Source organism: Lepus europaeus, assembly GCF_033115175.1.
Source record: "Lepus europaeus isolate LE1 chromosome 5 unlocalized genomic scaffold, mLepTim1.pri SUPER_5_unloc_1, whole genome shotgun sequence".
Classification (NCBI taxonomy): Eukaryota; Metazoa; Chordata; class Mammalia; order Lagomorpha; family Leporidae; genus Lepus; species Lepus europaeus.
In genome coordinates this window covers 78,487-150,575 of record NW_026909000.1, presented here as the reverse complement: position 1 = coordinate 150,575, position 72,089 = coordinate 78,487, and the positions used below count along the sequence as shown (strand labels likewise).

The window sequence follows — 72,089 nt, the reverse complement described above, 5'->3', positions numbered from 1 at the left end:
GAGCCTCCAGTCCCAAAGCCCACATGGGACAGAGCCCCCTGCCCCGCAAGTGCATTTGGGAAAGAGCCCCCTGCCACCCGAATCCCTCCTGGGACAGAGCCCACTGCCCTGCCAAGCCCACCTGAGACAGAGACCCTGCCATGCCAAGCCCACTTGGGACAGAGCCCTCTGCCTCGCCAGCCACCTGGGACAGAGCACCCTGCCCCACAAAGCCCACCTGGGACAGAGGCCCATACCCTGGAAAGCCCACCTGAGACAGAAGCACCTGTCATGATAAGGACACCTGGTACAGAGCCAACTGCCCCCCAAGCCCACCTGGGATCCTGCTCCACTAAGCCCACCTGGGACAGAGCTCCCTGCCTTGACAAGTCCATCAGGGACAGAGCCCCCTGCCCTATGAACCCACTTGGGGCAGAGCTCCCTGCCCCGCTAAGCCCACCTGGGACAGAGACTCCTGAAACACTAAGGCTACCTGGAACAGAGCCGCCTACCCTTCCTAAGCCCACCTGAGACAGAGCATCCAGCCCCAAAGCCCACCTGGACAGAACCCCATGTCCCCGAAGCCCAGCTGGGACAGAGCCCCCTGCCCCACTATGCCCACCTGGGACAGAACCCCCTGCCCCACTGAGCCCACCTGGGAAAAGCCCCCTGCCCCAACAGGCCCACCTGGGACAGAGACCCCCTACCCCACTAAGACCACCTAGGACAAGGTCCACTCTGCCCCCTACATCCACCTGGGACAGAGCCACCAGTCTCCACAAACGCCCACCTGGGACTCAGCCCTTGCCTCCAGAAACCCACCTGGAACAGAGCCCACTACCTCACTAAGCTCACAGACAGAGCCTGGGACAGTGCCCCGTGCCCCGTGCCCCGCTAAGCCCACCTGGGACAGAGCCCCCTACCCCCAAAGCCCACATGGGACAGAGCCCACTGCCCTACAAACCCACCTAAGACAGATCCCTCTGCCCCCCTAAGCCCACTTGGGACAGAGCCTCCCGAGCCACTAAGTCCACCTGGAACAGAGCCCCCTGCCCCGCTAAGCCCACCCTACATAGCCCCCTACCCCCTAACCCCATTTGGGAAAGAGCCTCCTGCCGCACTAAGCCCACTTGGGACAGAGCCCCTTGTCCCCCAAAGCCCAACTGGGACAGAGCCCCTAGTCCCCCGAAGCCCACTTGGGACAGAGCCCCCACCCCTCGGACCCACCTGGGACAGAGTACCTGCCCCGATAATCCCACCTGGGTCAGAGCCCCTGGCCCCATAAGCTTACCTGGGACATAGCCCACTATCCTCTGAAGCACACCTTGGAAAGAGCCTATGCCCCCTAAGCCCACCTGGGACTGAGCCCCTTGCTCCCCTAAGCCCACGTGGGACAAAGCCTCCTGTCCCACGAAACCCCCTGCCCCCTGAGGCCCACCTGGGACAGAGCCCCCTGCCCCACTAAGCCCACCTTTGACAGAGCTCCCTGCCCTCCTAAACTCACCTGGAACAGAGCTCCCTGCCCGCCAAGCCCACCTGGGACGGAGCCCCCTGCACCGCCAAGCCCACCTGGGACAGAACCCACGGCCCCACGAAGTCCACCTGTGACAGAGGACCCTGCCCCTGAAACCCACCTAGAACAGAGCCAACCGCCCCACTAAGCCCACCTAGGACAGAGCCAACTGTCCCCAGAAGCCCACCTGGGACAGAGCCCCCTGACCCCCAGCTCACTTGGACAGAGCCCCCTGCCCCGCCAAGCCCACCTGGGACAGAGTCCTCTATCCTCCTCAGCCCACATGGGAAAGAGCTCGAAGCCCCGCTAAGCCCACTTGGGACAGAAACCCCTGCCTCCTGAAGCCCACCTTGGACAGAGCCCCTGCCATCCGAAGCCCATTTGGGACCGAGCCCCTGCCCTACTAAGCCCACCTGGGACAGAGCCCCCTGCCCCCCTAAGCTCACTTGGGACAGAGCCTCATGACCTACTAAGCCCACCTGGAACAGAGCTCCCTGCCCCACTCAGCCCACCTGGGATGGAGCCCCCTACACTGCTAAGCCCACCTGGGACAGAGCCCCCTGCTACGGAAGCCTACTTGGGATGTAGCCTCCTGTCCCACAAAGCTCACCTAGGACCGAGTCCCCTGCCCCCATAGCTCACCTGTGACAGAGCCCCCTACCCCCCGAAGCATACCTGGGAAAGAGCCCTATGTACCATAAGGCCACCTGGGAATGAGCAACCTGCCCCCCTAAGCCCACTTGGGACAAAGCCTCTGGTCCCACTAAGCCCACCTGTGAAAGAGCCCCCTGCCACACCAAGTCTACCTGGGACAGAACCCCATGCTCTGGCAAGCCCACCTGGGATGGAGTCCCCTGCACCACTAAGCCCAATGGGGACAGAGCCCTCTGCCCCACTAAGCCCACCTATGACAGAGCCCCCTGCCCCCAAACCTCACTTGTGACAGAGCCTAGTACCCACTAATCCCACCTGGGACAGAACAACCTGTCCAGCAAAGCCCACCTGGGACACAGCACCCTACCACACTGAGCCCACCTGGGACCGAGCCCCATGACGCCTGAAGCCCACCTAGGACAGAGCCCCCTGCCCCACCAAGCCCACTGGGACAGAGACCCCTACCCCAGAGCCCACCTGGGACAGAGGACCCTGCCCCCTGAAACCCACCTAGAATAGAGCCAACTGCCCCACTAAGCCCTCTTAGGACAGAGCAACTGTCCCCCGAAGCCCACCAGGGACAGAGCCCCAGACCCCCGAAGCTCACTTGGACAGAGCCCCCTGCCCCACTAAGCTCACCTGGGACAGAGCCCTCTATCCTCAGTCCACGTGGGAAAGAGCTCCCTGCCCTGCTAAGCCCACTTGGGACGAGCCCCCTTCCCCAATAAGCTCACCTAGTACAGAGCACCCTGGGGCACTAAACCCACATATGACAGAGGCCCATGCCCCCGAAGCCCACTTGGGACAGAGCCCCTTGCCTCACTAAGCCCACCTGGGACAGAGTCCACTGTCCCTCTACGTACACATGGTACAGAGTCTCCTCTCTTCCAAAAGCCAACCTGGGACAGAGTCCCCTGCCCCCATAAGCTCACCTGTGACAGAGGCCCCTGCCCGCCAAGCCCACCTGGGACACAGCCCCCTGCCTCCCTAAGCCCACCTGGGACAGAGACCCCTGCCTCCTGAAGCCCACCTGGGGCAGAGCCCCTGCCCCCCGAATCCAACCTAGAACAGAGCCCCCTGACCCAGAGCCAAGCTGGATCACTGCCCCCTGCCATACTATGCCCACCTGGGACAGAGCCTTATGCCGCCCAAAGCCCACCTGGAACAGAGACCCCTGCCCCACCAAGCCCACTGGGACAGAGCCCCCTGACCCCAGAGCCCACCTGGGACAGAACCCACAGCCCCATGAAGCCCACCTGTGACAGAGGACCCTGGCCCCCGAAACCCACCTAGAACACAGCCAACTGAACCACTAAGCCCACCTGCAACAGAGCCACCTGCTACGCCAAGCCCACCTGGGACAGAGCCCCATGCCCTGGCAAGCCCAGCGACAGAGCCCCATGCCCCGGCAAGCCCACCTGCAACAGAGCCCCCTGCCCCACAAAGCCCACATGGGACAGAGCCCCCTGCCCCCCGAAGCCCACTTGGGACAGAGCGTCACGACCCACTAAGCCCAGCTGGAACAGAGCCCCCTGCCCCGCCAAGCCCAACTGGGACAGAGCACCCTGCACCGCTAAGCCCAACTGGGGACAGAGCCCTCTGCCCCAATAAGGCCACCTATGACAGTGCCCCCTGCCTCCCAAACCCCACTTGTTACAGAGCCTCCTGCCCCACTAAGCCCACCTGGGACAGAACAACCTGCCCAGCCAAGTCTAAATGGGACACAGCCCCCTGCCTGGCAAGTGCACCTGGGGCAGAGCCCCCTGCCCCCCAAGCCCACCTGGGACAGAGCCCCCTGCCCCCGAAGCCCACCTGGAACAGAGCCCCCTGCCACCCAAAGCCCACCTGGGCATAGCCCCCTACCCCCCTAGCCCCAATTGGGAAAGAGCCTCCAGCCCCACTAAGCCCACTTGGGACAGAGCCTCCTGCTGTATGAAGCCCACCTGGGACAGAGACCAGTGCCCCCCGAAACCCACCAGGAACACAGCCCCCTGCCCCATTAAGCCCACCTGGCACAGAACCACCTACCCCACTAAGCCCACCTTGGACACAGCCACTTGCCCCGCCAAGCCCACCTGGGACAGAGCCTCCTACCCCGACAAGCTCACCTGGGACAGAGCCTACTGCCCCCCAAAGCCCACGTGGAACAGAGCCACCTGACCCCCGAAGCCCAACTGGGACTGAACCCCCTGCAATGCCAAGCCCACCTGGGATAGAGCCCCCTGCTGCCTGAAGCACAACTGGGACATAGCGCACTGCCCCACCAAGACACCAGGGACAGAGGCCCCTGCTCTCCTAAGCCCACCTGGGACAAATCCCCCTGCTGCCCGAAGCACACCTGGGACAGAGCACACTGCCACCCAAAGCCCACCTGGGATAGAGCCCCAGCCCCTGAAACACACCTGAGACAGAGCCCCTTGTCCCCAAAGCCCACCTGGAACAGAGCCCCTAGTCCCCCAAAGCCCACTTGAGACAGAGCTCCCTAACCCACCAAGCCCACCTGGGACAGAACCCCCCTGTCCCCCGAATATCATCTGGGACAGATCCCCTGGCCCTCTATGCCCACCTGGGACAGAGCCCCCTGCCGCTGAGGCCAACCTGGAACAGAAACCCCTGCTCCACTAATCCCACGTTGGACAGAGCCCCCTGCCCTCTGAAGCCCACCTTGGATAGAGCCCCCTGCTGCATGAAACCCACTGGGGACAGAGCCCCCTGCCCCTTAAACACTCATGAGACAGAGCCCCTGCCCCCGAAGCCCACCTGGGACAGAGCCCCCTGCCCCTCTAAGCACACTTAAGAAAGAGCCCCTGACCCCCGAAGTCCACCTGGACAAACCACACCTGCTCCTTAACAACTCTTGGTACAGAGCCTCCTGCCTCCCAAAGCCCACATCGGATAGAACCTCGTGCCCCACTAAGCCCATCTGGGACAGAGCCCCCTGCACCCGAAGCCCACCTGGGACAGTACCACCTACCCCACCAAGCCCACCTGGGACAGAGCTCCCTGCCCCCAAAGCCACATGGGACAGAGCCCACTGCCCTTCGAAGCCCACCTAGGAGTATCCCCCTGGCCCCCTATTCCCACTTGGGACAGAGCCTCCTGACCTACTAAGTTCACCTGGGACAGAAGAACCTGCCCAGCCGAGGCCACCTGGGACACAGCACCCTGACCCCCAGAGCCCACCTGGGACATAGCACCCTGCCACACCAAGCCCACTGGGACAGAAACCCTGACCCCAGAGCCCACCTGGGATAGAACCCACAGCCCCACAAAGCCCACCTGTGACAGAGGACCCTGCCCCCTGAAACCCACCTAGAACAGAGCCAACTGTCCCCCGAAGCCCACCAGGGACAGAGCCCCCTGACCCCTGAAGCTCACTTGGACAGAGCCCCCTGCCCCGCCAAGCCCACATGGGACAGAGCCCCCTATCCTCCTCAGCCCGTGTGGGAAAGAGCTTCCTGTCCTGCTAAGCCCACCTGGGATAGAAACTCCTGCCCCCGGAAGCCCACTTGGGACCAGAGACTCCTGACCCACTAAGTTGACCTAGGACAGAACAACCTGCCCAGCCAAGCCCACCTGGGATATAGCACCCTGCCCCCCGAAGCCCACCTGGGACAGAGTCCCCTGCCCCTGAAGCCCACCTGGAACAGAGCCCCTGCCGCCCGAAGCCCACCTGGGACATAGCCTCCTAACCCCCAATCCCCACTTGGGAAAGAGCCTCCTGCCCTACTAATCCACTTGGGACAGAGCCTCCTGATCCACTAAGCCCACCTGGGATAGAGCCCCCTGCTGCACGAAGCCCACCTTGGACAGAGCCCCTGCCCCTCAAAGCCCACCCGGGACAGAGCCCCTGATCCCAAAGCCCTCCTGGGTTAGACTCCTGGCTCCCAAATAACACCAGGAACAGAGATCCCTCCCACCCGAAGCCCACCAGGAACACAGCCCCCTAACCCATTAAGCCCTCCTGGGACAGAGGCCCCTGCCCCGCCAATCCCACCTGTGACAGAACTACCTTTCCGCCAAGCCCACCTTGGACTCAGCCCCTTGCCCTGCCAAGCCCACCTGGGACAGAGCCTCCTACCCCGCCAAGCTCACCTGGGACAGAGCCCCCTGCCGCCCGAAGCCTACCTGGGACATAGCCCCCTGCCGCACTAAGCCCACCTGGGACTGAGCTCCCTGTACCACAAGGACCACATGGGACAGACCCCCTGCCCCACCTAGCCCACTGGGACAGAGCCCCAGCCCCACTAAACCCACCTAGGATAGAGACCCTTGCCCACTAAAGCCATCCTGGGAGAGAGCCCCCTGCTGCACGAAGCCCACCTGGCACAGAGCCCCTGCCCCTCGAAGCCCAACTGGGACAGAGCCCTCTGTGCCCCAAAGGCCACCTGGGACAGAGCCCGCTGCCCCCTGAAGCCCACCTGGGAGAGAGCCCCCTGCCCCGCTAAGCCCACCTGGGACTGAGCCCTCTGCCCCACTAAGCCCCTAGGGACAGAGTCCCCTTCCCTGCCAAGCCAAACTGGGAGTGAGACCCCTGCCCCACCAAACCCACCTGGGACAGAGTCCCCTGCCCCCCGAAATACACCTGGGACAGAGACCCCTGCCCCCCGAAGCCCACCTGGGACAGAGTCCTCTGCCCCACTAAGCCCACCTGGGACAGAGCTCCCTGCCCCCCTAAGCCCACTGAGGACAGAGCTTTCTGCCCCACTAAGCCCACCTAGGATAGAACCTCCTGCCCCTAAGTTCACCTTGGAACGAGCTCCCCTGCCCCTCTAAGCCCACCTGTGCTGCTGCTCTCTCAGCTGCACCTTGAAATCCCTGAATGCACCCCTGCTCTTGGGTGCCCTTGTTCACACCCGGGCCCCTCCCTGGACTCACTTTCCCAGACTCCCTGTAGCTAGGAGTCACCAGGAGACAAGTTCCAGCCAGTGGGACAAGGCAGAGGCTGTCGGGGGTTCTGAGGAACATGTTACTGTCTCCAAAGAAGCTCGGCAGGTTTTTTTCCACACAGGGTGAAGCCTCTGCTCGGGAAGTCCTCACAGGTTCAAGTCCCCGCTGCTCCACTTCTGATCCTGCTCCTTGCCAAGGGCCTGGGAAGGAGTGGATGACGGCCCCAGTGCCTGGGCCCCTGCACTCACAAGGGAGACCCAGATGGGGCCCCTGCCACCCACATGGGAGACCAGGATGGGGCCCTGGCACCCACACTGGAGACCCGGACAGGGCCCCAGCACCCACATGAGAGACCTGGATAGAGGCCCTACACCCAGACGAGAGACCAGGATGGAGCCCCTGCCACCCACACGGGAGACCTGGATGGAGACCTAGATGGGGTCCCCGCACCCACATAGGAGACCTGGATGGGGCCCCTGTCACCCACACGGGAGACCTGCCTGGCCCAGCCCTGGGTCTTGCAGCCGTTTGCAGAGTGAAGGGGGAGACAGATCTCTCTCTCTTTCTCCCTCCCTCTCCCTCATTCTGCTTCTTAAAAAACTAAGTAAATATTTCTAGGAACCAGCCACTGCCTGTGTGTCCAGCCCTGCGCATGGGCCCCAGGACAGTGACCACCACTCACTCTTGTCGTAGACATGCTCGGAGAGCACGGGGTCCATGTAGCGTATCTGCCCCTGCTGGTCCTGGTAGGAGGCCTGGAAGCAGATCCTCACCACGTTCATGTCCACCTCCTCATGATTCTTCAGGGACCCAGCTGTGCAGAGACACAGGGAAGGGGCGGAGGTGGCAAAGGTGGGGGCAGGAGGGTGGGGAGGAAAAGGCTGGGGGGCCAGGGCGGCCCAGGGAGGGCAAGTGAGCAGGGATGTGGCAGGCGGGGCTAGGGGTGGGGCAGACAGGGAAGGTGGGCGGGGCCATGGGCATCGAGGGTGGGGGGTGGCGGGTGGGGCGGGGCCAGGGCAAGGCGATCTGGTGGGTGGCGCCAGGGCGGGTGCCAGGCAGGGTGGACAGGTAGGCGGGGCAGGCAGGGTCACGGCAGGCCCAAGGTAAGGGTGGCCAAGGGAGCCAGAGGCCCGGCAGGACAGGTGAGCTTGGTCGGTTAGGAAGCATGTGGGTGGTCCCAAGGGCATGCCCATGGTGGGCAGGTGGGGAGGCCAGGGAAGGTGGGCAGGGCCAGGGTAGTAGGCGGGTAGGCAGGTGGGTGGTGTGGGTGGCAGATGAGGCGTGGTCAGGGCAGGCAGGGGCCGAGGGCGGGGCGGGTGGGCATGGTCAAGAGTGCTGTTGGCAGGTGGGCGTGGTGGGGTGGGGCAGGTGGTCCCAGGAGTGGGCTGGTGGGCGGTCCCGGGGGCGGGGCTCACCTTTGTAGGAAATGATGCCCAGCTGAATCTTCTGCTTGATGGCGGCCTCCGTCTCCTTCTGGATGCCCAGGTTGTTTAAGCTAAAGGGTGGGAGGAGGGAAGAGAGGGGCTCCTGAGACGCCCTGGGCAGGAACCTCTGGGGGGACCCAGGAACGTGACTTGGAAACCCCAGCCACCACGCTCATGCCACAGGAACTGGCACAGTGAATGCCGAGGAGGGCTTGTTTGCACTCATGGGAATAGCAGATGAAAATGGCAATACCTGGTGCTGGCGAGGCTCTGGGGTTCGGCACTCGTGTGAACTGACAGCCATGCTCAGCCTCCCCACTACTTCCTGGGCAGCTGCCCTCCCCTCCCCGCCTGCCCTGCGGCTCCCAGGGTGCTGTACCTGTGCAGGGGGCTGATGTGGGGTGGAGCCGCAGCCACACCCTGCAGACTCTGTCAGAGCAGTCTTTGCCCACCAGGCTGTGTGGGTGGACAGGGTTGGGCCAGTCCTTCCACACCAGGCACGCGGTCACCTCTACCTCGCACAGCCCTCCGCTGTCCTGGAGCTGCGGGGACACAGGGGCTCCTGGGGAGAGGGTCCCACCGCCCACACCCACGCCCCTTGCCACTCCCTGGGTGCCCGCCTCGGGAGCTCCTGCAGCCGCACCAGCATCACCGACTGGTGCTTCAGTTGGCACCTTAACACCTGGGTGAAGCGTCGGCAGGCAGGGTGCTCGGTCTTGCCCCCGGGGACAGGTGACCCAGCTCTGAGGACACCACCTGAACCAGGCCAGCACACTGCCCGGCCCCGTGGCAACCCAACGCCCTCAGCCCAGCTTGCCCAACCCTTGTCCAAACGCTTTGGCACCACAGGTGCTCTGGATCTTGGATTTTCCCACATTAGGGAGTATTTGCATATACATAATGAGATATCTTGGTGGATGGAATTCAAGCCTAAGCATAAAATTCATCTGTATTTTCATATGCACCTGCGACGAACACACAGCTTGAAGGTAATTTTATGATACTGTTAATGCCCCTGCAGGGTTTGTGTTTTTAAAGATTTATTTATTTACTAAAGAAGGTAGAGTAACGGTGAGGGGGAGATCTCCCATCCACTGGGTCACTCCCCAGATGGCTGCCACAGCAAGTCTGGGCCAGGCCGAAGCCAGGAGCCACAGCAAGCCCTGGGGCCATCTTCCGCTACCTCCCCAGGCACATGAGCAGGGAGCTGGCTTGGAAGCAGAGCCAATGGGCCGGGGGTGTCATGAGCAGCAGCCCCCATGCCAGCCCTGCAGCTGAATTCTGACAGCTCCCAGGAGCTCGGCGGTGTCTGGCTGGGGTTTGGGTTTGGAGGGTTTCAGATTTCGAGTTTCTGGATACACATTTTCCAGCAGGGGTGTGCCAGGAAGCACACATCTCTGCTCCCAGGACAGCCCCCATGGGCTCCACCCGCCTCGGATCTCAGGGCAACTTCAGGTTGACCTGAGCGGAGGGTCACCAGGTGGAAACACTGGGGTCCTGAGAGACGACGGGAAAATGGGCACTGCGTTCTGGGGCTGAATGGGGCTGAAAGCACGTGTTCTGGCCTGGCTGGCCATCCCACTCCATATACGCCTGTAAGCGTCCAGGGAGCTGTCCCCTGGAGAGCCGGATAATTCTTTTTTTTTTTTTTTTTTGATAGGCAGAGTGGACAGTAGAGGGAGACAGAGAGAAAGGTCTTCCTTTTTGCCATTGGTTCACCCTCCAATGGCCGCCGCGGTAGGCGCGCTGCAGCCGGCGCACCGCGCTGTTCCGATGGCAGGAGCCAGGTGCTTCTCCTGGTCTCCCATGGGGTGCAGGGCCCAAGGACTTGGGCCATCCTCCACTGCACTCCCTGGCCACAGCAGAGAACTGGCCTGGAAGAGGGGCAACTGGGACAGGATTGTTGCCCCGACCGGGACTAGAACCCGGTGTGCCGGTGCCACAAGGTGGAGGATTAGCCTGTTAAGCCACGGCGCCGGCCGAGAGCCGGATAATTCTAACCAAACTTTAAAAACAGAGGGGTCGGGGGCCAGCACCATGGCACAGCGGTTAACGCCCTGGCCTAAGCGCCAGCACCCCGTATGGACTCCAGTTCAAGACCTGACTGCTCCACTTCTGATCTAGCTCTCTGTTAAGGCCTGGGAAAGCAGTGGAAGGTGGCCCAAGCCCCTGTACCCACGTGGGAGACCTGGAAGAGGCTCCTGTCTCATAGCTTCAGATCAGCACAGCTCCAGCTGTTATGGCCATCTGGGGAGCGAACCAGAGGATGAAAGACCTCTCTCTCTCTCTCTCTCTCTGCCTCTCCTTCTCTCTCTGTGTAACTCTGACTTCAAGTAAAATAAACAAGTAAATCTTAAAAAAAAAAGACTAGCCCAGGCCTACACCACCATTGAGGAGTGAGTCTGGTGTGTGCTGCCCTCTAGTGACCAAATAGGAAACAGGGTGACTGACACCTTGAGCAGGACCAGAGAGGTCACACAAGGACAGGGCCACACAAGGACACCGGGCTGAGAGCTCTCCAGCTCCGGGATGTTACACAGGATCACGGAGTAGACTTCAGGCCTGGGAGTAAGCCAGACCCAGCACCAAACTCAGGCTCTCCAAGGACCGTCTGCACCAGACACTGCTCATCTTCCCATTCTTATGTGTAAAATGGGTATCAATAAACACCTGGGGGGCTGGTGTTGTGGCAGAGTGGGTAAAGCCACTGCCTGTGATTCCGGCATCTCATACCAGAACACAGGTTTGAGTCCTGGCTGCTCTGCTTCTGATACAGCTCCCTGCTAATGCATCTGGGAAAGCAGTAGAAGATGGCCCCAGTGCTTGGGCCCCTGTACCCACATGGAAGACCTGGAAGAAGCTCCTGGCTCCTGGCTTTGGCCTGGCCCAGCCCTGGCTGTTACAGCCAGTTGGGGAGTGACCCAGGGAATGGAAGACCTCTCTTTCCCTCTCTCTGTCACCCTGTCTTTCAAGTAAGTAAATAAACACATCTTTAAAAGAAATAAGCATGCAAGCACACAGAAGCACGCAGTGAACAGTGGTCATTACTAAAAAGAACTTGCTACGAGCCCCTGAGCAGGTAATCGCCCTCCAGGCCTGGCTCCTCTGAAAGGTGGGGATAAAGGTTCCGAGTGCAGGTGTGGGGAGCGGGCGTTTCCCACCCTAACTCTGGAATCCAAACCAGCACTGAGCACAATCAGAGCCTGGAAAGGCTCAGAAACAAAAGGCTCAGGGAGACAGGCTTGAGTACCCACTAGCAGGTGCCCTGCTGGTGACAGAGGCAAAGCTGGGCCTCAACCAGGAGAGACCGGGTGGCCGCAGTCGCCCCAGCACCGTGGCTATACGGCCCTGCACCCCGAGTGTCCGGTGCAAGACCCTGGGAAGGCCACCGCCTCACCTCCAGTGTGGTTCATCCAAACTGAGCCCGTGAGCACCCTCTGAATGCCTGCCTCACCTATCACAGCCTGGTCACGGCCACAGGGCAGAGCAAGGAGGAGCCTGGGCTAAGAGGTGCCAGGGACACCTGATATTCGGCTCAGCACCCAACCCTGGGCTGGGCAAAACCAGCAGCTCCGGGACACTCTGGGGCCAACTGGGCCAATCAGAAAACGAAGCAAGGGGCTGGTGCTGTGGCTGCAACAGCCAAGGCTGGACCAGGCCAAAGCCAGGAGCCAGGTGATTCTTTCGGGTCTCCCAAGCAGGTGCAGGGGCCCAAGGGCTTGGGCCATCTTCTACTGCTTTCCTAGGCCACAGCAGAGAGTTGGATTGGAAGTGGGGCAGCCAGGACTCGAACTGGCGCCCATATGGGATGCGGGCACTGCAGACGGCAGCTTAACCCATGGCCTTGTCTTCACACGGATCCTACAGTGCTGGAAACTAAACTTGTTAGAGGCATGCTGAGACGTGCTGGTGAAAGCCACCGTTGTCCCTGAGTCACTGCAGTCTCCTAAGCGTGCAGATACAGGGAGGGAGAGACGCAGCCCAGCGTGGGCACCAGGTTCACTGCGCTGCTCTGACTGACACCTGTCTTCCCGGAGGTTTACAGTGTGGCACCATTACCACCTCAGTCTAGTGAGAACGGCTGCTGCCCAGAAATAAAAAACGAACACGTGCTGGCTAGGTGCTGGAGAAAAGGGTGCCCTACTACACTGGGGGTGCAGACGCAAGCTGGTGCGGCAACCGTGGAAGTGGCACGGAGAGTGCCGGATCACTGCACCTGCCCTGGGACCCGGCCGGCCCACCCCGGGGACATACAGAGGCAATGACAGCCACATATGGAAGTTACCCACGCTCCCACGTTCACAAGGGCAAGACCTGGACGCAACCGGGCTGTCCCCCAACTGATGCCTGCACCAAGAAGTGTGGTACAGGGCCGAGCTGTGGCGCAGTGGGCTAAGCCTCCACCGCGGTGCTGGCATCCCATACAGCCACCAGTTCGAGTCCCAGCTGCTCCTCTTCTCATCCAACCCTCTGCTTATAGTCTGGGAAAACAGCAGAAGATGGCCCAAGTAATTGGGCCCTTGCACCTGTGTGGGAGACTCTTGCTTAAGATCAGTGCAGCTCCATGCGCTGCGGTCACTTGAGGAGTGAACCAGCTGATGGAAGACCTCTCTCTCTGTCTGTCTCTCCCCCTCTCTGTTTGTAACTCTGCCTGTCAAGAAAGTAAATAAATCTTTATTTTTAAAAAGATTGATTTACTCATTTTAAGGGCAGAGTTACAGAGAGGCAGAGTAGAAAGAGAGAGAGAAAGAGAGAAAGAGAGGTAGAGACAGAGACAGAGTCTTCCATCTGCTGGTTCACTCTCCAGATGGCCACAATGGTTAGAGTTGCACCAATCAAAGCCAGGAACCAGGAGCTTCTTCCGGGTCTCCCACACGGATGCAGGGGCCCAAGCACTTGAGCCATCTTCTACTGCTTTCCCAGGCCACAGCAGAAAGCTGGATCGGAAGTTGAGCAGCCAGAACTCAAACCAGTGCCCATATGAGATGCTGGCACTGTAGGGGGCAGCTTTACCTGTTACACCACAGTGCCAGCCCCAAATAAATAAATCTTAAAAAAAAAATGTGGTATGCACACACTGTGGCGTATTACTCGGCCATGAACAATAATGGATCCTAATATTTGCACACGGATGGAACGGACACTACACCTAGTGAAGCAATCAGTCTCACGTGTTTTCTCTTACGTGTGGAAGTTGGCACAGAGTAGGAAGATTGTGTGTGGGTGCCGTATCATGCAGCATCTAGTTATATACTGCATATAGAATTATAACACGTAGGGGCCGGCGCTGTGGCACAGCGGGTTAATGCCCTGGCCTGCAGTGCTGGCATCCCATATGGGCGCCAGTTCCAGTCCCGGCTGTTCCACCTCCCATCCAGCTCTCTGCCATGGCCTGGGAAAGCAGTAGAAGATGGCCTAAGTCCTCGGGCCCCTGCACCTGCATGGGAGACCGGGAAGGGGCTCCTGGCTCCTGGCTTAAGATCGGCACAGCTCTGGCCATTGCAGCCAATTGGGGAGTGAACCAATAGGTGGAAGACACACACACTCTCTCTCTCTTTCCCTCTCTCTTTGCCTCTCCTCTCTCTGTGTAACCCTGACTTTCAAATAAATAAATAAATCTTTAAATAAACAGAACTAGAACACATAAGTGGCGGTGCACACTTCTGTTCACACTGTGCCCCTTGCCAGGAGTCTCACTTTGTGATACTAATATCTCCATTTCCAAGAAAAATAAAAATTGTACAAACTTTTTCAAGACGGTCACGGGGAGGCATTCGGTGCCGTGGCTAAGATGCCAGCTGGTTTGCCCGCATCCACAGCCCGTATCAGCCCTGGTTCAAGTCCCCGCTCCTCTGCTTCCGCCCTGGCTCCCCACCGCCAGGCTGGGAGGCAGCAGCTGAAGGCTCAAGCGCTGGGGTCTCTGCCGCCCACAGGGAGACCCGGATGGAGCTCCGGGCTCCTGTTTGGCCTGGCCCAGCCCGGGCTGCTGCAGGCACCTGGGGAGTGACCCAGTGCATGGAAAATTCTCCTCTTTGTCTCTGTCTCTCTCTGCCTTTCAAATAAACAAAATAGCACATGAAAATGTAGCCGTCAATTAAACTCTGCCAAGAGAACTGGGCCATACCTCTGCCAAAGGATTCCCTCTCGACCTGCAGAAACAGACGGGAGCCGCACAGGTTTGGAAGGACCAGAGGATCGGCCCTCGGTGCACCAGAGCCGCAGGTCTCTCTGTCCATGGCCGCAAACGCACGTGGGGGGAAGCCTGTTCCCCAGCGCGTCCGCGGCGCCGCCTGCCTTAGGCCGCAGTGCCTGGAGCGATGGAGCAGCAGTGAGGACGACGACCGGGCAGGCACAGGAGCAGGAGCCGGACGCGGTGGGCGCTGCCCGGGCACCCGCTCCACGGACGGGCCCAGCGGAGTGACGGGCGGCAGAGCCAGGGCTCCGACCCCTGACCTCACCCCAAACCCACCCTGCTGCCCACCGTGTCGGCGCCCCCGGCTGGGCGCACAGCGTGGACCCACTGAGACCCCAGATAAACGTGAGTGCAGAGCTGCGGGCTAGCGGCCGCGGCGGAGCCCTGGGCGCCAAGTCCGGCGCGGGCTCCGGGCAGGCGTCCAGGCTGCTGCGGGCTCGGGTCGGGGCCTGGACTGAGTTCCCAGCTCCCAGCACTGGGCAGGGGCTTGCAGACACAGAAGGGGAGGGGGCTGCTCAGCGGGCGCGCGGGCGGGGGCTGGGGCCCGGCGAGGGGCCAGGTGAGGGGCAGGGGCGACGGCGCTGGAGGCGGCCAGGGAGGGGGGGCTGCGAGGGAAGGGGTCTCCCCGAGGGCAGTGGGGAGGCAGGAGAGGGGACACGCGTGGGCTCTAAGCGGACGCGTGGCGGCCACAGGAGCCGGCGGGGCCCAGGCCTCGAGCGCGGACGGCACACGGCGCAGGCGCAGCAACACCCGGAAGCGCCCGCCACGTGGGAGTCCCGGATGCAGGAAGAGCCGGGCCACCGCGGGGTGTCCCCAGGGGCGAGTTCCCTTTCCCAGAGGTTCCCCTTCTAGAAGTTGCTCATGGGGAGGCGCGGCCGCTCAACCACGTGCTGCACAGCGCTGCTCGCGGGGAGCGCGGGACGCGGAACCACGCGGCTGGGCTGGGGCAGCCTGCGTGGACGGCACCGGCGGCCGGGAGGGGCGCCCCGTCTCTACCTCCGCCTTTCAAAGGAGACGGCGCTCCTCTGTGACAGGGATGACGGGGCTCCTCGGGTCCCGGGACCCGCGGGCTCGGTTCCGAAGGCCTCGCTTCGGCCGCCCTTATCGCCCCACCGCAGGCCTTGGTCTTCAGTCCCGGCGCGGCCGGGGCAGGGGCGCCGACCGCCCGGGCGCTCACCGCGATGGCGGGCAGCGTCTTGCTGGCCGCGGTGCTGCTCCCGCCCAGGACGCCGCCGGCCGCGCGGGCCTCCACCCCAGCGGAAGCGCACGCGGCGCTGCCTGGGCCGCTCGGCGATGACCGATGCGGCCGGGACCGGGGCGGGCGCCGTCCGCCGGCCCAGCCGGCAGCCCCAGGGCGGCGGTGCCCAGGGTGACGGCGCTCGGCGAGGCCGCCCCGCGGACACCAGGCGCGGCAGCCCCTCGCCCGCGCCGGCCGAAGCCGTTCTCCTGGAGGATCTGCGGGAAGAGCAGACGGCGAGGTGATGCCCGGGGCGCCGGCGCAGCCCCCAGACCCTCCCCAGCCCACCTCGGCCAGGCGCGGGGCGGTCAGCATGGCCCGGAGGCCGCGGCGGGCTGGATGCCCTTCTCCTCCGCCCTCCGTGGCCTCTGTCCACCGGGAACCAGGCAGGGGCCACGTGGCAGGTGCCCGCTTCCACCTGGCCCTGTGTCGTCGCCACGCCGCACTGACCACCGTCCCCAGCTCAGACCGCAGCGCCCGCAGCCCTGGTGCTGAACCTGCGGGGGTTTTGTGATGGACACGTCCAGCGCCACCTCCACTGAGCTGTTTCTCTCCCACGCCTCTCCCCAGCCCCACCGTGGCCCCCGGGCTGCAGTCTGTTCCCACCCCCGTGGCCCTCGTCAGCTCAGAAGCCTCCATGGCTCCCATCTTCCGTGGAGTCCAAGTCGACACCCTCCCCACAGAAATCCTCCCCAGCCTCCACTGGTCTCAGAAAGACAAAGGGAGGGGCCGGCGCTGTGCTGCAGCGGGTGAGGCTGCTGCCTGTGATGCTGCGTCCCAGGTGGGCGCTGGTTCAAGCCCCGGCCGCTCTGCTTCCTATCCAGTTCCATGCAAATGCGCCTGGGAAAGCTTCGGAGGATGACCCAAGTGCCTGGGCCCCTGCACCCATGTGGGAGACTGGATGGAGTTTCAGGCTCCTGGCCCAGCCCTGGCCATTGTGGCCATTTGAGGAGTGAACCAGCAAGTGGAAGATCTCTCTCCTCTCTCTCTCTCTTCCTTTCTCTTTGCCCCTCCTTCTCTTTCTATGTAACTGCGACTTTCCAATAAATATTTTAAAAAAGTGTATTGGGGAGTGGGCAATCTACTTCTCACATTGGCAATTCTGGATTCAATCCCTGGCTCCAGATTCTGACTATAGATTGCTGCTCAGTGCAAACCCTGAAAGACTGCAGTTGGTGGTTTAAGTAATTAATTTTAGCATCCATGTGAAATACTGGATTGCACTGCTGGCTCCTCCTTTAATCCCTGGACAAGTCTACTGCAGGTATTTTGGAAGTGACCTAGCAGATGGGATTCCCTCTCTTTCAAATAAATAAATAAAATTTTAAAAATAAGGTATACAAGAGGATTGCACAGATTATATGCAAATGCTATTCCATTTTTTAAGGAATTTGAACATTTCTAGATCTGGAATACATGTATATTTTATTTGAAATGCAGATTGACAGGGGGAGGGGGGAGACACAGAGAGAGCTCTTCCTTTCCCTGGTTCATTCCAAACATGGCCACAAAAGGAAGCTCTGCAGGAGTCAGGAACTCCAGCTGGGTTTCCCATGTTGGTAGCAGGGACCCAAGCACTTGAGTCATCTTCTGATGCCCTGCCAAATGCGTTAGAAGGGAGCTGGATCTGAAATGGAACAGCTAGGGGCGAACTGAAGCACTGAGATGGGATACGGGTGTTGCAAGCTATGGCTTAATGTTGTGCCAAAATGCCAGTTCCAGAAACTTCTATTACATCCGTTTTAAGGATGAAGAAGCTGACACACAACTTGAACCCAGATGACTTTACTGAATAATTATGTTTTCTAATTGTCAGACTATTTTTCAATACAGGAACTTGCATTCTCTCCTTTCCCAAGGAACTCTTTCCTTCTAACACATGAACGTTTGAGGCCTCAGTTCACATGCCCTCTTCCATTTGAGGCCTCACATTTCTCTTCTCGAAGGTAACATCGATTTTTGCCCTCCATCTGGATTCCTCCGTTCTTTCCATTAGATTCTATAATACTCAATCACATTTATTTACTCTAGTTTTCTTCTTGAAGACTGTAAAAACTGATATTGAAGTCAACTGTGTTTATTGATGAAACATTTTTTAAAAAATCTGGTATTTAGTTAAAAGTCAATAAATAATTATTTCCAAATTACTATTTTGTTCACTTTTCAGATAACATTTTAAGTTTTTTTTTAGCTTTTAACAGATTCAATATGGTTCACAGAAAAAATTATAAGAATATAACAATTTTGCAATTATAATTTTTTATGATTTTTGCATCCTGCTTTCTTCTATCCCATTACTTATCATAGTCCCTCAAATATGAGTACTTCCAAAAGTTCGTGGAAAATGGAATTAAAAAATGTTTATTTTGACGCAAAAATTTTTGAAATTCCTACACTGAGAGTTTATAAGTTAGTGTGAAATGCATTTTTAAGAAAACTGTGTACTCTGAAACCACGGAACAATGAATTTCAAATTTTTTGCTCCAAAATGAACTTACTTTTTAATTCCATTCTTCATGAACACTTGAAGTTCCCTTGTATAGTAAATATTTAGTAAACACTGGACTAATTTAAATATTGTATTTCTCCAATACATGACAGTTTTATCAATCTCATCTCAGACTCCATATTATTGTAGGAAAATAAATGAATAAAGTTAAGATTGGCTTTTGCTGAAACCTATCACAAAATTTTAGCCCCAACTTGTAGATCTGGGGACATTTGCAAATCTATTTTACCTTCATATACTGTTGCCTATTCTTGAACCCAAGTAGTTAGAAAATTCTTGTTATGAATTTGACATTTTAGTTAATATATACTGCCTAATTTCTTTAGGGAGAGATTTGGTCTGAAGAGATCACTTTTTTTACAATCAATATAAGAAAGAGAAAATATAAGCCAAATGTTAGGACTTCTAAGCAATCATATGTATTGGCTAGGGATATAACATCTCTGAGAAGAAAGCTGATTACTTAAGACATTACAAGTATCAAGGAGCAAAGCATTAAGCCCATGGGGCTGCTCTTCTTCCAATTCAGCTCTCTTCTATGGCCTGGGAAAGCAGTGGAAGATGGCCCAAGAGCTTGGGCCCTGCATCCATGTGAGAGACCTGGAAGTTCCTGGCTCCTGGCTTCGGATTGGCTCAGCTCCAGCTGTAATGGCCATCTGGGGAGTGAACCAGCAGATGGGACATTCTCTCTCTCTCTCTCTCTCTCTCTCTCTCTGCCTCTGTATAACCCTGCCTTTCAAATAAATAAATAAATAAATCATTTAAAAATTATGAAATACAGCAAGAGAAGTCCAAAGAGAGAAATTTCTATCAATCAGTGCCTATGTCAATCAGTTCCTATATCAAGAAATTGGAAAGACATCAAATATATGGTCTAAAAATACTTTCAAGGACCTAGAAAAACAAAAACAATCCAAGACCAAAATTAGTAGTAGAGAGAAATAATTAAAATTAGAGAAGGAATATACAAAATTGAAACCCCCAAAAATGATACAGATCAGTGAGATGAAGAGCTGATTTTTTGAAAAAAAAAAAAAGATTCATTATTTTCCCAATTAACTAAAAACGAGAGAAGAGACCCGAATCAATAAGCAGAGATAACAAGGAGAAGTTACAATAATAGATACTATAGAAATAAAAAGAAACATCAGGAATTACTACAAACAATGATATGCCAACAAATTGCAAAATCTGGAAGAAATGTGTAGATTTCTGTACAGATGCAATCTATCAAAATTGAGGCATGAAGACATAGAAAACCTAAATAGACAAATAACCAAGATGGAAATTGAATCAGTAATAAAGACCCTCCCAACAAAAAAAGCCCTGGACTGGATGCCTTGACTGAAGAATTTTACCAGACATTTAAAGAACTAACTCCAATTCTTCTCAAGCTACTCAAAACAACTGAAAGGGAAAGAATCCTCCCAAACTCTTTCTATGAAGCCAGCATCACTCTAATTTCTAAACCAGAAGAAGATATCACAAAGAAAGAGAACTACAGACCAATATCACTGAGGAACATAGATGCCAAAATCCTCAACAAAATACTTGCCAATTGAATCCAACAACACATCAAAAAGATCATTCACCCAGACCAAGTGGGATTTACTCCTGGTATGCAGGGATGGTTCAACATATTCAAATCAATAAATGTAATGTTTCATATAAATTGAATAATAAAAATCATATGATTATCTCAATGAACATAGGGAAAGCATTTGATAAATACAACTTTCATGATGAAAACCTTAATCTAATTGGTTATAGAAAGAACATTCCTTACCAGAACTAGGTAATATATGACAAACACACAGTCAGCATCATCCTGAATGGGGAAAAGTTGGAAGCATTTGCATTAAGATCTGGAACCAGACAGGGATGTCCACTTTCAACACTGCTATTCAATATAGTTCTGGAAGCTTTAGCCAGAGTCATTAGGCAAGAAAAAGTAATCAATGGGATACAAATTGGAAAGGAGGAAGTCAAATTATCCCTGTTTGCTGATGACATGATCCTATTTATAAGGGGAACCCAAAAGACTCCACAGAGACTATTGGAACTCATAAAAGAGTTTAGTAAAGCTGCAGGATATCAAATAAACACACAAAAAATCAATAGACCTTGTAGACACAGACAAAGCCATGGTTGATAAACAACTTATAAGATTATTCCCATTCATAGTAGCTACAAAAAATCTAAATACCTTAGAATAGATTTAATCAAGGAAGTGAAAGATCTCTACAATGAAAATTTCAAAACATTAAACAAATCAAACACTAAACAAATCAGATACTAAAAGTGGAAGAATACTCCATGTTCATGAATTGGAATAATTAATATCATCAAAATGTGGATACTACTCAAAGCAATTTACAGATTCAATGCAGTCCCAATCAAAATACCAAGAACATTCTTCTCAGAGCTAGAAGAAATGATTCTAAAATTCATATGAAATCATAAAAAACCCAGGATATCTAAAGCAATATTAAGAAAAATAAAGTTGAAGGCATCATAATACCACATTTTAGGACATACTACAGGGCAGTTGCTATCAAAACAGCCTGGTAGTGGGCACAAAAAATATGCCAACGAATTGTAAAATCTGGAAGAAATGGATAGATTTCTGGACAGATACAATATCAAAATTGAGGCATGAAGACATGAAAAATCTAAATAAACCAATATCCACGATGGAAATTACATCGTTAATAAAGACCCTCGCAGCAAAGAAAAGCCATGTAGATGAATGGAACAGAATAGAATCCTCAGAAATCAATCCACATATCTATAGCAAACTAATCTTTGATTTAAAAAAAAAAGCTAAAATCAATCTCAAAGGACAGTCTCTTCAACAGAGGAAATTAGATCTATGCCTGCAGAAATATGAAAAAACATCCCTACCTTACATCTTAAACAAAAATCAACTTAAAATAGATTGAGTTACTAGAGGAGAACATTGAGGATATTCTTCTAGATGTTGTCATAAGCAAAGATTTATTGGAAAAAGAGCCCAGAAGCACAGGCAATCAAAGCAAAAATAGACAAATGAGATTACATAAACCTAAGAATCTTTTGCACAGCAAAGGAAACACTCAACAAGGTGAATAGACAACTAGCAGAATAGGAGAAAATATTTGCAAAGTACTATACAGTTTTGGAATTAATATCCAGAATTATAAAGAGCTCAAGAAACTTGACAACAGCATCATAAACAACCCAGTTAAGAAATGGGCAAATGACTTGAACAGGCATTTTTCTAAGAATGAAATTCAAATGGCTTACATACACATGGAAAAGGGCTTAGGATCACCAGCCATCTGGGAAATGCAAATCAAAACCACAATGAGATTTCACCTTGCTGCAGTTAGAATAGCTTTCATACAGAAATCAAGAAAGAGTAAGTGCTGGTGAGGATGTATGGGAAAAGGTACTCTAATCCATTGTTGGTGGGATTGAAAGCTAGTACACCCATTGTGGATGACAGTATAAAGATTCCTCAGAAAGCTGAAAATAGATTTGAAAATATGACCAAACCTTCCCACTTATGGGAATTTACCCAAATGAAATGAAATCAGCATATGAAAAAATTACCTGTATCCTTATGTTTATTGCAGTTCAAGTCACAATAGCCAAGCTAATGAACCCAGATGTCCATCAAGTGATTACTTGATAAAGAAAATATGGTCTACATACACTGTGGATTACTACTAAGCCATAAAAATGAATAAAATCCTGGTTTAATAAAATGGATGCAACTGGAAACCATTTTACTTAGTGAAATAAGCCAGTTCCCTTAAGACAAATATCATGTTTTCCCCATATGGTTACTAATAGAATAAAAAAACACACTGTATATGAGCAAAATTGCTATTTTGAGAATCTATTATTGTCTGTCACCCTCGTCTGTACTATTGAGGGACAGTGATTTTTGTTTTTTTGTTTTTTCTTCTTACTATTTGTTGAATTCTTTACTTAGTAAATTTTATGATTATAAAATAAACTGAAAGTAAGTAATTGTAAAAGTTTCAAAAATAAGAAAGGAAGAAGGAGGGAAATTGGGAGTGTGGATGGGAGGGAGGGTATGGTGGGAAGTGCCACTATGCTCCTAAATTTGTATATATGAAATACATGAAATTTGTTCACCTTATATAGAAAAAAAATTTAAAAAGAGGCAATTATCTGAATATTGTTAACTAGATTCCATCCTTTTATAACCTATTTACAATGGCATTTCTAATGTATGTTAACCAAGTTTCATATTAATAATAAGGGGTACATCTTGGTTTCCTATTTTGTTCCATTGATCTCTTCGTGCAATAATACTGAAATTGTTCTGTTACTGGTTTCTGGTATCTTGAAATTTGTTAATCAAATTTTCCAATCTTCTTTTTCAGAAGATTTTTGTCTTGACCATATATTCTTTTGTTCAATAAATAATTATTTAGTTTGCATGTGTGAGAAGGTGATATAGAAATGGACAAAGTAAAATTCCTACTTCTATGTGTTTTACATTCTAATTGAGATTAAAGATCAAAAATAAAATTCAAGGACAATTTGGCAAGGGATGATAAGAACTATGAAGGCAAATGTTCAGTGCAAAGAAATACAACATGAAAAATTAAGAAGCTTTCATTAATAGACATTCAATCCTCCATATAGTCTTTTAATGTTTCCAGTTGCATAAAAATTCTGTTGTAATTTTAAAAAAGGATACATAAAAATTGCACATATTTATGGAGTTCCGTATGATGCTTTGTTGCATGTATTCAATGTATAATGTTAAAATCAGGATAAACCTATCTCTTCAAACATTTGTCATTTGTTGGGACTGGAATTGTGGCATGATCAAAATGATCAAAATAAAAAAATAATGAAATTTCTATCTAGATTATAGACCATATTCATGCTTTGTAAAATAATGTTTTTCCCTAGGTCAGGAAGCATATAATAGCACTATATCTTCTTTCATATATTCTTTAACATGGAACAAACATTTTTCATAAATGCTTTCATAAAGACCAATTTTCCTTGGTCTTTATGATAGCAGCACTGTTGAAGAGTGTTGGCCAGTAATTTGCACATAATGGTTCTCAATTTGGACCTGTCAGGCACTTCTCTATTTAAGGCCAAATTGCTTTCCATTAAAGTAATACCTATGTATACTGGTTTTTTTACCAACAATATTTGAAAATGCTCATTTTGTTATATTTTAATAGCTATTATTAACATATGTGAAAAATCTTGTGAGATCAAAAAGGAGCATGTACTTCTGTTTTAGTACATTGTACTACTGTTTTTATATCATTTAGTCTATTAAATTTACATGTTCATATTTCTTTGTGAAACATTTTTTCCCTAGGTACTGTGCCAAACTATGGCAGAGCATTGGTTCTATTTTCTTCTGGACACTTGACCTTTCATTCCACTCTCCCTTGCAGTTGGTATGGCTATGAGGCCAAATTTTCAACAATTGAACAGAGTGACAGAAATGTATTCAATATTCTCTTGTATACAAGGTGATGCTGCCCTCTGGTTCCCCAGTACTTGAGAACCTGGAGAAGTGGCAACCTAGCTTACCTGTGGTTACAGACAATGCTCCCAGGAAACTGAATGATGGACAGAAGAAGCTTCAGTGACCAAGGGCTCAGGGCTCACTGGTCAGTCTCTGTTCTCATATGAAAATGAAACAAAATTTTATCTTACTGAAACCATTTTATGTTGTCATTTGCATGACAACAGCTTAATCGCTATCCCCTTTTTTTATATGGCCTCATATTTTTCTCTGTGATCTTTATCATCTGTGTTTTAAACTATTAGCTCTATTTTATGTTACAGATATTTCGTACAGTTTTCACTTGCTCTTTAACATGGTTTCAGAGATTTGAATATATAAAACATACAACTGTTGAGTGTACAAATTAATATTTCCTTTATGCTTTATTTTATATTGTATTTATCCAGAGATCATTCTATTCTGGCTTTTGAGCAATTTTTTTTTCTATTAATGTGACCAGGAAGTTACACTCAGCTATCCAAACACACACAAGTTTATATATTAAAAGAATTACGAGACAATACATCTGCTAATATTTGATAGTATAAAAGAGCACTTCACAGTGCACAGAAAATGGTATTAAAAATATATTTACTTTGATCCAAAAACTTTTTAAAATTCATGTTGGCCATCAGGACTGAGCATTTCTGCAGCTTTAAGACCAGTGACAAGGCTGCCTTCCTGGCAGAGAAGCTGGAAAGGTGGCCACTAATTGCTCTGTTCTAGTAAGCATCCTTCCCTGCTTTTGGGAAACAAACAACAACTAACTTAATCGATGCTGACACAGTTTTCTCACAGAAACTACACGCCCCTGTCTTAAGCTCTCATTTCTGCCCCTCAGTAGTTTCCTAGAGACCTCCTCTATTTCTAAGTGGAGTGCTGCTCACTTTGAATTTGCCACCACATTCTAGATGAAAACAGAGGGAGTGAAGTATTTTTTTTTTTCTTTATCACTTTCTGTCTCTCATTTCTTTTTCTCTCTCTTTTTTTCTTCTTCTTTTTCAGCTATTTCTTTTCTTTAATTAGTTGGAATAGTACTGTATATTACCATAAAACCATTACCAAGTCCATTCATACTGGGTACTTACTTATTTGCTTTTTTCTATCCAAGAGTCACATGAACAAAATTATGTGGAGTACATGCTGGGAAATGGCCAAAGTATCTAGAGAGAAATGGCAATATATTTCATGTTCTTACATATCTGCTGAAAAAGAAACTCTTTGATATAAATGAAAAAAATTAATTACTTGGCTTCCCAAAACTTCTTCTCTGAGCATTTCATAAACTGTCAAAGAAAACCACTGTGTCCTTTCTGTATCCCCAGAGGAATGTCTTTCTTTAAATATATTTTAACAGAATATTTTGCAAATATGAATAATCCTCTTGAAAAAACGGTGAAATGCACTGTCTTCATGAACCCATATATACAGTGAACCCTCAATTCATTGAATTGTTAGGGTAGAAATTATTTCTACATAACCCAATATATTCAATGTGGTTTTGCTCAAATATCAAGAAGAGTATTAAAAAAGAACAATGTGAAATCACTTATTCTACCATATATTATGCCTAATTAAAAATCATAACTAAGAGAAATTATTGGAGTGGTAAGAATAGAGATCAAACATAGACTATATGAACAGAAGCCAGAATCCATAAACTGAAGTAAGAAATATATAAAAACTAGATTTGGTGAATAAATATGATATAAATCAAGGACACTTAGATTCTCACCACACTGTTGGAATAATTTGCCATTTGTATGACAAGAAGTATAACTAACTGCACACAGTTCTAGGTATACCAAAGATTGAAACATCAAAGGTAAATCTTCAAGTTAACAGGAAAATATTTGTACAAATGTTATTACTCTAGTATATACAAATGACTAAAAGACAAAGGCATAAGACTTTAACTGAATATTTTGTGTGAAAATTAAATTGTGCAAAATAAAATACATGTAAAAGACAAGACATAGACTAACATAAGATAATTTCAGTTATTTCATGTTGGAATCTTAAAATCTTAAGAAATCACAGGGCAGAATAAGCAATCTATCAGAAAAATGGAAACAAATAATTCATAGAGTAAGAAACCTAAAAGACTAACACACATTTAACAAAAATCAGTCATAGTTGTCAACAATAAGGTGCAAATTAAAACAAAAATTAAATAGCATTACCTATATTCCACTCTGCATGGCAAAAGATGAAATTCATTTTGGAAATGTTACAGAACGAATGTTACATGTACGTAAAATTATCTACTTTCTAGGTGATCAATTTTAACAGTTTACCAAGCTGGAACAGTGGTAAGTTCCAGCCAAACCAACAGTAGTCGGTCACTTGAGTCAGGGTCTACACTGACAGTAACGTTGCCATATTGTATTACACAAAGTACATTACTCACAGGAGGGGGCAGCGGGTGAGAGCTCGGAGTTCAGCAGCAGCCCGAGCCATGGCTCCCATACGCCCTGTAGTTCTTTCACCGCTGTGCCCAGCCGGCTGGGGGAAGATGCCAAAATGGCGACCGGCAACTACTTTGGATTCACCCACAGTGGGGCGGCCGTGGTGGCTGCGGCCCAGTAGAGCCAACAGCCAGCTTCGGGCGTGGCCTATTCTCATCCAACTACAGTTCTAGCTCCACTGCCCATCAGGCTCCAGTAGCTGCTCACACGGTTACTGCTGCCTATGCACAGTTGCAGTTGCCAGGCCTGCTCCAGTAGCTGTGGCAGAGGCAGCAACAGCTGCCGCCTATGGAGGCTACCCCACTGCACACACAGCACCGGACTGTGGTTATACCCAGAGGCAACAAGAAGCACCAGCACCACCTCCCCCAGCTACTGCACAAAATTCCCAGGACTCCTACTCCTATGTGAGATCCACAGCTCCTGCTGTAGCTTACGATAGTCAGCGGTACTACCAACAACCACCAGCAACTGCTGCTGCCGTAGCTGCTGCCCGGCCTCAGCCTGCTGTTGCTGAAACCTACTATCAGACGGCTCCCAAAGCAGGTTATAGCCAAGGTGCAACTCCGTATACCCAAGCCCAGCAAACTCAACAGTGACAGCCATAAAACCAGCCACACCGAGTCCAGCTACCACTACTTTCTCCATTTGTCCTGTGTCCTCCACCATACAGCCAGTAGCAGCCACAGCTACTGTGGTGCCGCCCTGCACTCAGAGTGCTACTTACAGCACCACGGCAGTTACGTACTCTGCACATCTTACTCAGGTTATGGAGCAGCAGTGTGTTCAGTGCATCTTCCTGCTGCCCACAGCAGCAGCAGCAACAGAAGCTGCAGCAGCTGCCTGGTCAGGGACCACTTTACTAAAAGCGCACCATTCCAAAATAAACAGCTGAAACCAAAACAGCCCCAAAACCACCCCAGATTCACTACTGTGATGTGTGTAAGATCAGCTGTGCTGGACCACAGACTTATAAAGAACATTTAGAAGGACAGAAACATAAAAAAAGAAGCCGCATTGAAAGCCTCACAAAATACCAGCAGCAGCAACAACTCTGGTCGTAGGACTCAACCAGCTGCGTTGTGAGCTCTGCGATGTGTCCTGCACAGGAGCAGATGCACATGCTGCCCACATTCGCGGTGCTAAGCATCAGACAGTGGTTACATTACATACAGAACCAGGTAACCAATTCCATCAACAGAGCCAAACGTTGTTAGCCAAACTACTTCTTCAACAGCTGTATCTGCTTCAAAACCGACTGCCTCTCCTTCAAGTATTGCAGCAAACAATTGCACTGTGAATGCTTCATCGATGGCAGCTTCTTCAGTGAAAGGTCTTACTGCTACAGGAAACACATCTCTTACCAGCACATCCAGCACTAAAGTATCAGCAGTGCCTACAAATATGGCTGCCAAGAAAACATCTACACCCAGAATAAACTCTGTTGGTGGTAATACACTGCAGTCAACAGGAAACACAGCAGAAGACTCAAAAGGAACGGAATGTGTTAAAAATGCTCCTGTCACTTCTTCTGAGCAAATTCCAGAAGTAAATCAGACACGGTGTCAGAGCCGGTCACACCTGCATCTCTTGCAGCTTCACAGTGACGTCCAGCCAGTGGGCCATGATCATGTGGAGGAGGTACAAAATGATGAAGGAAAAGTAATTAGGTTTCACTGTAATGATGTGAGTGCAGTTTTAACGACCCCAATGCTAAGGAGATGCATTTAAAAGGACAAAGACACAGACTTCAATATAAAACAAAAATAAATCCAGATTTGCAAGTAGAAGTGAAGCCCAGTATTTGAGCAAGAAAGATTCAAGAAGTGAAAATGAGAAAGCAAATGCAGAAGGAGGAGTATTGGTGAAGACAAGAAGAGGAGGAGCGCTGGCGGATGGAAATGAGACGTTATGGAGAGGACGTGCACTGGAGAAGAATGGAGGAGAACAATATCATTGGGATGATCGCCACCGAGTGCCTGACGGAGGCTATCCACATGGTCCTCCAGGCCCCTAAGGCCTCCTGGGAGTGCGACCAGGCATGCTGCCCAACCACAGGGGCCTGCACCTTTACGTCGTCCTGACCCATCTGATGACCTTTATGTGATGACGAAGCACGCAACCATTTACCCAACTGAGGAGGAGTCACAGACAGTTCAAAAAATTGTTTCTATCACTGAACATGCTTTAAAACTTGTTTCAGACAGTTTGTCTGAACATGAAAAGAGCAAGAACAAGGAGGGAGATGATAAGAAAGAGGGAGGGAAAGACAGAGCTTTGAAAGGAGTTTTTCGAGTGGGAGTATAGGCAAAAGGATTGCTTCTCCGAGGAGATAGAAATGTCAACCTTGTTTTGCTTTGCTCAGAAAAACCTTCAAAGACATTATTAAGCTGAATTGCAGAAAACCTCCCCACACAGCTTGCTGTTATAAGTCCTGAGAAGTACGATATAAAAAGCGGCAATAACTTTGAATTCATGTGTGGAACCCAAAATGCAAGTCACTATCACCCTGACATCTCCAATTATTCGAGAAGAGAACATGAGGGAAGGAGATGTAACCTCAGGTGTGGTGAAAGACCCACCGGACATCTTGGACAGGCAAAAATGATGCTCTGGCTGCTCTACGCCACGCTAAGTGGTTCCAGGCTTGCACTAATGGTCTGCAGTCCTGTGTGATAATCATACATATTCCCTGAGACCTCTGTCAATGAGTTCCAACTTGGTCTGATTTTCCAAGCTGGGCTATGGAGTTATTAGTAGAGAAAGCAATCGAAGTGTTTCTAGTGCTCAGATCCCTGGAGTTGTGCTGAGAAGAGTTTTTGAGTGTATTTCTTCTGGGATTATTCTTAAAGGTAGCCCTGGACTTCTGGATCCTTGTGAAAAGGATCCCTTTGACACCTTGGCAACAATGACCAGCAGCGTGAAGACATTACATCCAGTGCACTGTTTGCTTTGAGACTCCTTGCATTCCACCAAATACACAAAGTTTTAGGCATGGATCCATTACCACAAATGAGCCAACGTTTTAACATACACAACAACAGATAGCAAAGAAGGATAGTGATGGAGTTCATGGATTTGAAGCTGAGGGGGAAAAAGATAAAAAAAGATTATGATAACTTTTAAAAAGTTTCTGTAATTCTTCAGTGTTAAAGACAGGTGCCCATTTGTTGGCTGTTTTTCATTCATAATAATGTCTACTTTGAAAAATTCATCAAGAAGTTAAAGAATTTCATGGAAGAACCAAGTTTTTCTGTGACATTAAAAACTTAATGTACAGTGTTAGGTATTATATGAATGGAAAGACACCAAAAAATATTGTACTCCAACTAGGGGTAAACAGTGGTTCAGATTGTTTTTCCCATTATTTTTGTTTTATTTACTGGTTGCCCTAGGTCTCCCTATTTTTGTGTCTTTGATTAACTAGTGCATTGTCTTACTCAATCTTTACCGTATTTAATGCAGGATTTGTGCTTCAGTTGCTCTGTGTATTTTGGTATTTTTATTTAGCAGTTTTGTTTGCTTTTTGACACTAGGTGTGTTATTTTGTGTTATAGAAGATATCCTTTTACCCCTTCTTTACATTTTACAGCAGTACATTTTTTTGTAACGTGAGACTGCACAATTTTTTTTCCTTTTGTTATTGTTTATGTGAAGGACTACAACACATAAAGTTATTCTGCCATTGGAGTGCTCAGAACTGAATGTTTCTGCAAATCTTGTGGCATTTGTCTCTCTAGTGTGATATATAAAGGTGTAATTAAGAAATATTTCTGTTATTCTAATCAAGTTTGCTGTTAGTTGTGCATTAGCAGTATAAAAGCTTGTGGGGAAATTAGTTACATGAGGCAATTCAAAGATGGCACCCAGAGGAAGAAAGATGGGTGGAACTCAAAGTTGTTTACCACTAAAACTTATTGGCTACACAACATCAGGGGAAGTGGCAACAACTGATAGCAAGTGTATAGACATATGGCTAGTCCTATGAAAATCATCCTGTAAAATGACCCTTTAAGTGATTGTTGGCTCTTATGCCCTGCCCCAATGACTCTGCAGTTTTGTGTTATAAGAGGATCTGGTATGTGCGAAATAAAGGAGTTCTTGCTAGACTTGGCTCCCTGCTGTGTCTGATTGTCTCTGGGATCTGGAGGCTGGGGAACTGGGGAGCGGCACACTTTCCTCGGACCCAGTCCATCCTTGTACGGGTGGACTAATACCCTGCAAAAGCTAATATATATATTATATGGTCTTGCAACAGTTTTAAAGCCACTGCATAATTGATAATAAAAACATGACATTTTTGTTGTTAATAGACTTTTACAATTATAAATTCAGTTTAACTTAGATCTTCATACAGTTGACTTTTTGATGTAGCAAGGCCAAAAATAACTTTCTGAATATTTTTTTCTTCTGTATAAGTGGAAAGTGCATTTTTCACCTATAAATGGGCTAACCAATATTTTCAAAAGCACTTTATCATTGTGCAACTAACAACAGTAACTAGCCCTTAATTATGGTGACAGTTCCTTATGTGTGTGTGTGAGATTACTCTAGCAACAATTACAACATGACGCAGTTGAATGATTTCCACACACATGTACCCCACCCCCAGATAACTTATAGTTCTATTAACATTGACATTGATAAAAGTATCATTGCTAAAAAAATTAAGATTAAGAAAAAAACAGAAAATTATTTGGTGTAGCCATTTTACATGCTTATGTCTCCTACAAAAAGCTAAATATTCTAGAAGTGGTGTAATGAAAGGTTACATCTTACTGTTGATGTATGTATGCTCTGGTACACAGATGTTATTTTGTTGTCACAGCACTACAGTGAAATACATAAAAAGTTAAATTAAAAAAAGTATATTACTTATAAAATAAAAAAATAGCAAATGTCCAGCAAGAAGAGAAAGGTTAAATTGTAATATACCTATAAAACTAAGTACAAAACACAGGCCAATGAAAGTGTCTAGAGAAGTGGTTTCCACACTTTGGTGTGTGTAAGAATCACCACAAGAGATAATAAAGAGAATAAAGATGCGGATTTATTACAGTAGGACTTTTTGGCCTTTGAGATTTTTTTCCCCAGTTCCTGACACCCAGCAATGTGAGAACCACTGAATTTGGATATATCTGTCAGGGAAAATAAATAACTCTTGGATGAGTTACTTTGAAAGAAATGTAATAATAAAGGTGCAAAAAATGCTTCTTGAGTAATATTTATAAGGTTCTAAGATCAAACATTTATAAAAGCTATCATTTAGTCTTAAAGTTAAATGGAATAAAAAGCTACTTATTAAATTCAAGGCAATGCCACTTACAGTTATATATATATATATATATATATATATATATATATATATATATATATATAATCTTAGTATAGTGGGGAGAGTTTAGTCCTGGGCTGAGATCTGAAGCTCTGAAGTTTGGTTGTGGTTTAGGGGGCTTCGTATGGAAAAAGAGATAGAGGATCCTGGAAAATACAGTAGGTTAAAAGCAGTTTGACTTCAGAGGAAGAATGAGTGATCTGGCTAATAACATCATTTTGTTCACCCCTTTAGTCACTTTTGTATCTACATTCATGGAGTTCTCACCTGAGGCCAGTGCAGCTCTGGCCTCCAGGAGATAGTTGCTAATGTCTGGAGACCACTTTTCATAACTGGAGACATAGGGACACAGAGCAGAGGACAGGGATGTTACCAAACATCTTACAACACCCAAAACAGTCTTTCACAACACAAAAATATCCATCCTGTAATGTTAGTGATGATGAGAGTAACAAACCCTGATATACAAGGAAAAAAAGTATAATGTTATATAAGCCATAGGGTTATATAAAGTAGTAGGTATGTACAGCTCTTTTAAAATTACATATAAATGAACATTGTATGCGGCATTCTGTGAAAAAAAAATCTAATCTGATGCCTTCTAAGTTGTTTGTTTTTCCCTTAAATGACTGTATAGCTCAATGGAAAAGTTTTAGTAATTTATTAAATCTTAAGAGAGCGTGTGTGAAGTGATATTCAGGTTTTAACAGTGTAAAATATGTCTTCAATTTAACATTTCAAAGAATGTATCATTTAATTCTAACTCCACTATAAATAATTATTGAACTCTTTAAAAACAGACATTTGTTGAACATGTTTAATGCTGAGTCTTCTGCCTTCAGCAAGAACACAATGTAGCTTGGCAATTTGCTGAGCAAGTCTCTTATTAGTTCATTATTATAGGAAATATTTAGAGCTTTAGGACTCTATTTCATGTAAAATAAAACCCCTCAAAATATACTCCAGAAGTGAGAAGGCCACAGATCTGTATAAATCAGTCTGATAAAAAGTGTACTCATAGCTGAATTGTCATATCATGTGAGAAATACTTAAATGAATTATTTAGGCATAGACTATCAGTTCTATACTGAATTACCTCTTGTATTTCCCTGATGATTGAGGAAAGGTATACTGAAGAAGTCTAACTGAAAACAAAGTATTCAGCATGGAAAAGTGAAGGTAAGAAGAGGACAAATAAGCGTGTGTTGTTGGGAATGCCAGAGAGTAGATTGTATTTGAGAAAATTGTGGAAAATGAGTAAGTTCTTAAAATACCTTTAATGACATAATTCTTGTATATGACTACATAGCTCTTAAAAATAAATAGATATCTTCTTGGTTCTGTATGTTGCCCTAAATTTAATAAATACAAAGGCAGTGAGTTTAGTGACCTACAGGATAACTCAAAGGTAACATCAGAAATGATCATGTCTGCAGGTCCAAGGAGTTCAAGCTCAGGGAAGCAGTCAACATTCTTGGGACTATCTCCTGATCTCTTCCACATTCCCCTTGTCAGTGTGGGAGATAGACAGGTTGGGAGAATACATTTACTAGAGTAGTTAGAAAGAAAAAATTAGAAAACTTTTGTTTGTTTAAAGTCACTCTTGTATGAGAAATATTCTATCTTTACTTTCTTTTCAATGATGTAAATTTTCTGAGTTAAAACATACATCCACTTCTCCAACTTTATATCTGCATTGTCTTCTTTGTCAGTGTAACATAAGCTTTTCAAATTGTAATTTATGTGCTCTTGAAATTTTTGGCAGAATCCTCAGTTGGAAAGAGTTATAAAAACCTCCTGGGAACTCTGGATTTAGTAACAGTGGGAGGACTGGGGTAACATTTAAATAACATTAGGGAATCTTCTGAAAAATTAAAAAAGCAGGAGTGCTTCTTTCTACCCTTTCTGTCTTAATTGTGTTATCTAACAAGCATAATTGTGTGTGTCAAGAGTTAAAACAGCATGTTATTTCCCTCAATACATTCAGAAAAAAAACCAGTTGCTTCCATTAAACAATTTAGGTTGAATTTATTTACCTTTTATTGAGTTTGGGTCACAGCTGCTTTTAATATTGATATTAGATTTATAGTCCCTTTTTTATACATGTATTATCTTTAAGTGTTTTGATCCAAGTTAATGAAATAGAATTGGAGATTTAAGCTAAAGAATGGTACACTAAATGGGGTTTCCATTGATGTTTAAACTGTATTTATTTTTAAAATTAACTAGTAGAAGAGATGAGTTGCTTAAATAGACTTCCAGAATTAATCAATAAATAGCATAAGAACAGTGATTCTCAGCACTAGCTGCAAACTGCAGTCAGCCAAGGAGCATTTTAAACTGTCTTTCAAACCCTTTAAATCAGTATGTTTGGTAGCAGACTTTATGCATCAGTGCATTTTTAGTGTTTGAATATGTCATCCATTTGAGATGTAATGGTATAAAACAGATTTCCAAATACGTGCTCTATATAGAGTGGGAATGCTTCAAAAAGTTTAAGGAAAATGCATAGTATGAAAAATTATATATGGATTTCAAAAAAATTCACTGAAAACCTTTGAGATCCATTTTACATAAACTTTTTGAAGTATCATCATATGCCTACTGAATGAACACCACATGGGGTGCTGGCGTCAACCCATATATGCTGTATCAAAGTCTGAGGTTCAAGAGTAACATCACCAGTATGTTGGTATAGGAACCTCCGATCGCTTCTCGGCCTTTTGGCTAAGATCAAGTGTGGTATAGGAACATCGATGTGATGAAGGAAGGAAACCCCTAATGCTTTTTCTCCCTTGGAAATATCGGCTTAATGACAACACATACAAACCAAATTTCTTTTCTGAGAACTCCAGAAACCAAATAAGAGCTTGCAGCAGCCCAGGTGAACACATCACCTAGAAGTACCTTATCAAAATGGGTAGAAAGTTTGTTATATTTACTCATTATAGCCCCTTCATCTAACAAGCATAACATGCTATTTTTGGAGAAAAACTCCCAAGATATGTAAAGAAAACCTAAAATCCTTAAAGGGTATCATTAAGTGGATCAGTATTTGCAATAAGACACTTTGAGAAGGAGGAGAAAGAGATATAGAGAGCTCATTTGAGGAAATCAAGTCTATAAAATCTCCAGATTTGAAGAAGGAAATGAAGATAAAAATTCAAGAAATTTGATAAACTCTAACCAGGTAAAACCCAAAGAAGACTACAACAAGTCTCACTTCAATCAAGCTGGCAAAAATCCCAGACAAAATGAGAATCTTTAAAACAGCAAGAGAAAAGTGACTCATACTATACAAAGGAGCTTTCATAATATTCTCACTTGAATGTATCAAAATGCTTAACAATAAAAAAAAAACCTGACAACCAACAGTACTATAATCCGGCAAAACTGTTCTTAAAAATAGTGAACAAGTTAAGATTTTTCCAGATAAATTCATGTAAATCCTAGGGAATTCATTGCCATTAGACCTACCCTATAGGAAATGCTAACAAGAGACTATGAAGTTAGAATGAAATTATTTGAGATAGTAACAAAATGCTTTTGAAAATACAAGACTTGGAGCCCTGGCACTGTGGTATAGTAGGTAAAGCTGCCGCCTGCAGTGCTGGCATCCTATTTGGGTGCTGGTTTGAGACACAGCTGCTCCTCCTTTGATCCAGCTCTCTGCTATGGCCTGAGACAGCAGTAGAAGATGGCCCAAGCACTTGGGCCCCTGAATCCATGTGGGAGACCCAGAGGAAACACCTGACTCCTGGCTTTGGATTGGCCCAGCTCTGGCCATTGCAGCCATTTGGAGAGTGAACCACCAGATGGAAGATCTCTCTTTCTCTCTGCCTCTGCCTCTCTAACTCTGCCTTTCAAATAAATAAATAAATATTTTTTAAAAAATCAAGGCTCTCTTATAAAGATATATATTTTTTTGACAGGCAGAGTGGACAGTGAGAGAGAGACAGAGAGAAAGGTCTTCCTTTTGCCGTTGATTCACCCTCCAATGGCCGCAGCGGCCGGCACACCATGCTGATGTGAAGGCAGAAGCCAGGTGCTTCTCCTGGTCTCCCATGAAGTGCAGGGCCCAAGCATTTGAGCCATCCTCTTCTGCACTCCCAAGCCATAGCAGAGAGCTGGCCTTGGAAGAGTGGCAACCGGGACAGAATCCGGTGCCCCAACCGGGACTAGAACCCAGTGTGCCGGCACCACAAGGCGGAAAATTAGCCTATTGAGTCATGGTGCCGGTGCGCCGGCCCTTATCAAGATATATATACAGACAAATATAGAATCCTGTAGTGTTGTAATGTTAGTGAATGCATCACTTTTTTTTTCTTTTGACAGACAGAGTGGATAGTGAGACAGAGAGAGAGACAGAGAAAGGTCTTCCTTTTTGCCATTGGTTCACTCTCCAATGGCCACCGTGGCCGGCATGCTGCGGCCGGCGCACTGTGCTGATGCGAAGGCAGGAGTCAGGTGCTTCTCCTGGTCTCCCATGCGGGTGCAGGGCCCAAGGACTTGGGCCATCCTCCACTGCACTCCTGGGCCATAGCAGAGAGCTGGCCTGGAAGAGGGGTAACTGGAACAGAATCCAGCACCCCGACCGGGACTAGAATCTGGTGTGCCAGTACCACAAGGCAGAAGATTAGCCTATTGAGCCAAGGCGCTGGCCAATGAATGCATCACTTTTAATTCTAGTATAGAATTTAATGGACAAAAGCATAAAAATGATAAATATGTTAATGGATATATCAAAAAAAGAGATGTAATCCGTGACATCAAGAGAATAAAAGAAGGCACAGAAATGTGGACTTTTTGTACATGATTGAAGTTGTTCTCAGTTTAAAATAGGTACAAGTAGAAAATATTTTATGCAAATCACACAACAACCAAGAAAATATCTATGAATGTTATACAAAAATAAATTACAAATCAAAGCATGCCAATACAAAACTCAAAAGAAGACAGCAAGACCAGTAAAGATGCACAAGTAAAGATATACCAGTAAAGATGTAGCTGTAAATAGATGGTAAACAAAATGGCACAAGTAGTAACTTTCAGTAATTATTTTAAATGTAAATGGATTATATCCTCTAACCCAAAGACACCAATTGTAGAGCGGATAAAAATAACAGGATCCAACTATATGCTATGTATGATCGATTCATGCCAGATTGAAGGATGCATAGATTAAAAGTGAAAGAAGGAAAAAGTATTCCCTGCAAACAGGAGCCTGAGGAAAGCAAGAGTGGCCATACTTACCTGATATAAAATAAACTTTAAGGGGTAGGTGTTGTGGTGTGTTAAGCCACCGCGTGGGATACCCATATCCCATATCATAGACTGATTCAAATCCTGGCTTCTCGGCTTCTGATCCAAAGTCCTGCCAATACAGCTGGGAGGCAGAGATGATGGCCTAGGTATGTGAGTTACTGCAACCCACATGGGAAACCTGGATAGAAATCCTGGCTTCTGGCTTTGCCATGGCTTATCGGGCATTTCAGTAGTGAAGCAGCAGAGGGAGGATCTCCCTGCTCTCTGCAACTTCCTCTCTCTCTGTCACACTGTCACTCACATAAATAGATATACCTTTAAAAAACAGGCTAAGACAAATTTTCACAAGATATAGGAAGGATACTCATAATTATAAAAAGCCAATTTACTAAGTACATAGAATAATTATAAAACTGTGCACACCACACATTATTACTACCAAATACATTAAGCAAACAGTGAAAAAAAATTGAGGGAGAAATAGACAGCAACAAAATACTACTAAGAGACTTCAGTATTCATTTATACTTGCAGGCAGATCCACCAGCCAGAAAACCAATAAGCAAACAGGATTTGAACAATAGTGTAGAACAATTGGACCTAACAAACTTTGACAGAACACTCACACAAAAACATTGGAATACACCTCTTCAAGTGCATATAGAATAATCTTTAGGATAGAAAAAAAGATCACTAAACAGATCTTTGCAAATTTGAGTTGAATGAAATCAGACCAGGCATTTCCCCATCCACAATAGAATGAAACTAGAAATTAATAATGAGAAAAACTTATAAATATCATAAATAGAATTAAGTAGCATGTTTTTAAATAAAAAGGCAGAAGTACAAAAACCACAAGGGAACTTAGGAAATACTTGGAGAGGCTGGCATTGTAGCATAGCAGGTAAAGCCACTTCCTGTAATGCCAGCATCTCATTTGGGAACTGATTCCAGTCCTGTACGTTCTTCTTGCAATTCAGCTCCATGCTAATGGCTGGGAAAATCAGCAGAAGATGTCCCAAATACTTGGGCTCCTGCCACCCACATGGGAGAATACCCAAATGAAACTTCTAACTCCTGGCTTTGGCCTGGCCCAGCCTCAGACTTTGGGGCCATCTGGGAAGTGACCCAGTGGACAGAAGATCTCTCCCTCCCTCTCTCTCTTTGCATGACTCTGATGTTCAAATAAATAAATAAATCTTAAAGAAAAAAGATTTAATATGAAACAAAAACAACAAATACCAAAAATTATAAAAGGTAGCAATATCAAAGGAAAAAGGAAGTTTATATCTAAATATTTACATTAAAAAATGAAGATCTCAAGTGCCTGGTAATAATAATGGAATTAAAATGAGGGAATGTCCAACATGGGAAGCAGTCCACACAGCAGACTCACAGAATGACAATTACTTTAAGTAACACTCTGACCTTAGAACCAGCCCTTAGGGCATTCGGATGTGGCTGAAAAGCCCACAAGAGCAGTTCAGGCATGGAAAGCCAAGACACTGTGGCAAAAGCTATCCTACATGAAGGATCTCTATGTGTGAGACCCCATTGGGAAGAAGGGGCCATCAAAGAAGGATGTACTTTTCTCTGAAAGGAGGAAAGAACTTCCATTTTGCTTATGGCTTTGTATAAATACTGACAGAGTTTGAGGTTACAAAAGGCTTCTATAGTTTTGACACAGCAAGATCCTCAGGTGACCACCAACATCATAAATAAGAGTGTTAATTGTGAAATTGAGAACAGAATTCACTGTACACTTATTCCCCATGTAGGATCTCTGTCCTTAATGAGTTGTACATGAGAATTAACTACTAAACTTGTTCTCAAACAGTACTTTATACATTGTGTGTGTGGGGGTGGGTGCAAATTGGAAAAAAGTAAACAATACAAATAGCATTGCTTAATAGAGCATCAAAATTGACACTTCAGTAGATTAAGGAAAAAAGAACACTCAATGAAAGTCAGAAGTGGAAGAGGATTGCAAGTGATGCCACACAAAAGAAAAACAGTTATAACAGATTACCTAGAACAAGTATATGCTATAAAGTTGTATAACCTAGAAGAATAGGTAAATGGATCATAAATCTATAAGATTTAATCCTAAAACATGAACAGCAGGAACCTTTCTGTAATTGATAAGAAGACTGAATCAGTTACAGAAACCTTGCAACAGAGAAAAGTCCCAAGACTAAATGGCTTCATTGGATAGTTATACAAAACATTTAAGAAAACTTCACAGGAATCTTCTTAAAATGCTTCCAACAAAATGCAAAGAATTAAACATTTAAGATTTGTTTTATGAGATCAGCATTACCCTGATATCAAAGCTCCACAAAGATACTACAATAAAACTACAGACTACTATATCTGATGAATGTTGTTGTGAAAATCTTCAACAAGGACATTAAATTCTAGCTACTCTCCTTCTGATCCAATTTCCTGCTGATGTTCCTAGAAAGGCAGAAGAGGGTAGTCCAATTACTTGGTTCCTTCCCACCCATGTGAGAAACCTAGATGGAATTCCTGACTCCTATGTTTCTACCAGTCTTGTCAGGGCTACTGTGGGCATTTGGGGAGTGTCCCAGTGGATGGGAGCTGTGTGTTTGTGTGTGTGTGTGTGTGTGTGTCAGAGAGAGAGAGAGAGAGAGAGAGAGAGAGAAAGAGATTCCCACTCCTTTTCCCACTCCCTCTCTCTTGCCTTTCAAGTAAATAGACTTTTTTTTAATTAAAAATAAACAAGGCTGTCACCCCAGGGCCTTTGCACAGGGTGTTCCCTCACCCGCCCACCTCCTCGCTTCCCTCACCCCTGCCGCCTTCTGTCCCAAGCTCCCCAGTGACTTCCTGCTAAGATTCCCCTTGGTCCCCGCCCATGCTGCGTCTACACTGGGCACACAGTAGGCGCTCAGCAGATGCTGGTTGGGGGACATTGAGGGTGGCAGTTGGTTCCCGGGGAAGCGGCCCCCCACAACTGTGGCCTTGTGTGCCCTGCCTCTGTCCTGGACTGGGGTCTCCTGCTCCTTGCCCTGCAGTGGGTGCTCAGCAGACCTGCACCTGCCAAGTCTGTGGCTTGCAGCAGGGTGAGGGAGGGGCTGTGAGTGACCTTCAGGGGTCCCTGGGCCCCCTCCCCCAGCCCCCACCCCCGTGGCCCCTCCTAGAAGGCCGCCCTGGGGTGGAGGGGTGGAGAGAGCGTGGGCCAGGGTGGCAGGCACAGGTTACAGCCTGCCAGGCAGTGGGGCGGTTGTACCAAGGTTATGACCGTGTTGCCATGGAGACGGACCACCTGGGAGGCAAGGCTGTGGGAGGGGCTGGAGGTGGAGGTCTCCCCATGGGGTCCCCAGGGAGGCCAACAGGAGCCTTGCTTAAGGCCCCCATCCCGTGGCTGTCTCCAGCGTGGCTGGGGGGTCAGGTGCGAGGGTCCCGGCCATGGAGGGAGGCTGTGGGGGGGTGACATCCCCTGGAACCAGGGGGCAGCTGCTGGCCACTGAACCACAAACATCGCAGAGATGGGCTTCGCTGGCCACGCACTGTGTGCCCGCCCTCCCCTCTCTCATCGGAGAGGCAGGAGTGACAGCTGAGCCTGTGGCTGCGGGAGCGAGTGCTGTGGGCAGCAAGCAAGCCCCCAGGGCCCCCACACCATCACTGCCACAGCAGGTTCGGCAGACGGGGGTCCCCAGGGGAGTCTAGGGGGCAGCCCAGGGCTGAGGTTGGCAGCTGGAGTCACAGAGGGCTGGAGGCATAGCAGAGTGGGCGGGCGTGTGCTGAGGGGCTGGAGACCGAAGCCCACAGCCCTGGCCTGCGTTTTGAATGGGGTGTCTTCTTTGGCCACCACGCAGGAAATCTGGGACACAAAGTTCTTATTATGGAAAATTTCAGACGCCAACAATGCCGAGAGGCACATGCGACGCCCCCCACTCTTCCCGGGCCCCGGGGCACCTGTGGCCCAGCCGCTAAGCTGCCATCCAGGACGCCTGCATCCCACGTCAGAGGTCTGGGGTCAAGCCCCCCCACATCGGTCCACTTCCGCCGCAGCTCCCTGCTCTGCGCGCCCCGTGAGGCAGCAGGGACGGCTTTGGGGCCTGGGTCTCTGCCAGCCACATGGGAGCCGGAAGGAGCTCCTGGCTTCTGTATGGGACTGCCAGCGCCTTGTGCAAAGGCCGGGAGACAGGAACAGGCCCAGCGCTCGCGGGGGTCAGCAGCGAGGCCCTGTGGCTGGGACAGAGTGGCGAGCAGGGGAGAAGAGTCCTAGGATCGCGCAGGACATGGGTGGTGCTGAGCCCCGTGGGGGAGGAGCAGCCAGGAAGCAGGTGGGCGTTCCTGGGTTCCTGGGGTGGGGACACCCTCCCCCCCACCCCGCCCCATGGGACAGCAGCTGTGGCTCCCCTAGGCCCCAGTTGCTGAATTTCAGGGTGAATGGTGTAGGACATTGGCCGCCTGTCTTCCTCCTGTGTGCCAGGGCTGGGTGGGCTGGGACCCGCCCCGCCTCGGCCACACTTTCTCTTCCTGTCCTACCTGGCAGGTTTCTGCTCCCCTGGCTCCTGGCAGGACTGGTGTTGTTTTCTCCTTGGAAGCTTCCGGATCAGTTCTGGGGGTGGAGAGCTCTGAAGGTGACCCCAGCATTTGGGTGGGGAAAGCTGGGAGGGTGGTGGCGCAAGGCGGCCCTGTGGGTGCATCCAGTACTGAGCAGGCGACCGGGGCTCAGGGGTGGCACCTGTGGGCACCCGTGCCCCAGCTGTTGCCTGCGCCATCTGATCACCGCCCCGGCTCTCTGGGCACCGCTGTCCTCACACCTGTCACCGTCCAGCCCCAGGGCCGGCACTGGACACCTGGTGGCCTTCATTCCTGGGTGAATCCTGACCCCTGCTGGCTCCCATTGGCGCAGCCGAAGGCAGGGTGGGCGGGCAGTGGCCGGGGGAGCTTGCTGTGGCGCTGACCCAGGTCCTGGGTGGAGGCAGGGCCTGGATCCTCTGAAGACAGACACACGTGGGTCCTGCTTGGACGAGACCCTTCGGCCGGGGAGCTGGGTGTGGCCGTGCTGAGGGATGTCTGGAGACCCTGCCGCCCCAGGTCTTGCCCTGGGCAGTCCCCAGCTCCATGCAACCCCTGAGGCCTCTGGTCACATCCACGGGGTGGCTGAGCCTAGGCAGGAGCGGGCCGCTCCCCGTGGCCATTGAGGGGACAGCACCATGCCCGGGGCTGAGCGGAAGCGCTCCTTCCTTCTCTCCGCCCCCTCCCAGCTGGCTCTGGGCCTCCTTTCTGCACCCAGGAGGTGGGGGTGGCCTTGGAGCCCCGGGGCGGGGACCGGGGGGGGGGGGGTTTGGGCTGCGCCCTGGCTGCTCACCCTCTCTGGACCTGACGGGCCTGGGGGGGGCGCAGGAACCAAAGCTACTCCCGGACAGGGTGGGGGCGGGGCTGCCCCTCAGTGAGGTTGGGATCCTGGCCGCCTCCAGGGCCCACTGTGGGGTGGCGTCCTGGGGCTCCGGGGTCTCGCTGGGGCCTCCGACGAGGTCTCCCAGAGCGGACCCTCTGTGGACAGGACCCGAGGCCTCTCTGCCAGCACGCGGAAGCCGTGGGCCGTGACCGTGGGCACGTGCGGCAGGGCTGGACCCTGCTCCATTGCCCTAAGCCCCTGGCCCGGGGGCTGAGGCCTGTGCTGACCTCGGGCGGGGAGCTGGAAGGGCGGAACTCGGGCAGGGGTCAGTGGGCGGCCTCTGGCGGACATGGTGGGCGGGCTGGCGCAGCGCAGACAGCCGGGGATTTATAGCAGCAGTGCTGGGAATCCAGTGTCGCCGTGGCCGCGCTGTCCCGGTTTCTGTGCCTGCCCTGCTGTCGCTAACCCCCTTGTGAAACATTAAACTTTGCATGGAATACTGAAGGCAAAACATGGAATATTAAACTTGTTCTCTTTAAATATAAACGCACCCGCTGTGCTGAGCAAGGATCTGTCCGATTGTTCTCCCGCACCTCAAAGGATCCCACACCACTCAGGGCACAGCGTGGCCGGGTCTCCCCGGCTCCTCACAGGCCCCTCACTCAGCACCCACCCCCACCCAACCCCAGGGGCAGGAAGCAGCCAAGGGCAGGCACGGTGCAGCCCAGGCTTGTTGACTGGTGCGCCATGTTTCCTAGAGCCTGGTTAAAGTCCTGGCTCCCTGGGAATGCAGATGGTGGCCAAAAACCCACGTGGAGTCCTGGATGGAGCCCGGCCCAGCCCTGGCTGTTGTGGGCACTTGGGGAGTGAACAGTGGATGGGAAATTTCTCCTCTGGTCTCACCTGGGAGGGTGCTAGTGGAGGCCTCACTGCAAAGGGAGACCCCACCACCACCACCCCAGCACATTCTGGAGGCCAAAGCGAGCACTGGGAGGTGGCCAGAGGAACCCAGCTCTGCAAGACCCACCTGGTGGGACACGAAGGCAGCTGACCACACGTGCCTGGCCCCGAGCCCACTGTAGGCCCCTCTCCCCCCTGAACCTCTAAGGCGTCCTGTTTTTTTAAAGACTGGTTTATTTATCTGAAAGGCAGAGTTACAGAGAGGCAGAGACAGGGAGAGGTCTTCTATCCACTGGTTCATTCCCCGGATGGCCACAGTGGCCGGAGCTGCGTCAATCAGGAGCCAGGAGCTCCATTGGGGTCTCCCACGCGGGTGCAGGGGCCCAAGGACTTGGGCCATCTTCCACTGCTTTCCCAGGCCACAGCAGAGAGCTGGATTGGAAGTGGAGCAGCTGGGACTTGAACCGGCGCCCATATGAGATGCAGGCACCACAGGCAGCAGCTTCACCTGCTGTGCCCCAGTGCTGGCCCCAGCATGCTGTCTTCTAATCTGGGCCTTATCACAAAGCTCACAGACCAGAGCCACGCGGCAAGAGTGGGGCTGGGCCCAGCCAATGCCTTGGGGCTAGAGAGGCAGGGAGGGCTCTTTGCAGGGGGCACGGTGAGAGTCAAGGAAACAGGGGAGGCTCCCCTCCTCTGCCATCTCAGCTGTGAGGCGGGCGCCCCCACGGCTAGCCCCCAGTGCGCCGCTTTGGTTCCCAGATGGCCTGTGATAGGGAGCCCAGGCCAGATGGCTGGGAGCAGGTGCAGGGCAGGCTGGGAGCTAATTCTGCAGCCATGGTACAGCTGGTGCCCGCGGGACGCAGATCCCCGTAAGCCCGGTGAGCCAGGGGCCTGGGCTCCAGTTCACCGCTCGCCTCCTGCGTGGCCCAGCCCCCCACGAAGGAGGGTGCGAGGGGGCTGGCGAACGGGGAGGGGTCCTGGGGCCAGGGGCTGAGAAAGCTCAAGGCAGGCGAGCAGTGGGGATGGGGCAGGGCTGAGTGGGGGCGGGGCTGAGCCAGTGGGCAGTGGAGCTGAGGCGGGGCTGAACTGGGGAGAAAGAAAAAATATATATAAATAAAAACAAAACAAAACAAAATGAACAAGCTAAGATTCAACTGGCTAAATAGCTCAGTAATAGGACCACTACAGTGCAAATTATACTTGGGCTCTTTGCTAGTAAAACTAACTGATTTGTTTTGGAGAGGTTTTTAATGATGTTAAGGAATGTTACATAGATTATGAAAATAAAATTAAAGGCCAATGCAAAAGCACAAATGCATGTATTTATAACAGCACATGAAGTTTCTGAAACCATCACTATCTGCAGTGCCAGTCATTTCAAAGCAGAGGACATGATAACATCAGAAAATTGTGAAGGACATTTCCTCAGGGGGAAAAAAATATAGACTCATTTAAAACAAAGTTCTAATATATTTTTTCTTTAAGTTGCAACTAAAACAGTTGAAATTTCATTTCTCTATGGTAGTGTTCTTGCTTAGAGTCAAAGTCATGTATGTGGAAAATTATATGGCAACATTTTTTAAAGGAAATTGGGTTCATGAAAGATCAGCTTTTGTCTTGTGTATATAACCTTTGATAAACAATTGTCCTTTTCTCAGCATCTGATAACTTTAGGATCCTCCTAAATCAAATGAGTTTTAGTAACTTGTCTACATATTAGCAGAGATAAACCTTTCATGATAGTACAAGCTTGAATGATAGCTATGGTTCATCTGTTTTAGCTGTAGCATATACTATTAAGAAAAGTGCACCTGTCAGCCCTGTGTGTTGAGTTCTATCTGGGTATCTATGTATGTATGTAACATAGTCATGCTTTTTAACGATTTTATTTATTTATTTGACAGAGTTACAGACAGTGAGAGAGAGAGACAGAGAGAAAGGTCTTCTTTCCATTGGTTCACTCCCCAGAGGGCTGCAACGGCTGGAGTTGTGCAGATCCGAAGCCAGGATACATGTGTTTCTTCCAGGTCTCCCATGCGGGTGCAGGGGCCCAAGCACTTGACCCATCTTCTACTGCTTTCTCAGGCCAAAGCAGAGAGCTGGATTGGAAGAGGAGCAGCTGGGACTAGAACTGGCACCCATATGGGATGCCGGTGCCGCAGGCGGAGGATTAACCTACTGTGCCACAGTGCCAGCCCCATGTAACATAGTCTTGATCAAATACACTTTCTCTCTAGTATGATACCCAGCAAAAAGAAATGCTTAGCCACAAACTGATACTCAAGAAAGGAAAGATAATCCTACTTAGTGGAAATAGTTGAACTTTTTCATGATGCATTCTCTTGAAAGCAACATTTGCTTAGTCAGGCTGGTCTCCTCAGCTATATATTTCCTGAAATATTTTGTGGAACTAACTTATTAATTTATGCATATAGTATTTTTGATAACAAAAGAAATTCATTTTGTGCTGTAAGTCCCAGTTATGCATAAGGTGGCTCAGGGAACTATCAAAAGGTAAAATTGACAGAATGAGAAATTTTTTAAAAACCTGCAACTCTAGTTAAAATGGAAACATCAGTGATTGATAGTTGCAAGTAACCATTCGTGCCATTTGGATAGCACCACATATTGCGATATTCCTTGGGCAAAAGTTGTTACTTTTAGAACAATGGTACTTCTAAATTTATATGTAATACATATTTAAATTATCAATATAATATAATCTAGTAATCAAGTAAAGATAAATTGTCATTGAAAAAATAAATTTTGAGAAGCAGTGTATTCAAACATTTCGTCTGCAAATTAATCATGTTCAAATTTTTATCTAGATATTCATAACTGTAGCAGCATCTAAGTTTGTTCAAAAATGTTGAATTTTACTTCACCTCAACTTAGCAGAACAGACTGAGAATAAGATGTTTTTTCATATTTTTTCAGTTTCTTGTCACTCTGAATATATTTCTGAGATAATAATCTGAAATTTATGCAAATAAATAGGTGAGCTAGAGAGAATTTAGTGAGCCTAAAATAAAGATATATTACTAAAATAAATATGGTTCATGTAGTTCTCAGCTGATAATTAATCTTTTAGTAGTTATGAGTATTGAGATTTGTTTAGTGAAAAAGTGGTGACTAAACCACTTGTTATTTCTATTTATTTCAAGTGACTTAAATTAATGCAATTAAATGTAGACTCTCAAATGCATTCCCTTCTAATTGGTGATTTGATATTATTAACTGTCCTTAGATGCATAAAAGAAGAGATTGGTTCTTTTTTAACGTCAATTTTCTAAACACTCTGCTGATGACATGGCAAGTCCGGGCTTCTCTGGACACTATTTTTGGAGTGCCTACTATATACAAGTTTTCCTGAAATAAGTGAGTTTGTGTAGCTCCAGAAAATTTCTTTCAAATGTGCCAAATCTATATCTTCAGAAAGATCACAAACATACCAACTTTCATAAAACAAATACCCACAATTAATTATTTGTCATACCAAAAAATCTTTGTACTAGATTGCTTTTATTCATATACCATATTTCAGTGTGCTATTCATTAGTCTTAGCTCTTTTTGAAGTTTTTTTTATAATTTTTTGTTCTACTTAACAGGAATTTTGTATCTGTTCAACATCTTGCCACCTGCATTCCCCATTCCACCTTGAGTTCCTGACAACTAACGTCTGTCTCTGTGAGTTCAACTTGGTTAAAATCTATATATAAGTGATATGATAGTTTGTCTTTCTGTGTCTGCCTCATTTCACTTAATATATATTCCAGGTACATCCATACTGTTATAAAGGGCACTATTTCCTTCCTTAAGAATAAATAGTATTTGTGTGTGTGTTTGTATATGTGTGTGTTTGTATATATGTGTGTATATGTGTGTGTGTCTGTGAGAGAGAGAGAAAGAGTGCACTTTAATTTGTCCATTACTCAATCAAGAAAACTTGGGCTTTTCCATATCTCGGCTATTGTGTTTATGCTACAATAAATATGGAAGGGTACGTATCTCTACAAGTTAATTATTTTATTCTCTTTAAATAAACCCAGATTTGGGACAGCTTGATTATGTAATACTTATTCCCTTTAGTTTTTAGAGAATGTACATAATATTTACATTCCCATCAGCATAACAAAATATTACAATGTAGTTACACAGCTTTGTCAACTTTTTTATGTTTAGTCATTCAAATAAATGTAAAATGATACCACATTTTGGTTTTGATTTGAATTCCATGATGATTATTGATAAATTTTTATTTACTTCCTGGACATTTGTATGTCTTCTTTTTGATAAATGTTGATTTAGGGGTGATTGCTTTATCTATTTCTGTAAAACATGTGATTTGTTTTTTGTTAGGGATTACAATGAATTTGTAGATTGCTTTTCATAGTATGGTATAGTCTTCCAATCTAAGACATGGAAAAACATTTCCATGTATTTTTGTTCCCAGTTTCTTTCATCATTACTTATAGTTTTCAATGTACAGATATTTCACATCTTTGATTAAACTTATCCCCAAAAGAGATTTTTATGCTATTGTAAATAGGTTATTTTTTCTTTATTTTCTTTTCAGATGGTTGTTAGTTTATAGAGATGCTACTGATTTTTGTATGCTGATTTGGTATCCTGCATTTTATTAGTTTGAACAAGTTTCTGGTTTAGTCCTTAGGGTTTTCTATGTAGGAGAACATATAATCTGCAAAGTCAGAAAATTTCACGTCTTTCTTTCCTATATGAATACCTTTTATTTCTTCTTTTACTTTCTCTGTCAGAGTCTGTATTAGCTAAGAGTGGTGAAAGTGGTTGTCCTTGTTTTCTTCCTGACTTTAAAGGAATGCCTGTCATTTTTCCATCAGTGAATATGATCTTATTTATTTGCTTATCATGCATGGCCTGTATCTTACAGAGGAACCATCATTCTATACCTAACTTGTTGAGTCAAAAATCCCTTCAATGAGAATGTAAAGGATAAGATCACAGGCCAAAGTTTAGGCTTGAAATGTACTCTCATATATGAAAGTGTATGGATTTGAGTTAATTGATTAATCCTTATTTTCCTCGGAAACTTCATATGAAAATCAGCATTATGGGCTCAGCTTGGTTAATCCTCTGTCTGCAGCGCCGGCATCCCACATGGGCACTGGTTCTAGTCCAGTTGCTCCTATTCCAGTCCAGCTCTCTGCTGTGGCCCGGGAAGGCAGTGGAGGATGGCCCAAGGGCTTGGGCCCCTGCCCGAATGGGAGACCCGAGAAATCACCTGGCTCCTGGCTTCAGATCAGCATAGCTCCGGCCATAGCGGCCATTTGGAGGGTGAACCAACAGAAGGAAGACCTTTCTCTCTGTCTCTCTCTCTCACTGTCTAACTCTATCTGTCAAATAATTTTAAAAAAAGAAAAGAAAATCAGCATTATAATGCTATAATATGTAGAAATATTATTAAAATTAATGAATAATTCCTCTTACATAGTACTTGCTGCTTAGTAGATGCTAAATGACCTTAGCTGTAATTTCTTTAATCTATTATTTTAATCTGTCTTTATACCCAGTGTAGTCAATTAATAAATGCTTATAAACTGGATAAATTAGTAAAAGGGATCCATTTATTTATTTCTTCCTTCAATAATTTTTTGAAGCTAGCTCATAGCAAAAATTATTCAAGACATGGGAGCTAGATTACTGAGCAAAAATTCTGATCACCTAAGGTTCATATTAGGGGGGATTCAGGCAATAAACAAAGCCAAGTAAAAGAAACAGAGACACTAATATTTTAAGTTCTATGGAGAAAAATCAGAGGAAACAAGAGTGAATGGTCGTGGTGAAGGAGTGGAGTAGCAATTGTAAGGCATATTTTCAGTGACGGTCTCATTCAGAATGTTCAGGAAAGTCTTTAAGGAGGTGATAATGTTATATCAACCATGGCTAAATAGCTAATAATGAAGATCTCAGAATTAAAATAGTAATCATACATTTAAATGTGCTGTATTCTCAAAATAAGTCACTTTTGCTTCTGTATAAATCCAGTTATGTAACATTTTCTTTTGTAAATTTTCCCTGTGCAAGATTAAAACAATCAAGACATTTTAAAATGGAATGGGAAATGTCAAATCACCTGACAAGTCACTTCAGAACAAAAGAGTAAGTTGAGTCACTTCTATACACATTGCCTCTTTTTCAGCTGTAGTCTAGGATAGAAGTGCACTCAGGGCACATCAAAGCACTCCAAGCTGAAATGCTAATGAAATGAGCATCACTGTGTATGCCCTAGCTCCTAAAAGAACCTGAGAAAATAATAATAGCCCACTGTGGTCATTTTTAATGCAACTACTTCATCTCAGAACATCTGAGACTGAAAAGAACACAAACATTCCAGTGACATCAGTTCAGTCATTAAGTAGAGAAGGTTCATGCTGGATATTCTCTAACAGTCCCCTTCTTCCTGTGATTTTCCCTGGATCTAAAATTCACAAATGGAAGTGCAACCATCATAAGCAAAATCTGAAAATCCTTGTCCAGTGCCCATTTCCTAAATGATAGAGTCAAGTTTCAAATGCTCTCATTCAGGCTACTTCCCAGATATAAGTCTTGGTCATACTTGGTCCAGACATTCTAGTAAGCAACTCAGTACACTGTGATATTTTACTTTTTCCTTTCTGATTACATTTTTTTAATTTATTTTTTAATGAATATAAATTTCGTGAGTACAATTTTCAGAATATAATTATTATTCTCACCATACCTGCCCCCTCACCCACACTCCCAACCCTCCTCCTCTTCACTCTCCCCTTCCCAGTCCCATTCTCCATTAAGATTCATTTTCAATTAACTTTGTACACAGCAGACCAACTCTGTACTAAGATTTCAACAATTTGCACACATACACACACGCGCACACACACACAATCAAAACTGAGAACTAGTTATACAGTTAACTTTGATAATACAACTTATTGAGGACAGAGGTCCTGCATGGGAGTTCATTCACAGTGACTCCTGTTGTTAATTTATCAATTAACAGTCTTATGTATGATGTCAGTGACCACCCGAGGCTTTTGACGTGAGCTGCCTAGGCTTTGGAAGCCTTTTGAGCCCACAAACTCCATCAGTATTTGGACAACATCATAAGCAAAGTGGAAGTTCTCTCCTCTCTTTAGAGGAAAGCACATCCTTCTTTGAGTGAATAAGTGGATGATAGATACCTCTCTCCTCTATTTCTCTCTCTTCCTCTCTTCTGTAATAACTCTGTCTTTCAAATAAATAATTTTTTTAAAAAGCTCTATGAATCTCCTTTGCACTGAGTATTGTAAACATTATTTCAATAAAGATGATCAGATAATTAGTACGTGCCATAGAATATTTGTATTTATGGTGTATTTCAGTGTCACATCCAGATACATACATATGTGTATACATACATATATATATATTCTTCATAAAAATCCATGTGAAGTTATGTATTCTGATTTTCATAGAAAAAATGAAAAAGACCAGCATACTGACTAACACTGGCAAATTAAGGATTTGGATGCAGGTTGTTTTGGTTTTGGTTGCTGACATTCCCCAGCATATGTTGCTGACATTCCCCATCAATGATTAATAATCTCCTCAAAAAGTACTATTCCCAGATGGTCATACTAACACTAACAAATACTGTTAAATATTTAAGGAAGAAAGATTTTAATTCCTCATGGTCTTTAAAAAAAATAGAAGCAGAGAGGTAACTTCCTATCCCATTCTATAAGGCTCAGATTAACCTAAACACCAAACAACTCGGGCAGGCATTTGGTACAGTGATTAAAGACACTGCTTGGGATATTCACATTCCATATTTGATTGTCTGGATTCCAGTCCTGGTTTTGCTTCCAATTCAAGATTCCCCCTAATGCATACTCCTGTAGCAGCAGTGACATCTCAAGTAATTGGTATCCTGCCACCCATGGGGGAGACCTGGATTGAGTTCTTGGCTTCTAGCCTCAGCTCCAGCACAGCCCAAAAGTAGGCATTTGGAGAGTGAAAAAAACAGATGGTAGCTTTCTCTTTCTGTCCCTATTTCTCTGCTTCCCAAACAAATTCATTTTAAATAAGGACAACAATGAAAGGCTGTGAATACAAAATTGATCATGAGTATACTACATAAGTTAGGATCTATCATAATTTCTTAGGCTTATGCAGTGAGAGAAAGTTTAAGTTTTACCTTTGCAAGTAAAGTTGATTTAACAATGACTCATACAAAGAGGTGCAAATGAAAAGAACATGATTATTTGAGAAAATGTTGTCTCTACTTTTAGGTAGTATCACTCTCTTTACATACATTGTTTTGTATTTCATTTCATGGTAAGTTCGTTACAATCCTAAGAGAAGAGGCTCAGAAAAGCAAAATTTCTTATAATTGCAGGTCTGAGACTTGAGCATGGGATGCCTCCAAGGGCTACATGGCAGAAGATGGAGGTGAAAGGGAGCATCAGGTCACTGTCCTAATTGAGATTTCCATTGGAGAGGCAAGGCAGGACATGATGAATACTTTAGGATTGGATACTTTGTAATAATTTCTACTGATTTAGGACGTAAAGGGTGGTTCTCAGTTGCCTAGAACTTCATCCTTGGTCATTAAGGCAGAGAAATGATGGCTTTTGATGTGTACAAGACAGAGGATATTTGGCTCTGGATTGCTGATTTTACATACTGAAGGCATGTTAATACCTGGATCCTCTGCTTATCTATCCAGGAAGGGCAGTCTTTCCCTTCAGTCAAAAAGGTATTACAAGATGTCATAATATAATATTCAGGAGATTTAGAAAAATATTTATAGAATACACCAGCACAAACACACAGACACACCCACATGTATATATATATATATATATATATATATATATATATATATACATACAGAGATCTTCTGTTCAAAGAAAAAGAAGGCAGGGAGAAAGCATGTTGGTTATTTTATGTGGTGAAAATAGGAATGATGCTTCTGTTAATTTCTATTTTCTCAGCAGATTATGACGAATAGTTGGATGAGACAGAGGATGAGAAGACTGGTATAGGAGCTTTGCTGAGAGATGAGAAGGTGTGAAGAAGTAATTAAGGAGAGCAGGATGACAAAATAATAGGAATGTGTAGTCGACTTACGAGAAATATGATATTTGGAATTTATAATAAAAAATAAATGTTATTTATCATAACCTTGTGTTTTTCCACAGCAAAGCACACCTGCTTAGAGCAGTCATGAGGTTTATTCTAGGTGTCACATTCACCAGAGACACAGAGGAAAAGGAGGAAGTACAATGATGATCTTACCGAACTACTTGCACTTATACGAACACTCCATTTGTTCTACACTTTGTATCTCCAAAGTGTGCCTTTTCTAACTGCAATGATTTCCCTTTTTTTTGAAAAGTCATGCTCAAAGACTCAGATTAAATGTTACTATCTCTTTGTTTCACTTTCAGTACTTCCAGAGACCTGTGTTCCCCCATCACAACATTTATAAAAGCAATTCATGATAGTTATCACATTATGTAGATATTTTAAAATTAGTCAATATTAATGATTATATTATTATAAAAACTAAATGTCACTATGTATAAGACATCTTTACTTCGTGCTGTTTAGTCTTCATTTATTTTTGCCCTTTCATTAAAATTGTAAAAGGAATATAAAAGTTGTCAAAATTCAAACTATGGAGTTGCTTTTGTCAATCTTAACAAATAAAAATAAAGCCAGGAGATTATATAAGAATTTTTATGCATGATTGCCTAATAATAACTAGCAGAAAAAAAGCTGGCAAACCTACAGTATTACAGAGGCCACTTCAAAATTATATAGAAAGTGCTTCTATAAAGCTTTCTGCTGCAACTGTCTCTTTAATGACACCCTGTTTATTAAGCACGGTGGCCAAAACTTATTGGTTAATAATATCAGGTGAAATCCTCTTCACTTATAGCTTTAAAGTTTCTTTTTGTCTCAATCTCTTTGAATATCCTCCTAATTTACTATAACATGCATATTTTCACTGCAATTCCCTGCTATTCCCAAGTAAATATCATTATTATTTAGAGACTCTCTCTCTGATTGTTATTTAGACAGACAGAATAGAAACCCTATCTACATCAGTGCTTTTTTTCATTCAGCAAGGTAGTGTCTGCCTCATATAGTAATGCTAGCCACTCACATTATTTAGAAATAAATAGACTAATATGTGATTATGTGAGTAGTGTCTAGAAGGCATGGATTTCTGTCATCATTTGTAGATCCTTTGAGCTTAATAGACTATGTGTTATTTTGATAACTTACAATAAATTATTGCCAAATAAAATAAATTATGAATCTTTTTATATTTAAAGTTTGATATTAAGGATATATATTACTTTACTTTATACGTCTTTGCTCAGTGTAGCAGCAATGGATTTTTTTTGATGATTTCAACAATGATTTTTTGTTTTTGCTGATTTTGCATCCAATGTAAATGTCTACCTCTGTTTGTGTTGTAGACTACCATTGTTTTTGAAAGAACATTATGGACCAATGCCATCTCACTAGTCCAAGTGATCATCTTCAGTTCACAATTGATCACACTGATAGGTCTAAGAGTCAAAGGGATCACAAAAACAAAACTAGTGTCTGCTAATACTAACTGACAGAATCAAAAAGGGAGAGGATGATCCAACATGGGAAGCGGGAGACACAGCAGACTCATAGAATAGCAGATGTCCTAAATAGCACTCTGGCCTCAGAATCAGCCCTTAAGGCATTAGGATCTGGCTCAAGAGCCCATGAGAGTATTTTGGGCATGGAAAGCCAAGACGCTCTGGGGAAAAAAAAAAAAGACCTAAATGAAGGATCTCTGGGAGTGAGATCCCAGTGGAAAGAACGGGGCCATCAAAGAAGGAGGTACCTTTCTCTGAAGGGAGGAGAGAACTTCCACTTTGACTATGGCCTTGTAGGAATAAGATCAAAGTCGGCGAACCCTAAAGGCTTCCATAGCCTTGGCAACTCATGACTAGAGCCTAGGGAGATTACTGACGCCATAAACAAGAGTGTCAAATTGTTAAATCAACAACAGGGGTCACTGTGTACTTTCATCTCATGTGAGATCTGTCCTTAATGTGTTGTCCAATATAAAGTAATGCTATAACTAGTACTGAAACAGTATTTTTACACTTTGTATTTCTGTGTGGGTGTAAACTGATGAAATCCTTACTTAGTATATACTGAATCGATCTTCTGTATATAAATATAATTTAAAATGAAAAAAAAACCTGGTTTTAAATTGGAAATTGCATAGAAAATTAATCAATTTTTAAAAAATATTGTAGGATCTCTATCCTTAATGTGCTGTACACTGTGATTTAATGCTATAACTAGTACTCAAACAGTATTTTTCACTTTGTGTTACTATGTGGGGGCAAACTGTTGAAATCTTTACTTAATATATACTAAGCTGGTCTTCTGTATATAAAGAGAATTCACAATGAATCTTGATGTGAATGGAAGGGGAGAGGGAGCGGGAAAGGGGAGGGTTGCAGGTGGGAGGGAAGTTATGGGGGGAAGCCATTGTAATCCATAAGCTGTACTTTGGAAATTCATATTCATTAAATAAAAGTTTAAAAAAAGATGAAATTTAAATAGGGCATCTAATTCAATAAAAAATTACTATTAGCCTGTTTTTTAAAAAAAGAAAGAACATTATGGAATTCTAATTAATTGTCTGTATTCCCAAGTACCATGCTTTGAAGTTTTTAGGAGTCAAATATGAAGGCCTGCATATTTCCTTAAGGAAGACTTATTTGTGCTTTGATGAAAACACCCAGGGAGGACAATTAGATCATTCCTTTATTTTCATGTTAAAATTTTGGAACAAATTCTCTTTCAGTTAATGTATGAGTCAAACTCCAGTTGTCATTTCAGTCATTATCTCGAGCAGTTAGTCATGCTTTATAGGCTGAGTACACAGTGAGAATATATGAGTAGAAAACACTGCTGAGAGATTGGCAATATATACAAACTAAACTTCTTTTAATAAGCAACAAACTTTTATCACTCTTACCAGGTTTCCTCAATAAGTGAATCTTCTGATTTGAGTTACAATCCACCAGGATCCCCGTCCCCCTTGGAGTGGAGAGTGGCATGATAAAGGTTGTTTCATATTGAGAAAACTCTGCAGTGAAATGACCATCACATTACTTGGAATTGTCCCCAAGGGTAGTTGTTTTAATTGTGCTGTAACCACTCCTGTAGTCAAGAAAGTACCTAATTGTTAATTTTCAACATTATGAATACCTTATAGGCAATGTAGAAAACCTCTAAAAACCTGATGAGAATTCTTGACAGTGAGCATTAAGTGATGACTTGTATCTAATGAGGAAGTAAGAACTCTGCAAATTGGATTCTGGTGATCACAACACTCATCTTGTGAGATTGAGGGAGAAGCATATTCTCCAGAGAGGTGGATTTTTGAATAGAGAGAATTTTGAGTGGAGAGAAATAAGGAATTGATGTGATAAGGATTTTAGGATGCTTATGATCTACTAAAGTTTTAAGATTCTCTTTTTGTGAAAATTTAAGGACTGATTTAAAATATTTCAGACATGCATATATTTATGGAAGTGTATTATTTCTTTCCCCATTTATTTCCTTTTATTTCTTGATTTTTACTATCCTTTTCTTCTCCTCAAGGAGTAAGTATATCTTGATTCAAACAACTACTGCATCGATTACAAAGTGTGGAGTTTGAAGGAGTTATTTAATCTTCCTCAAATTTAACTTCATTTTTTCTAATGGCAAGATTTTTAACTGAATAAGGTTACTACCTTTCCTGATTTCTCAAGTACACACAGAACACAGGTACATGTACTGAAAAGTTATGCAGTAGCCAATAAAAGGGTACAATTACTGTTAATTTTTAAGATCTACCTATTTATTTGAAAGTCTGAGTTACAGAGAGAAAGATCGTCCTTCTGCTGGCTACTCCTCAGATGGCCACAACAGCCAGTGCTGGGCAGGCCAAAGCCAGAGCCATGAAATTCATCTGGGTCTCCCATGTGGGTGGCAGTGGCTCGAACACCTGGCCCTCTCCTGCTGCTTTTCCCAGGCCACCACCAACTTTATCAGAAGTGGAGCAGCCATGACTCCAACCAGTGCCAGATACGATGCTGGGGTCATAGGCAGCAGTCTTACCTGAAACACCAAAATGCTGGTGCCACTATATAGTTTTTTAAAGATTTATTTATTTATTTGAACAGCAGTGTGACAGAGAGACCTGTTGACTTACTCTCTAATGTTCTCAATAGACAGGACTGGGCTAACAGCCAAGAATTCAACCCAGGTCTCCTAAGATGCCTTAAGAGGAAGCTGGATCAGAAATGAAGGAACTGTGAGTGGAACAGCCCTCTGATATGGGATGACAGGGCTGCAGAATACAGCTTAACTCATTGTTGTATAATGCTTGACCCAATAATTTTAAAATTATTATTATTATTATTTAACTTTTATTTAATAAATATAAATTTCCAAAGTACACCTTTTGGTTTACAGTGGCTTCCCCCCACCCATAACTTCCCTCCCACTTGCAACCCTCCCATCTCCCGTTCCCTCTCCCATTCCATTCACATCAAGATTCATTTTCAATTCTCTTTATATACAGATCAATTTAGAATGTACTAAGTAAAGATTTCAACAATTTGCACCCATACAGAAACACAAAGTGTAAAGTACTGTTTGAGTACTAGCTAGGTCTTCCTTTTGCCGTTGGTTCACCCTCCAATGGCCGCCGCGCGCTGATCTGATGACAGGAGCCTGGTGCTTCTCCTGGTCTCCCATGGGGTGCAGGGCCCAAGCACTTGGGCCATCCTCCACTGCACTCCCTGGCCACAGCAGAGAGCTGGCCTGGAAGAGGGGCAACCAGGACAGGATCGGTGCCCCAACCGGGACTAGAACCCAGTGTGCCGGCACCACAAGGCGGAGGATTAGCCTAGTGAGTCGCGGCGCCGGCCGCCACTATTATATTTAAAAGGGATCACTTTTCAGCTAAACTTAAACACCTAAGAATAATTTTTGTGTTAATTAAATAATTAAACCAATAGTAATAAGTAGAACAAAAAATATTGAAAGGGATAAAGTATTCAGTTGTTCCTCAAGAGTCAGGACAAGGGCTGATCAAGTCATTGTTTCTCAGAGTGTCATTTCACTTCAACAGGTTTCCTTTTTGGTGCTCGGTTAGTTGTCACCAATTAGGGAGAACATATGATATTTGTCCCTTTGGGACTGGCTTAATTCACTCAGCATGATGTTTTCCAGATTCCTCCATTTTGTTGCGAATGACGGGACTTCATTTTTTTTTTTAATGCTCTATAGTATTCTATAGAGTACATGTCCCATAATTTATCTATCCAGTCTACTGTTGATGGGAATTTGGGTTGACTCCATGTCTTAGCTATTGTGAATTGAGCTGCAATAAACATTGAGGTACAGACAGCTCTTTTATTTGCCAATTTAATTTCCTTTGGGTAAATTCCAAAGAGTGTGATGGCTGGGTTGTGTGGTAGGGTTATATTCAGGTTTCTGAGGAATCTCCAAACTGACTTCCATAGTGGTTTTACCATTTTGCATTCCCACTGATGGTGGCTTAGTGTCCCTTTTTCCCCACATCCTCACCAGCATCTGTTGTTGGTAGATTTCTGTATGTGAGCCATTCTAACTGGGGTGAAGTGATATAAAATCAATGCATAAAAATCAGCAATCTTTGTATATACAGGCAATACCATGGCTGAGAAAGAACTTCTAAGATCAATCCCATTCACAATAGCTACAAAAACAATCAAATACCTTGGGATAAACTTAACCAAGGACATTAAAGATCTCTATGATGAGAATTACAAAATCTTAAAGAAAGAAATAGGAGAAGATACAAAAAAATGGAAAAATCTTCCATGCTCATGGATTGGAAGAATCAATATTATCAAAATGTCCATTCTCCCAAAAGAAATTTATAGATTCAATGCAATACCAAAAAAAAATACCAAAGACATTCTTTTCAGATCTGGAAAAAATGATGCTGAAATTTCTATGGGGGCACAGGAGACCTTAAATATCTGAAGCAATCTTGTATAACAAAAACAAAGCCAGAGGCATCGCAACCCCAGATTTCAGGACATACTACAGGGCAGTTGTAATCAGAACAGCATAGTACCGGTACAGAAACAGATGGATAGAACAATGGAACAGAATAGAAACTCCAGAAATCAATCCAAACATCTACAGCCAAATTATATCTGATCAAGGATCTAAAGCCAATTCCTGAAGCAAGGACAGTCTATTCAATAAATGGTGCTGGGAAAACTGGATTTCCACGTGAAGAAGCACGAAGCAAGACCCCTACCTTACACCTTACACAAAAATCCACTCAACATGGATTAAAGATCTAAATCTATGATACAACACCATCGAATTACTAGAGAACATCAGAGAAACCCTGCAAGATAAAAAGTAATATTTTCCATTTACTTGAAAGAAAATGTACAATCCCATGGGTAAAATTTTTTCAAATGACTTACTCATGACAGAGAATAAGCAGGAGTGATTAGAGCTTCAAATCAGAAAAATTCAGAGAGCCAAAAACTATCAAAATGTGCAGCCCTAATGAATGATTTCTCACTCATTGCTGTATAGCAGTCACCATCAATGCACTCTAGTTTTTTCCAAGGTTATATAATTGGGCAAATCATCTAAACCTCCACAAGTAGGCAGTTATTCAACTACATTGATGCAGAATCACTAGGTCCAGTACTTCATTAAAATATACCAAAATCCCCCGTTCTTGTCTTAACCTTCTCTGTGAAAAGTCTAATTCATCCAAAACTGACACAATGTCCTGTTGGTTATGAAAATAGCGACAATGCAGGAGATGCAGTTTCAAGCCATTCTTCTATCTCCAGTCCCATGTGTAGGGCTCTTATCCAAATATTTAAACAGTGCCTAAGAGTTCTAATAATTATTCAACTAACATATATAATCTCACTTTGTGCTCCTTTTTGAAAATGTGTTTATCATTTTTTGTTACTGAAAAGAGAGACATTGACAGAGAGATTGAATGACGTTACAAATACCAGAAGAATAACTGGAAAAAGACATGGGAGAGCACTTGGGTAAAAGGGAGATGATAAGAAAAGTATAAAGCTGCTAGGAGGAGAACGTTGCCTCAGCTGTCTCCTCCTTTCCATTTGTTGTAGTCTTGTCCTTCTCTTGACCCTGTCATCACATTGCTTCAGAAAAAGTACAACTCTCAGTCAGACCCATCTGGACTCAGATGCCATATCTTATGCTGATTAGAAACACAATCTAACTGCATTATTTAATCTCTCCAAGCCTATGGAATGTGTAGACCATTGTCTCTTGAGTCTAGGACAACAGTATAATATTAGGCATGTAGGTGCAACCATACAGACCATACAATCTGATGAAGGATGTGGTGCCACTGAAGTGCACTGAGTATTTTTCAACATTCTGTTTCCAAGGGAATATGATTTGAAAGCCATAATATGAAAATATATTTTATGCAAATTTGAATGTTGCATATAATATAGGATAATATTGTGGATAAATATCCTCCTTTGATCCTGAGCCATGATTTCCATTTGATCTTTCCAAGTATACTATCTTTTGACAAAAAGTCAATAAAAGCTTTATAAAACATAAGTTAGTTGCAGTTTTACACCTTTACTCATTTTCCCTGTGCCCTCAGAGGCAAGATTAAAGGACCATGGGATAAACTAGCTCCCACTTGGTTAATAGTTAAGTATGACTTAAGTTAACTGATATATGTGAAATATTGCACCCTCACAACATACTTTTTGATATTATTATTGCTATTTTTCCTCATTTTACAAAAGAGAATTCTTATAGACACTGAATAGTTTGGACAAGGGCATGATTTTAATAATTGGCAGCCTGAATAGTCAAATTCAGGCACTCTAAAACTATCTTTTTTTTTTACAAATTTACTTCAATTTTAATGATATAATTATGTGTGTTATATAAACCATTCATTCATATACAACAAACTTGATGGCATGAGGAAATTTTTTTCTTTTTAAAACACTCAACAAAATATCTGAAATGCATTAAGATATCTCAACATCATAATGACAGATTTTTCTGATGCTTTACATATTTTTTTAACTTTTATTTAATGAATATAAACTTCCAAAGTACAGCTTATGGATTACAATGGCTTTCTCCCCCATAACTTCCCTCCCACCCACAACCCTCCCTTCTCCTGCTCCTTCTCCCATTCCATTCATATCAAGATTCATTTTCAATTCTCTTTATATACAGAATATCAGTTTAGTGTATATTAAGTAAAGATTTCAACAGCTCTAAAACTATCTTAACCAATCTTTTACCCCAGTGATTCTACATGCTTCCTTCTTATAGATGGTCAACTCTGATTTTGTTTGTTCTACTGAATAAAAATGTTGCCATAAAGCAAATCACGGGCTTTCAGAAAGCAGTGAGAGAGTTCTTAACTTACATCTAATATGTCTAGCCAATTGGATATTTGAAAAATCATTATTTTCAACCTTAGCTGCACAACAAAAACACCTAGATTTAATCTTAGTTAGCTTTAATGTATGTCGTAGCCTCACTTGCAGGGTTCCCATTTAAGCGGATGAGCATGGGCATGAGAAGTACTAGTTTCTTCAGGCGATTCTAATGATAAACCATGTTTGGAAATGCTGCTTTACAGCGCTGGGCTTCACTCACTCTCTGCTGATTCCACTACAAAGCAGAATCCTGCAGCCCTGATCCTGAAATGGAGGTACATGATGCTTGTGTAAAAATCTGGGTTTGGAAAGGATAAAAAAATGATGGTGATTAACAAGTAACATTTATTGAGTTCTAGTTACTGAGGTCATTTACATATATTATATTAAATCATCTTTTTCTTTATTCAGAATCCAAGGCACAGAGAATTTAAGTAATTTGAAACAACTCCAAGCCTGGTATGCCACTTACTATGTGTGACTTCAAAACAGTTGCTTGTAATTGCGAGATTAGGGCCATGAAATAGGAAAGATTGGATAGGTTTGGAGCCTGAAGATAACTGTTGCATGACCAAAAGGCAATTTTATGCAGACTGTTACTATATGTGTCATCTGATGAGTTACAGGGTGGTAGAGTCAAGTGGAGCGGGAGGAATGCATTTTAGTTTTAGTTCCAGTCTGCTTTCTTTTGGAGGAAAGCCAGTTACCAAGAAAGAAATCTTCTCCAGAGTCAAATTATGGCACAGCTTACAGGAGAATTACACTCAGGAGAAGAGCCAAGATACAAGCCAAAGGACAGAGATCAAAGTGGGGAGTGAGGAGTGATGGGGGAGCCACTGTGTAAGCCAGAGAGTCACCTTTGACAACATAAAATTTGACAAGGAAATCAATTAGCAGCAAATAAGCCCCGGCAGTGATTATGAACATCCTCTAGGTTTCATCTCTTTGGGACTGGGCTTGCTCTATATTAAAATCAAACAACAGCAACAAAACACTGAGAAGAAAGATGAAAAAAAAAGTAGAACTTTGAAATTGAAGGGAACTAAGAAGTCTACTCATGAAGTGCAGGATATGAAAATGAAAATGAAAAACACAAATTGGGATCCAAGATTTTGGTTTCCAAAAAGTAAACTAGAAGTCATTCCTGGAAAAGAAAACAGTGGAATTCCACTTAGACAAAATACGTTAGTGGGCTTCCAGAGAAGCCCAATTCATCACAAGATCAAAATGATCACCTCTAGATTTATTTTAAAAGAAGACAGAACAAAGCTAGGAATTTTGAAAAAGAACAGTCATTAATCCAAGAGTAGTTTGTAAAGAAAGCCATATATTATCATTTTCACAGACTTTCATATACATTATTTCATTATAAACTTACAAAATACTCTGAGGCAAACTGAATACATACCCATTTTACAGATTTTTAAATACCAAGTAAAATAACAACCATAAGTATCAATATATGTAAGTGATTGAAATTTGCCCTGCTGATCTTTTTAAAGAATTGACTTTTTTTGCAAGAGATTTATTTATTTGAAAGGCAAGGTTACAGAGAGGCAGAGGCAGAGGGAGAGAAAGAGAGAGAGAGAGAGAGAGAGAGAGAGAGAGAGGTCTTCAATCTGCTGTTTTACTTCTGAAATCGCCGCAATGACTGGAGCTGGGCCAATCTTAAGCCAGGAGTCTGGAGCTTCTTCCAGGTCTTGCTCTTGAGTTCAGGGGCCCAAGAACTTGGGTCATTTTCCATTGCTTTCCCAGGCATATTAGCAGGTAGCTGGATTGGAAGTGAAGCAGCTGGGACTCCAACCAGCACCGGTTTGGGATGCTGGAACTGCAGGCGGTGGCTTTACCCGCTATGCCACAGTGCTGGCACCTAAAGGATTGACTTTTGTGGCCAGGGCTGTGGGACAGAAGGTTAAACCTGCTCCTGCAGTGTCAGCAATCCATATTAGTGCCAGTTTGAGTTCCGACTACTCCACTTCCAATCAAGCTCCCTGATAATGTGCCTTGGAAAGTAGCAGAAGAAGGCACAAGTACTTTGGTACCTGTACCCAAGTGAGAGACCTGAAAGAATCTTCTGGCTCCTGGCTTCAGGCTGGCCCAGACCCAGCTTTTACAGCCAAAGAGGGAGTGAATCAACAGATTCACTTTCTGGAGTCTAAATTTTGGTGAAACAAATGAGCAAAGCTGGAGCTTAAATGTTGTGCTTGGTAGCTTCTTCTTTGCCCACACAAATGTTTTGAGAAATAAAACCTGAAACATATGTACTTTGCAGGGACTGAGACTGGAGGTTGAAAGTCAGAGAGACAAACAGAGATAGAGATCTTCCCTTCACTGGTTCACTCTGCAAATGCCTACAACAGCCATTAGCCAAGAATTCCATCTGGATCTCCCACATGGATGACAGGGACCCAAGTCCTTAGGGCATCTTCTGCTGCTTTCCCAGGGACATTATTAGCAAGGAGCTGTATTGGAAGCAGAATAGCCAGGACTACAACCAGCACTCTGTTTTAGAATGTGGAAGTAGCAAGCATGGGCTTAACTCACTGTATCACAACACCAAGCCCACCTTATGATTCTTAATATCTTGTAAATATACTAAATGCCCTATTTTTCCAGACTAATCTCAATCTCTCTGTCTCTCTCTCTCTCTGTCTCTCTCTCTCTGTGTCTCTCTCTCTCTGACTTATTTATTTGAAAAGTAAAGTTAGAGAGAGAAAAGGGGGAGGGACAGAGAGAGAGAGAGAGAGAGAGAGAGAGATCTTCCATCTGCTGGTTCACCTTCCAAATGGCTGCAATTGTGAAGAGTCAGATGGGTTAATAGGTAGTCAGGGGATCCCAGTGGAATTTAGGGTGTAAAATATTTGCTTTAGTAAGAACAAACAGGCCACCCTTCTTGTTTCAGAATTTCCAAATTCACCCTGAGAATGCAAGGGAGCTCTTTCTGAGTTCACAGCTTATTGTGAAAACAAGTTACCCATCCCACAATTCTGTATGGTTTTTTGTTTTAGCAGGCCAGACAGGTTGGAGAATTGCAAATCAGGCCTTCTGATGCATTTTTGTTCCTGCCTGGTTATTGAATGCCAATCTAATGGTCAAATATTTTTTCCTTTACAAATTGTACTTAAAAACCCGAATGCTAGGGGGCTTTTTGGTTTTTTTCTTCTCTTGGAAGGCTCCCTCCATGCCACTCTGGCTGGAGGTACTTGATTATAATAAATAATTTTAAATCTCTTTGCTTTGAAATTCTTCTTCCATGTGAGACAAAGAACTGAGGCAACAATAATTTCCCGCAGCTGTTTTCCCATAACACAAAGGCTGGGGCTAGGCTGTGCTGAGCTGTAGCTAGGGATCTGGATCTTCATCCAGGTCTCCCAGTGGGTATAGGGGCCCAAGAACTTGGGCCATCCTCTGCTGATTTCCAAGGTGTGTTACCAGGGAGCTGGATCAGAAGTAGAGCAGCTAGGAAAAAATAGGTGCTCGTATGGGCTGCTGGTATTGCAGGTGGCAGCATAACTCAATGTGCCACAATACTAACCTCTATCCTTTCCTTTTCTAATATTTATTCATTTGTCACTTATTTGAAAGGCAGACAGATGGAGATATAGAGACCGAGACAAAGAAAGAGACAGAAATCTTTCATCTGCTGGTTCACTCCCCAAATTCCTGCAATATACAGGTTAGGCTAAGCCAAAGCCAGGACCTGAAACTCAATCTGTGTCACTCACTTAGGCCATTATCTGCTGCCTTCTAAGATGTGTATTATCAGGAACTGAAACTGCAAATGGAGCCAGGACTCAAATCCAGACACTCTAATATGGGATGTGGGTATCTCAAGTGGCATCTTAACCACTATGTAAATGCCCATCCCTCCAGATTATCTTTCCAAAGGTTTTGTATAGCAAAGTGCCTTGAAAATAATGAAAGGATCTCCAAAGCAAAGGGCAGATTTGTTTATAACCCAGTATAACAAAGAAATATCTCTGTCCATAGCAATATTTGAGAAGGCTACAGCTCATAAAAATTTGCATTACTTGAACTTGAGGCTCTTCAGCCAATATGCAAACACACTCATGCACAGTCGGGACCCTCCTGGGTTGCTCTCCCCAGAAACCTCCGCAGAAATTTTAGGGCAGGAGAACTGATGCAAACATGGCACTTTCACTGCTTGCTGTGCCACAAGCAATGACATGCTTGGTCTCTGATCAGGGGTTTTGTATCTTCTTCTAGCATCCATGAAAGCCACATAGGCTAAATTGTTAGCTATTAACTAAGAAAAACTCATGCCTTCATGGTTCATGGGGTCCTTATCAGATTGTACTATCTGTTTATGTTAAAAGTAAATCTGAGGAAATAACACAATGTCCATTAAACAATAAATGGATACAAAAGGTGGTATGTCCAAACAATGGACTATTGCCCAACAATAAAAAGAAATGGAGCACTGTTTTTTGCTGTATGATATGGGTGAGTCTTAGAAACTTTTACTCTGTGGGAAAAGAAGAAAAAAACAGAAACAAAGTGTGTGATCCCATTTGCATGAAATGTCCTAAATAAGCAAACCCATAGAAATTGGAAGCACATTAGTCATTGTTCATATCTGGGGAGCAGAGGAAAATGGGAGTGACAGATCACAGTACCGGTTTTCTTTGTAGAGTGATGGAAACACATACAATTAATGGTGATGACTCTGCAGTGGTGAATATACTACAGGAAAAAAGAGCACTTGAGGGGCTGGCATCATGGTGCAGTGCGTCTAGCCACCACCTGCTCCACCTGCTGCACTGGCATTCCACATGGGCACCAGTTTGTATTCCAGTTGTTTCACTTCTGATCCAGCTCCCTCTTAACGTGCCTGAGAAAACAGTAGAAGATGACTCAAGTATTTGGGCCTCTGCCATCCACATGGGAGACCTAGATGAAGCTCCTGGCTCCTGATTTTGGCTTAGCCCAGGCCCAGCCATTGTAGCCATTTGGCGAGTGAATCAGCACATGGAAGATCTCTCCCTCTCTTTGCTTATTCTCTGTGAAACTTTGCCATTCAAGTAAATAAATAAATCTATTTAAAAATTACATTAAAATGTGCACTTAAAATGGTGATTTTTGTACTCTTTCAAAAAGGGAGAGAGTGCAAGGGGGAGAAATAGGAAGAAGAAAAAGAAGAGGGGAGACTCTTTCATTTGAACCTGGCTTCATGGATGCGGTGATGCCTCCAGCTCACTATTTTTAACCGCCCCCCACCACTCCTGGGCCTTTCTAAGAGGCATCATGTAGGTGGGGTCACCTGTTACATAATCCTGTCTGTTCCACAGGAAGCCCTGGAAAACGTGCATCTCATTCAGCTTCCACTGGAGTGCACAGCCTGTTTTGAACACAGCACCAGCATCTGCTCACTTTCAGATATATCTGAGCCAGGTACCAACCCAGAGTTCTCCAGACTCCAGCAGACATGTGTAGACCTTCCTGATGGGTTTTCTGAGTTCTTTTTGTGATTTGTGTGAGGGAAGGTGGAAGAAACAATTACATAGTATACTAAAAAACAAAAAGCAAAATAAAACCTCTTTAAATAAGTTGCTGTTACATATTCCTCATTACAGAATGAATTCTCAGCATTGTGTTACAAAGTCCAGGTATGCAAGACAGGCTAATGATGTCAAGAACTGTTTTCCTAATCTTTAAACATGTCCTACACAAATGTCTAGCATGTTTCCAGACCATGCGCCTTCTGTGAAAACAGACCATTGCAAAACCATATTTATGAGCAAAGGAAATACTGAAGATTCCATAGGGGAAATATGAAAGAATGCCAAGAATTTACATTGTTCCCTCGCAATGGAAAAAAAAAGTGTATGGTATATTTAAAAATATGTAGAGAACCTAAAGTTTCCCAAAACATAGAAATGATAAATGTTTAAGGAGATGTAACTGCTAATCACACTGATCTGATCAGTACTCACTGTTAACATGGGTAGGATTGTCACACTATGCCCCATGGATATATATGAATATTTCATGTCAATTAAAATAAAATATTAAAATGGATTTATAGTGGTCATTCTGCCCATAAATAATGTACTGATCACTTAACTATATACTATTAATATTTGGATTAGATAAGTTTCTTCAAATAAAGTAATGAATGTTTTTATTTAATTCATAAATTAAGCCGAATAAGACCCAATTAGACATTTTAATTCCTTGCAGAATATCTCTACTGAGTCTCACAGAAACTGAATGTTGATTATTCCCTGCAAGATACACCCTGCAAGATATAAGATATCAATGTTTCTGTCTGTATCTGAATCTATATCTAAACTTATCTCCATCTATGGAAAGACTTTCCCCTCAACTCCATTTATACAGAGAACTCATATTCCCATACTTACTTTTTTTTTCATTTTTCCAATTTTATTTTTTTTCTTTTTTTTAACTTTTATTTAATGAATATAAATTTCCAGTGTACAGTTTATGGATTACAATGGCTTCCCCCTCCCATAACTTCCCTCCCACCCACAACCCTCCCCTCTCCCGCTCCCTCTCCCCTTCCATTCACATCAAGATTCATTTGCAATTCTCTTTATATACAGAAGATCAATTTAGTATAAAGATTTCAACAGTTTGCACCCACATAGAAACACAAAGTGAAACATACTGTTTGAGAACTAGTTATAGCATTAAATCAAAATGTACAGCACATTATGGACAGAGATTCCACATGAGGAGCAAGTGCACAGTGACTCCTGTTGTTAACCCAACAAATTGACACTCTAGTTTATGGTGCCAGTAACCACCCTAGGCTGTCGTCATGAGTTGCCAAGGCTATGGAAGCCTTCCAAGTTTGCCGACTCTGATCATATTTAGACAAGGTCATAAAAGACAGGGTGAGGATAGTAACCAATGATCCTAAGAGAGGCACTAACCAGGTCTGAACAATTATACAGCATTAAGTGGGGAAGAGGACCATCAGTACACACAGGTTGGGAGTAGAGCCATTGGTGGTAGAGTAGAGGTTATGATTACAAAGAAATGAGGCCCAAGTGCACTAGACAGGGTCTAGAACAAAGGACAGAGTCATTATTAGAGGAGCTAAGAAAGGTGCTGTCTAAGCTACAATTAAGTTTTCTGATTGAGAGGCAAATAGAACCTGACAGAAGGGGCTTGATAATAATCTGGTGGGCTTTAGGCCTTGTAAGTTAAGAGGCCCAGACCTATCTATCTCTTCACTTGGGGTATATCCTAAGGGAGGTGTGAACCTCCTAGGGGAAGGCACTCTGTTGACTTTCATTACTTGGCTGGCCTGGGAGGAGAGCTGGCCAGGTAAAGGCAGGTGGCATCTCTAACAGGAAATTTACAGTTCTGCCTTCAATGTTGCTGAACCTACTTGGCTGTCCCCTCAGCTGCAGTGGTCACTTTGGAAGTTGGGCTGAGTGAAGGGCTTTTCAGCTGAGAGCCAATAAGATCTGAGGCTCTGACCTGGGCATCCTTCGACTCCAGGGCAGGTCCATTTCCAGTGATCCAACTCTTGGCAGAGCTGCCAGGGCTCTTCACAAGCTGATTTCTGCTGAAGCCCAGGCTTACCACATTGAAAGCCACTGCAGTGGACTGGCCTGTTGGCTCTCCTTGAGGGCAGATCACTGTACAGATCAGCCATTAATAGGCCTGCCACCCATTGCTTCTGATGCCGAGCTTTCTTTTCCTCCTGGTTTGTGTTAAAGCAGACCAGAGGATGCAAGTCAAGGGAGTGCCCGTGTCCCATCTCTAATCTTCGGTGGCTTGAACTACAAGTCTATAGTCACAGGCGTGTTCTGTAGTAGTTTCTCTAAGGTAGACAATTCCCATGAGGAAAATTATATTCTCACTTTAAAACTTTCTTTCCCTTTGGTCTGAAAGGGAGGTTTTTTTTCTACTTAACTGTATACTTCACTGATGGCGAAGTAAATCTAGCTATGAGATTATTATTTAAGTTCTTATTTTGGCTATGCTATTACAGAAAATTGTTAGCCATCTCTTTTATAAGGTCTAAAGATTAAATTGTGCGTCCTACAGATTCCTTCATAATAGAATTAGTTTCCTACCTTGAGAATAGAGAAATGAAAAACAAGTTGGGCTTAGAATAGAGAAATGACGGAGCAAGTCCTAGATCGCTTGCTGACAATAGCAATATCACATGAATACTTAGCAAACAGTTTCAACCATTAGATAACAACTTAAGAAAACATTTACCAGGAGGTCCAATGCCTTCTATAAATTTTAAGAATCATGTATTTGGAAACACCTCTTAAATATCTAACATGGTGTAGTTTGTTTAACCAGTAAACTTAAGCACAACCATATAAAATGATTTTAGTTTCTTTCTACTAACAAGTTTAAAACATATGATATAGAGATTCAGGTCACACAAATTAAAATGTATCTTTGATTAAATTTAGCAGCTTAAATTTATGGGCAATCTAATCATAAGCCAATTAAAATAAAACTCTTAATAAAATTTTCCCCTGTGGACATACAATATATACACACATATAACATAGCATAATAGTCCAATGTAGCAATTTTAATAATAGCTTTTAAAATCTTTAACTCTTTTTGTAGATTGCCAATTGATTTGAATTGCTTTTTGTTTTTAGTAACCTCAGTTAACCATACTTTCTCTCAGTTGGTACTGTCAATACATTATTGGCTTCATCTGTTTACAGAGCCATCCCAAAGTACTGACTACAATAGAAGTGGCTGGAAAAAGTCCATAGGAACCTATAGGAGGACAGCTAAACACAGAACCAACAACACTTTAGTTTTATGAGCAGCAAATCATATATAACTGTGGATGACAAAAGACTTTAAGTTGCCATGTTTAAAATTATAAACTCATCAACCAACAAGAGGCACTTGCTTACTTCACAGTATTTTTGAAAGCACCTGTAGGATTTTACAAGTATTTAACCCTTTAGGCCTCTGGGGCTTTCTCATTAAGATAACTATCATGTCTAGTAACACAAGATCATTAGACTTTTTAATTCTCAATCACTTGTATTAATAGTATTTTCCATTATAGAAACTTAAAATTTGGTACCATGTCACATCTTGACAGTACCTCTAATATAATCCAAATAGCCTGATTATTTGGTGTCTCTATAAGATGAGAGACATAGGTCCTTCGATTTTTTCAGTTGGGCCCAAACTGGAAAAACCAAAGTCCAAGATTTACTGGAAATTTTAGAGTCCAGATTGTTTGGAACTTTGATTTTTTGAATGCCTGTGAAGAATGCCAAGAAGGCTCAAAATCCAAAATATCTGGTTGAAATAAGATTCCTTAAAGTCATGACATAACATTTACCAAATTTGATCATTGTTACAAGGTGATTATTCAAATCTTTGAAAATAAGCACATATTTCAATAACCCATAGCTCTTAATAACAATTCAGCTGTTTTTGAACAACTAGAATTTAACAGACATCAAGAGAACATAATAGATTACTATAACACATTGCTGTAACAGAGCATCAGAGTTTAATTCTATGTCAAAGAGAAATTGAGCTTCCTGTGATCTTTTGCTGTGAGGTTTCCTTCCTTTACCTTCTTTCATATTGATGACCATGTTTCTGTGTTTCTGTGTGTAACACATCTTTAAGCATCTTTTGCAGGGCAGGACGAGTGGCAACAAATTCTTTCAGTTTCTGTTTGCTATGAAAAGTCTTAATTTCACCTTCATTCACAAATGAGAGCTTTGCAGGATATAATATTCTGGGCTGACAGTTTTTCTCTCTTAGTACCTGGGCTATGTCTCGCCATTCCCTTCTAGCTTGTAGGGTTTCTGATGAGAAGTCTGCTGTGAGTCTAATTGGAGCTCCTCTGAGAGTAATCTGACGTTTCTCTCTTGCACCTTTTAGAATCTTTTCTTTATGTTTCACTGTGGTGAGTTTGATTACAACATGTCGTGGTGAGGATCTCTTTTGGTCATGTTTATTAGGGGTTCTATAAGCTTCCTGTACTAAGATGCCTCTGTCCTTCTCCAAACCTGGGAAATTTTCTGCTAGTATCTCACTGAAAATGCCTTCTAATCCTTTCTCCTTCTCTATGCCTTCAGGAACTCCTAGAATCCGGATGTTAGGTTTTTTAATAGTATCCTGTAGATTCCCGACAATATTTTTTAGATTTCTAATTTCTTCTTCTTTTCTTTGGTTTGCCTGTTTCCTTTCCTGTTCTCTGTCTTATAAGTCTGATATTCGCTCTTCTGCTTCACCCATTCTGTTTTTAAGACTCTCTAATGTGTTTGTCATTTGATCTATTGAATTCTTCATTTCATTATGATTTCTTGTCACTATAACCGTTTCTTGTTCTACTAGTTGTTTCATTTCATTTTGATTCTTCCTTAATATTTCATTTTCACGAGAGAGATTTTCTATCTTGTCCATTAAGGATTTCTGTAGTTCAAGAATTTGTTTTTGAGAACTTCTTAATGTTCTTATCAATTTTTTGAGATCCGCTTCTTGCATTTCTTCAATCTCATCATCTTCATAATCTTGAATTGGGGTGTCTTTTTCATTTGGGAGCATCATAGTGTCTTCCTTGTTCTTGTTTCCTCGGTTTTTGCGTTTGTTGTTTGGCATGTTGGAGATATTTGGTTTCTTCACTGTGTTGTTTTTTCTTGTTACACTATGGCTCTATATTAAGTGGACTGTCTGCTTTCGGTGGAGCCTTAGAGGCTTGAAATGAGTGTGGCCTGAGAGCTGTGTTTGGTTCCTCAGGGTTGAGGGTGTGTCAAAGAGGACACTCCCAGGTTAGGCGTGGTAAATCTCTCTTTCTTTCTTCCTTTCTTTCTTTCTTTCTTTCTTTCTTTCTTTCTTTCTTTCTTTTTTTTTTGATTCAAAAGGGAAGTAATTCTGCACAGCTGAACGTAATTGGAGGTAGTTAGCAGGTGAATGATATACCCACAGGAGCCAGAGATTGGAAGCTCTTTCCCAAGGACCACACAGGGAATCTGTGCTGCCCTCAGTGTGGGCTCCAATTCTCCTGCAGTCTCCCACTGGGTTGCCAAGTTAGATGCTAATCTCCTGTTATTTCACCCCTCCCCCCGGAGTCAGGTTTTTCTGCTAGGCTCAGGGCCGGTGCAGACCTGAGGTCGCCCTGCTTATGACATATGTCCAAAATGGCGACTGCTCTTTGTCTTGTTAGCCTTTGAGGTGTGAGCGGAGAGAGAGAAACTCGTGTCTGTATCGGTCACTTTTTTTTTCCCTCTCTCTCTTCTAGTT

General features: G+C 44.7%; 1 pseudogene; it reads left to right on the top strand.

The window, feature by feature from the left end:
- Positions 1-26,442: 26,442 nt before the first annotated feature.
- LOC133754271 (zinc finger RNA-binding protein-like) lies at positions 26,443-29,550 on the top strand (annotated as a pseudogene).
- The last annotated feature ends 42,539 nt before the right edge of the window (positions 29,551-72,089 follow it).